Raw genomic sequence first — 72,089 nt, 5'->3', positions numbered from 1 at the left:
CATGCCCCTCACCCAGGGATCTACTCCCTTCTGGACAGGAAATACCGTATTTTTTGGACTATAAGATGCTCCTGACCATAAGGCACACCTAGGTTGAGAGGACAAAAACCAGGGGAAAAAATATATACTAAACCTGGTGCATCCATGGGAACGGGGCATCTTGTGGATTATGCCCCCTTGGACCTTTTGTGTCTCCCCGTGTCCTCTTGTGTCCGCTTTTGTCCTCATGTTCTCTATGCCCCTTTGTGTCCCCCTTGTGTCCTCCTCTATGCCCCTTTATTTTCACGTGTCCTCCATTTGTCCCCCTGTGTCCTCCTCTGCATGGGCACAGTAAAGGGAGTCCCCGACATTGCGCCGGGTTGGAGGTTCGTATTGACAGGTGTTCCCAAGTCAGGAACTCCATGCATTTGGATTGTAACTTGCAGTGACACCCCCCCCCCCCCCCCGCGACCTTTGGGGAGAAAAAGTGAGTCTTTTAGTCCAAAAAATACAGTATGTCACTGTCATATTCTGACGTTCCGCACATGCGTGCCGCAATGCTGCCACCAACTTTTAAAAGGTATGCGTTGCCCATTTCCTTACATTACTCCTGCCACCCCAGAAGTCCTGCGGTATTGCGCTGTTGACTTTGCAATGGCGGATCGGGCACTTCCATCATGACACGGTTAGTGTACTTGGCCACATTGCCTTGCATTGCTATTGCTTTATCCTGCTGTAAAACAGGGTAACACAACACAAAATTACAATGCAAGTATAAAAGGGGTCTCAAGGAAAATTGTTCTAGCAGGGATTAGCATAGACTTTGGTTATTTACTTTCAGTTTACGCACCACATAACAGAATACTATGCTATGCATATTGGGATGGTATAGAGATGCCTATATCTTTAATAGAAGTAAAAAGAAATAATTCAGAAAAATTGCATTGTTAATGAGAGCTGCATTTTAAGTTATTTTAAACACCCTTTAGGTGAACTTTCTGTTGAGAAAGAAAAATCTCATTCAGTTTTACAGAAGTTAGAATTGCTAGCCCATATTGTTTACCGTTATTTGCTTACCCTGTATATTTTTGAATTCAGCCAATGCTCTGTTAATCATAATCAACACTTGCTCGTAAAAACTTGGTCAAGATGGGAGTGACAGACCTTCCTATCAATCATTAACATTGTGCAGGTGTTGAAAACCCAGAACATTTGTTCCTAGTCTTTGCAGCTAATTAGTTATCTGGAAAAGGAAAGGTAAATTGCTGTCTATACTGAAAACGAATGCAACACAGTGTACAGATTTCAGATTAGAAAAGGAATGCAGCTTGAATTAAAGGGACAGTGGAATCGGGATTTACCTGGGGCTTCCTCCATCCCCTTGTAGCCTGCAAAGTCCCTTGGCGTCCTCTGGGTCCCCTCTGTGGTCCTGCTGGCCGGCTCTATTAGCCCAGCGATTTCAGCTGAAGTTGCGGGTACTTTTCTGTTAGCCGGACGCATCCGGCAGGTGGCGCTAATTACATTAAAACTTCACATTAACACGAAAGTGTTAGTGTAACCGCTTGTCGGCAGGTGGCGCTAATTAAATGAATACTTCACGTAACATAAAATGGCTATGTCACCGAATGTATTGCGTTTGAAGTGGCCGGCTCGCTGTGGCCAAATGTACGGAGCAGTGCTTTTCAGCGCTACTAGATTTGGGCGCAGCCGGCGCCTCCATAGACTACAATAGGAATCATTCCTATTGCAGCACTCAGTGAGTAACGTCGGAGCCGTCAGAAGACGGAGCCGAGGTTGCTTAAAAACACAATAATTCGGCCTCCAGCAATCGCTGGAAGCCGAATTATTTCATTCCCCCACTATCCATGGTGGCCTGGAGGGGGAATAGTAATTAAAACGGCCCGGACTTGTGCAGAAGCAGGATCAGCCATATACCGGCTGAATCCTGCGCCCAAGTCTACTGGCGCCGATTTGAAATGTACTCCAAATGTATATTAAAAAGTGAGTGAATTGAATTAAAAATATGCCGGCGGCAATGTAACAGATCAAGCCGCCGGCTTTCGGCTCTCGCTCTCCTCCCCCTTGCCCTGTCTCTTCTATACAATACCGCAAAGTACCAAGTTGCACATGCTCGGCCCATCTGCACGCCCAGCGCACCACTGCGCCTATTGCTGTAAGCGTCCTGCGCATGCGTGGTTCCTGAAAGACTGAACGTCCGGGTGCGCGATTTCAGCTAAAGGGGCTAAGTATACTTACTGTGTCACGCTGGAAGTGCCTGATTCTCCATCGCAAAGTCAACATTGCATTACCGCCGGACTTCTGGGGTGGCAGGAGTAATGTAAGTAAATGGGCGATGCATAACTTTTAAAAGTGCTCTCGAAGACAGAAGGCACCATACTGTGCATGTGCGACCGGTCAATGAGGATGCACATTTAATAATACAAATGCAGCGCAAACGCGGTCAGTGTGGATCAGCCCTAAGGGCCTGTCTCCACTCGTCGGTCTTTCTGTACATTTTCTGCACAGGAAAACTGCAACCAATGTAAATCAATGGGCTAGTTTACACTTAAAGGACAACTGAAGTGCGAAGGATATGGAGGCTGCCATATTTATTTCCTTTTAAACAATACCAGTTGCCTGGCAGCCCTGCTGATCTATTTGGCTGCAGTAGTGTCTGGATCACACCAGAAACAAGCATGCAGCTAATCTTGTCAGATCTGTCACTAATGTCAGAAACACCTGATCTGCTGTATGCTTATTCAGGGTCTATGGTTAAGAGCATTGGAGGCAGAAGACCAGCAGGACATCCAGGTAACTGGTATTGCTTAAAAGGAAATAAATATGGCCACCTCCATATTCCTTTCACTTCAGGTTCCCTTTCAATTCATAAAACATTTGCAGAAAAAAAAATCTTGGAGGGAAAACACCACATCGGTATTTTATGACGTGAGGAGAACAGAGGCGCCAAAAGAGTAAAAACAGTAATTAAAAGGTTTAAAAAATGCTTAGGAGGCAGTGGTGGACTTACCTCCTGCAAGCAGACACAACAAGCTGTGTATTTAGAACAAAACAAATTTATTGGTACACTCCGGGGGGTAGTCGCAACGCGTTTCGCGGGCAAACCCGCTTCCTCAGGCAATGGTAAACGGAGTACAAAACAGCAGTAAGTCTGGGTAACACCTGGCGCCTCGTGTTACCCAGACTTACTGCTGTTTTGTACTCTGTTTACCATTGCCTGAGGAAGCGGGTTTGCCCGCGAAACGCGTTGCAACTACCCCCCGGAGTGTACCACTAAATTTGTTTTGTTCTAAATACACAGCTTGTTGTGTCTGCTTGCAGGAGGTAAGTCCACCACTGCCTCCTAAGCATTTTTTAAACCTTTTAATTACTGTTTTTACTGTTTTGGCGCCTCTGTTCTCCTCACGTCATACTTAACCACTTGAGGACCTAGGGCTTTCTACCCCTTAAGGACCGGCCACTTTTTTTCCATTCAGACCACTGCAGCTTTCACGGTTTATTGCTCGCTCATACAACCTACCACCTAAATGAATTTTGGCTCCTTTTCTTGTCACTAATACAGCTTTCTTTTGGGGCTATTTGATTGCTCCTGCGATTTTTACTTTTTATTATATTCATCAAAAAAGACATGAATTTTGGCAAAAAAATGATTTTTTTAACTTTCTGTGCTGACATTTTTCAAATAAAGTAAAATTTCTGTATACATGCAGCGCGAAAAATGTGGACAAACATGTTTTTGATAAAAAAAAACCCATTCAGTGTATATTTATTGGTTTGGGTAAAAGTTATAGCGTTTACAAACTATGGTGCAAAAAGTGAATTTTCCCATTTTCAAGCATCTCTGACTTTTCTGACCCCCTGTCATGTTTCATGAGGGGCTAGAATTCCAGGATAGTATAAATACCCCCCAAATGACCCCATTTTGGAAAGAAGACATCCCAAAGTATTCACTGAGAGGCATAGTGAGTTCATAGAAGATATTATTTTTTGTCACAAGTAAGCGGAAAATGACACTTTGTGAGAAAAAAAAAAAAAAAAAAAGTTTCCATTTCTTCTAACTTGCGACAAAAAAAAATGAAATCTGCCACGGACTCACCATGCCCCTCTCTGAATACCTTGAAGGGTCTACTTTCCAAAATGGGATCATTTGTGGGGTGTGTTTACTGTCCTGACATTTTGGGGGGTGCTAAATTGTAAGCACCCCTGTAAAGCCTAAAGGTGCTCATTGGACTTTGGACCCCTTAGCGCAGTTAGGCTGCAAAAAAGTGCCACACATGTGGTATTGCCATACTCAGGAGAAGTAGTATAATGTGTTTTGGGGTGTATTTTTACACATACCCATGCTGGGTGGGAGAAATATCTCTGTAAATGACAATTTGTTAATTTTTTTTACACACAATTGTCCATTTACAGAGATATTTCTCCCACTCAGCATGGGTATGTGTAAAAATACACCACAAAACACATTATACTACTTCTCCTGAGTACGGCGATACCACATGTGTGGCACTTTTTTGCACCCTAACTGCGCTAAAGGGCCCAAAGTCCAATGAGTACTTTAAGATTTCACAGGTCATTTTGAGAAATTTCGTTTCAAGACTACTCCTCACGGTTTAGGGCCCCTAAAATGCCAGGGCAGTATAGGAACCCCACAAATGACCCCATTTTAGAAAGAAGACACCCCAAGGTATTCCGTTAGTAGTATGGCGAGTTCATAGAAGATTTTATTTTTTGTCACAAGTTAGCGGAAAATGACACTTTGTGAAAAAACACAATTAAAATCAATTTCCGCTAACTTTTGACAAAAAATAAAAACTTCTATGAACTCACCATACTCCTAACGGAATACCTTGGGGTGTCTTCTTTCTAAAATGGGGTCATTTGTGGGGTTCCTATACTGCCCTGGCATTTTAGGGGCCCTAAACCGTGAGGAGTAGTCTTGAAACGAAATTTCTCAAAATGACCTGTGAAATCCTAAAGGTACTCATTGGACTTTGGGCCCTTTAGCGCAGTTAGGGTGCAAAAAAGTGCCACACATGTGGTATCGCCATACTCGGGAGAAGCAGTACAATGTGTTTTGAGGTGTATTTTTACACATACCCATGCTGGGTGGGAGAAATACCTCTGTAAATGGACAATTGTGTGTAAAAAAATCAAAAGATTGTCATTTACAGAGGTATTTCTCCCACCCAGCATGGGTATGTGTAAAAATACACCTCAAAACACATTGTACTACTTCTCCCGAGTACGGCGATACCACATGTGTGGCACTTTTTTGCACCCTAACTGCACTAAGGGGCATAAAGTCCAATGAGTACCTTTAGGATTTCACAGGTCATTTTTGTTTCAAGACTACTCCTCACGGTTTAGGGCCCCTAAAATGCCAGGGCAGTATAGGAACCCCACTAATGACCCCATTTTAGAAAGAAGACACCCCAAGGTATTCCGTTAGGAGTATGGTGAGTTCATAGAAGTTTTTATTTTTTTGTCACAAGTTAGCGGAAATTGATTTTAATAGTTTTTTTTCACAAAGTGTCATTTTCCGCTAACTTGTGACAAAAAATAAAATCTTCTATGAACTCACCATACTCCGTACGGAATACCTTTGGGTGTCTTCTTTCTAGAATGGGGTCATTTGTGGGGTTCCTATACTGCCCTGGCATTTTAGGGGCCCTAAACCGTGAGGAGTAGTCTTGAAACCAAATGTCGCAAAATGACCTGTGAAATCCTAAAGGTACTCATTGGACTTTGGGCCCCTTAGCGTACTTAGGGTGTAAAAAAGTGCCACACATGTGGTACCGCTGTACTCAGGAGAAGTAGTATAATGCGTTTTGTGGTGTATTTTTACACATACCCATGCTAAGTGGGAGAAATATCTCTGTAAATGACAATTGTTTGATTTTTTTACACACAATTGTCCATTTACATAGAAATTTCTCCCACCCAGCATGGGTATGTGTAAAAATACACCCCAAAACACATTATACTACTTTTCCTGAGTACGGCGGTACCACATGTGTGACACTTTTTTGCAGCCTAGGTGCGCTAAGGGGCCCAACGTCCTATTCACAGGTCATTTTGAAGCATTTGTTTTCTAGACTACTCCTCGCGGTTTAGGGCCCCTAAAATGCCAGGGCAGTATAGGAACCCCACAAGTGACCCCATTTTAGAAAGAAGACACCCCAAGGTATTCCGTTAGGTGTATGGCAAGTTCATAGAAGATTTTATTTTTTGTCACAAGTTAGTGAAAAATGACACTTTGTGAAAAAAAACCAATAAAAATTATTTTCCGCTAACTTTTGACAAAAAATAAAATCTTCTATGAACTCGTCATACACCTAACATAATACCTTGGGGTGTCTTTTTTTTCTAAAATGGGGTCACTTGTGGGGTTCCTATACCGCCCTGGCATTTTACAGGCCCAAAACCGTGAGTAGTCTGGAAACCAAATGTCTCAAAATGACTGTTCAGGGGTATAAGCATCTGCAAATTTTGATGACAGGTGGTCTATGAGGGGGTGAATTTTGTGGAACCGGTCATAAGCAGGGTGGCCTTTTAGATGACAGGTTGTATTGGGCCTGATCTGATGGATAGGAGTGCTAGGGGGGTGACAGGAGGTGATTGATGGGTGTCTCAGGGGGTGGTTAGAGGGGAAAATAGATGCAATCAATGCACTGGGGAGGTGATCGGAAGGGGGTCTGAGGGTTTGGCCGAGTGATCAGGAGCCCACACGGGGCAAATTGGGGCCTGATCTGATGGGTAGGTGTGCTAGGGGGTGACAGGAGGTGATTGATGGGTGTCTCAAGGTGTGATTAGAGGGGAGAATAGATGCAAGCAATGCACTGGCGAGGTGATCAGGGCTGGGGTCTGAGGGCATTCTGAGGGTGTGGGCGGGTGATTGAGTGCCCTAGGGGCAGATAGGGGTCTAATCTGATAGGTAGCAGTGACAGGGGGTGATTGATGGGTAATTAGTGGGTGTTTAGGGTAGAGAATAGATGGAAACACTGCGCTTGGGTGGTGATCTGTTGTCGGATCTGCGGGCGATCTATTGGTGTGGGTGGGTGATCAGTTTGCCCACAAGGGGCAGGTTAGGGGCTGATTGATGGGTGTCAGTGACAGCGGGTGATTGATGGGTGTCAGTGACAGGGGGTGATTGATGGGTGATTGATAGGTGATTGACAGGTAATCAGTGGGTTATTACAGGGGAGAACAGATGTAAATATTGCACTGGCGAATTGATAAGGGGGGGTCTGAGGGCAATCTGAGATTGTAGGCGGGCGATTGGGTGCCCGCAAGGGGCAGATTAGGGTCTGATCTGATGGGTAACAGTGACAGGTGGTGATAGGGGGTGATTGATGGGTGATTGATGGGTAATTAGTGGGTGTTTAGAGGAGAGAATAGATGGAAACACTGCGCTTGGGTGGTGATCTGATGTCGGATCTGCGGGCGATCTATTGGTGTGGGTGGGTGATCAGTTTGCCCGCAAGGGGCAGGTTAGGGGCTGATTGTTGGGTGGCAGTGACAGGGGGTGATTGATGGGTGATAGGTGATTGGCAGGTGATTGACAGGTGATCAGTGGGTTATTACAGGGAAGGACAGATGTAATTAATGCACTGGCGAATTGATAAGGGGGGGGGGGGGGGTCAGAGGGCAATCTGAGCGTGTGGGCGGGTGATTGGGTGCCCGCAAGGGGCAGATTAGGGTCTGATCTGATAGGTAAAAGTGACAGGTGGTGATAGGGGGTGATTGATGGGTGATTGATGGGTAATTAGTGGGTGTTTAGAGAAGATAACAGATGTAAACGATACATTTGGGAGGTAATCTGACGGCGGGTTTGCGGGCGATCTAATGGTGTGGGTGGGTGATCAGATTGCCCGCAAGGGGCAGGTTAGGGGCTGATTGATGGGTGGCAGTGACAGGGGGTGATTGATGGGTGATAGGTGATTGGCAGGTGATTGACAGGTGATCAGTGGGTTATTACAGGGAAGAACAGATGTAATTAATGCACTGGCGAATTGATAAGGGGGGGTCTGAGGGCAATCTGAGCGTGTAGGCAGGTGATTGGGTGCCCGCAAGGGGCAGATTAGGGTCTGATCTGATAGGTAACAGTGACAGGTGGTGATAGGGGGTGATTGATGGGTGATTGATGGGTAATTAGTGGGTGTTTAGAGGAGAGAATAGATGTAAACAATGGATTTGGGAGGTGATCTGATGTCGGATCTGTGGGCGATCTATTGGTGTGGGGGGGTGATCAGATTGCCCGCAAGGGGCAGGTTAGGGGCTGATTGATGGGTGGCAGTGACAGGGGGTGATTGACGGGTGATTGACGGGTGATTGACAGGTGATTGACAGGTGATCAGGGGGATAGATGTATACAGTAAACAGGGGGGGGGGGGGGTCTGGGGGGGGGGGGTCTGGGGAGAATCTGAGGGGTGGGGGGTGATCAGGAGGGGGCAGGGAGCAGGGGGGGGGATAAAAAAAAAAATAGCGTTGACAGATAGTGACAGGGAGTGATTGATGGGTGATTAGGGGGGTGATTGGGTGCAAACAGGGGTCTGGGGGGTGGGCAGGGGGGGGGGGTCTGATGGGTGCTGTGGGCGATCTGGGGCAGGGGAGGGAGAAATCAGTGTGCTTGGGTGCAGACTAGGGTGGCTGCAGCCTGCCCTGGTGGTCCCTCGGACACCGGGACCACCAGGGCAGGAGGCAGCCTGTATAATACACTTTGTAAACATTACAAAGTGTATTATACACTTTGTATGCGGCGATCGCGGGGTTAACATCCCGCCGGCGCTTCCGTATAGCCGGCGGGATGTTGCGGCGAGCGAGCGGTGACAGGCGCCGGCGGAGGATCGCGTCACGGATGACGCGATCGCTCCGCCCATGCCCTTAAATGGACCGCCGCCTCTGTGGGTGAGGCCGTCCTGCAGGGCTCCACTTCCCCGCCGCCCCTGTGTAGTGGGCGGTCGGGAAGTGGTTAATATCCACCCTTGGTGGAGGGGGATACCCCATCTTATTCCTATCTACAAAGAGCGACTTCTTATTCCTGAGTGAGGACAGGCTAAAGCTCCTCACCTGCCTATATAGTGGTTGCCTGGAGGTAACCCGTGTTTGTGAGTATATCGTTGTACTCTTCTCTATTTAACCCTTTACCATAACCTACTACACTATTTTTGGCTCTCGGTTCTTCTCTTTACATACATTGGTATTTTAGACTTTTCTGTGCTAATTCATAAAAAAGTTTACACTTGCGATGAAAGGTCGGGGAATTCCCGCACTAAACTAGCGGTGCTGGCTGAGTTGATACATTTTCTCTATGCAGAGAAAAAGTTACTATAAATGAGGCAGCCCCAGCATCCCTTTAGATGTACATTTTTTTTTTAAACTGCCTCTCCTTGCCCTGAATCTGCGCTGAATCTGTCAATTAGTTTTTCTAAACAATCTATTTAATTGCTGCAGCTTAAAAAAACCTCAAGAAATGTTACACGTGCAAGCTTTCTGATGGGAAATCTATCTAAAAACAGGTATCCAAGGGGTTAAAAAAACACAGCCTTGGTATTCTGGGATGCTTTGTTTGCTCTGCTCTCACTGCTGCTGCCTGGGAGGTCTGTCCCTATTAGCTTGCCTGTTATCCTCATGCTTATGGGCCTGTTTCCACTTGTGCGGTGCGAATCACCGCGGTAAAAATTCGCATGCGGATGCGAATTTCGCATGCGGTTGTATGCGAATTTTCGTGCAAATTCGCATGAAAATTCACATGGATGACGCTGTATGCGAATTTAACCATGGCAGTGCCGGTGTGCTTTTTCCATTGATTTCCATGCGAATTCGCATGAATATTCGCATACCGGAGCCGCAGGCGATTTCCCTATTAAATACATTAGTGGCATTTCGCATGCATTCCACATGCAGGCGAATTCTGAGGGCTCTACCGTGCAGAAAAATCCTGCACAGAAAAACGCTCAGGAAAACTGACAAGTGGAAACAGGGCCATCCACTTGTATTGGCTGTGTGAATTTGCATGCAGGAAACGCATGCAGATTCGCGATAGTGGAAACGGGCCCTATCGCATTCATCTAAACAGCTGGTATTCTCCATTCCCATTCTGCCTGCTCTAATCTTTATGATTTGACATGTAGTGACATATGTTGTGATAATCACCGCACAAGGTAGTAATTTCCTGCACTGCTCAGGAATTGTAGCTTTTCATGCGGAAACAGCTTTTATGAATGGACATTTTGCTAAATGGCGGTAAAGTTAGCTGTTTTGAGCATTACCGCATGTGGGAATGCTTTATGAATAGAGGCCAATGTGATTTTGAATGGCAGAAAAACACTTGACAGCGATGCAACTCATGCAGAAAAACTGACGCACAGAAAAATTGACGAATGGAGACGAAAGTTTTAAGGCTGGATTCACAGTGCATTGTACATACTGTAGATGTTAATTCAGAGCCTGCATGCAAAATCTCAATCCGTTTCAATGCAGAGATGTAAACAGCCTTGTAGAATTGTATGGGTAGTGAGTTGACAAGCAGAATTAGGGCCTGTACACACTGAAAATTGCCAAGCACAAAAGCAGTGTGATACAATTGTTTTTTTTAATCAAATTTCTACTTGCAATTTTTGTGCATTTGCACTGCAATTGCGATTTTGCTGATGCTATCTTTTCCCGTTTTCCTGATTGTTTAACAAAAAAAAAAAAAAAAAAAACACACAATGAAAATCACATGCATTGGGTTTTTCATGCATTTATTAATCACAGCACTTAAAAAGTGCAGCAGTTACTGCAATTGTGTTTTTATAAAAATGCATTGCACCACTGTGTACAAGTCATCATGATTTTTCAAAAGGTTTGTTTAAAAAAGGCATGCAATTTGAAAAATGCTTGCCAAGAAATGCAGCGTCCTGTCTGCTGCATAGGAGTTAAATTTGTGTGCAAGCTGAATGGCAGCGGTTGTAACGCCATGCCTGTCAGTATTGACATGCGATTGCATTGACTGGCAGCAGAGGACCACAACATTTGTCACTTGAGTATGGCTGTAGCCGCACGCATGTCCAGCACTGGTACAAAGCACTAGCAAGGGCCCATCCAGTGCAGGAGAGCAGCTGTCCACCGCCTGTCAGCTGCCCGTGTGAAAGAGGCCTGACTTTGACTTCCTCAAACACTGCAACGAGAAAGTTTCAATGCTGAGGCAGCCGCCATACCACTAAGTAGAATTAGCAGCGGTGGTCATTTCCGAAACATATATGGAAACAATTTCTACTTACTTCAGAATAGAAATACAGTTTTAGTGCCATTATGATTAGTTCCTGTTAACTGATTTATTTTCTGCTATAGGAAACAAGTGTACTTATTTATATCCTGTGAAAAGATAATATTTCAAGGTCTACCGATTCCCAGCTTAGCAGACACTTGATATTTATCTGTTAAATTAATTTTCTTATCATGATTGCGTTGCCCATGCAGTGCATCATAGACATCTTATCTGCAGGCTTAATGTTTCTAGCATCCACAAGGCAAAACCCATCAATTAAGTAATGTAAAAACTATCTAACGAATTTGTGAAGCTGAATGTTAAGTGTTGTAGAAAATCTACGTTTGTGAAAAGTTAGGAATGATTGTTAAAGAATATTTCTCCTCACAGAGGTTGCCATATTGCCTTTCTAATGCATACTAGTTTCCTGACTGTAATGCTAATATTTTGGTTATACAGCTTTCCAGTAGCGTAACTAAGAAGCTTTGGGCCCCAGTTCTAGTTTTTCATGGGGCCCCAAGCACTCTATTGATATGGACCCCCAAAATCTACCAAGGACGGCTGTAGTATCAAAGAGGTGTATTCAGAGAAAGGAAACAGTTTGTTAAAGGGACTCCGAGCATCTCTCATGGGCATGCCTTTAGGCTGCTTTCACAGTAAGACGTTACAGGCGCACGTTAGTGCAGCCTGTAACGCAGCCCACCGCACAGTAATGAAAAATCAATGGGCTGTTCACACAGTGCCCACATTGCTTTACATTGTAACACTGCACGTCAAATGAAAGTACTGCATGCAGTACGTTATACGCGGCTAAGCCGCGCTAGACTGTTTGCACATGCTCAGTAATGTTGAAGGAGGAGGTCTCCCCTCCTCCTCCGCGGCCAGCCACATGGCTAATTAATATTCACTGCACTGTGTGACGTGCAGTGTTTACTTCCTGGAGCGGCCACTCTGTGCAGTGATTGGCTGGCGGGACCACGTGATGCGGATCACGTGGTCTCCGCATTGCATAACACAAAAAAGGCGCACTAAGAGCTGCATAACGCAGCTCTAGGTAGCGTCCTCCTCTAAGGGCCGGGACAAGGTCTATCACCAACAGAGGCTGAGCTGCCCAAGTGCGCCCCCCCGCCCCTTCATTGGCCACATCTCAGTTATTGTACCTCTTTACAGGCTGGTGTATATAGTGAGCTGCTCCACAGGACTGCATTTGGCACGCATACAGTAATCATCACAGTACTGGAGATCACTTGAAGACTTTTTTTGCTATGAGTTTTAGGTAGCCAGGTATAGGTGCTCCCTGGTTAGGTATCCAGGTACAGGTATAGGGGCCCCCAGTATCACTCCAGGTATAGATTCCCCCAATATAGGAAGCCAGGTATAAGTGCCCCCAGATTTCATTCAGATACTTGATATTCTCCTACATCTTCAAAACATACTGGTACAAAAACATACAAATCAACTGGTTTCCCCCAAACAATCCTATAGTGAAAATATTAGTCTATGACTACTATGGCAGGGATTAGATTGTGAGCTCCTCTGAGGACAGTCAGTGACACGACTGTGTACTCTGTACAGTGCTGCAGAAGATGTCAGTGCTATATAAATACACAGGGCAGTTTTTAGGCTAAATTGCACCGGGGCGAGGGTGTAAAAATTGCGCCCCCTTCCCCGCCACCCCCGTGGACTTGCGAACCCTTACTCTTTAGGGACAGTCACACAGCCACAGGTCACAAGTAGATCTGCCTACTTACTAGTGACCAGCCACTCATCCAGGAGGAAACAGGGACCAGGAAAACACACAGGCGAGGAGAGCCCCGAAAGCCGACTCCTCCATGGGCACCTCGCACTGACAACCTGCAGTACAGCTACAGAACATCAGGTGTCATCACACGGTGGTGACGTAATGATGACTTGACATCTGATGCAGACACCCCAGGAGGAGTCATGGAATGTGATTGCACTGGTAATCTTCTTTCTTCTTCCTTTTGGCTGCACCGCGCGTCACCAGCGGTTATGCCCTTCAGCCTGCGCCCCCCTTCTTCTACTTGCCAGTCTGCGCCCAGGGCGGTCGCCCTGACCGCACTGCCCAAGAACCAGCCCTGTAAATACATAATAATAATATGTTAGGACATTAGACTATGACTATGGCAGGGATTAGATTGTGAGCTCCTCTGAGGACAGTCAGTGACATGACTATATACTCTCTACAGTGCTGCAGAATATGTCAGTGCTATATAAATACATAATAGTAATATGGTAGGACATTAGACTATGAGTATGGTAGGATTAGATTGTGAGCGCCTCTGAGGACAGTCGGTGACATGACTATGTACCCTGTAAAGTGCTGCAGAAGATGTCAGTGCTGTATAAATACATAATATTAATATGGTAGGACATTAGACTATAAGTATGGTAGGATTAGATTGTGAGCTCCTCTGAGGACAGTCAGTGACATGGCTATGTACTCTGTAATGTGCTGCAGAAGATGTCAGTATTTTTAATAACATAATAATAATATGGTAGAAGATTAGATTATGACTATGGCAGAGAATAGAAAGTGAGCTCATCAGAGGACAGTCAGTGACACGACTACAGTATGTACTTTGTAAAGTGGTGCGAGTGATGGATGCGACAAAACCCCTGGTGCTGTTCCCCCAAATGTATAAATGTGCCCCCATGTGTGCATTTATACATTACCTGTCCTGTGTTGTCGTTTACCACACGGTGCCCATTCGTCTTCAGCTTCTTCCTGTTCCATTTGTGGCTCACATGCCACCAGCATATAGTGTGTGACGCATGTGTGATGTCACGTGTGCTAAATGCCAGCGGCGTGTGAAGCGCAAATGGAGGAGTGGAAGATTTATGGGCACAGCACGGTGGGCAACACAGGACACATGTGTAAATACACACTGGGGGCACATATATACACTAGGGGGTGGCGGCGGATGCAGCAGAAGCAGGGGACTCGTCTGATTCCCAAGAAATGTCATGCTAAAATCGATTGGGGAATCGGTCTGAGGTGTATGGGCACCTGACAGATCTCTCTTTAATCAGATTGGATAAGAGAGATTTGTCTCTTGGTGAAATCTGCCCATCATCTCTAGATGTATGGCTGCCTTTACTCGAGCATGGCAGCATTAGGACACTGCAGTGTCATTTCTGTAAGCAGGGCCGGTTTAAGCAACAATGGGGCCCCAGGGCAAAATAAACCTGCCCCCCCCCCCCCCCCCAACATATACCCCGGAACAAAAATCGGCATTAGGGGACCTTTTTTGCAGCTGGTATAGTCAGGGTGTGAAGTCCCAATCGGTCGGAGCTCCACATTCTGGCTATCCCAGCCTGCATGGGGGACAAGGGGTTAAAAAGTTTCAGGAGGGGGGACCCCACATAACTTTTTTTTTTTTTTTAATTCCCACACTCATATTGCGGCTGTATAGCGATCCCTAGCCAAAGAGCTGCGGCTGCGTATAGACCCCCTGGAAAGCCCGTCAGGAAATTTATTGCGCTTTCGTTTGATGCATGTACAATTACACTACCGTTAGGTTTGCTACTAAAAGTGACATTTACCGCATTTAAAAGTATACTTTTTTCCTTTGAAACTTTAAAATCGATTTTCTCAAAAACTATAAGGTCTTTTTAAAAAATTGTTTTAGGGTTTCTAGCATTTAAGGTGGATTTGCTATCAACCATTAAAGTCCGCAGGTTTTTAAATGTGTATTTTTTTTCCTTTGAAACCTTAAAATCGATTTTCTCAAAAACTATAAGGCCGATTTGAAATTTTTTTTCCCTCTTATAGCCACTGGGGGCCCCTACAAGCTCTGGGGCCCTGGGGCAGCTGCCTCCTCTGCCTCTATGGTAGCGCCGGCCCTGTCTGTAAGTCCAGGTCCTTCCACACTCCAATGAGTTCTGGGTCACCATGAGCTTGCTTGTTAGTCTGTACCTCTCGGTGTTACAAGCCCTACTGCATAGAGCCAAATTAACCCATGCCATGCACTGATGAGGATCAAACAATCCGAAACAGTCTGTATGCATGTTGGATTATTATAGCTCTGTACCAATTAACAAGCTGACACATCATTGCATTCCAATGGATCTGGAGGTGTGTTTGGCTTCTAAGGGTACAATGGTTAATTTGCATATATTCAGCAATGTTGCTCTGGGAGACATCTCAAGCTCACTCCAACCTGAATTATCGCAAATTCTTTCTGTTTTAAGAAAGCAAACTTTTGTTTTTCTTAGCATTTTAGTAAGGGGGCTTTTAGGACCATTGTAGTCCCTTACATACTCCAATGAGTTCTGGGTCACCATGATCTTGCTGGTTAGTCAGTCCTTATCAGTACTGGCTGTCTCCCTCACTTCCAGAGTACAGGTTCAGGATGGAGGAAGGGCGCAGGGCTTCTCTCTCACATACACACACACACACAGCACAAATACCTTTCTCAGTTAGAATTCCATTCTCCATCAGCCAGCCATGCTTGACTGGGCGGCTTCCTGGGGGAGCAGCTCAGTGACATCACTGACAGAAGTCAGCTAAGAAGAGTTAAAAAAACAAACAAGGAACTGTCTACCATTCCTACTGTCTAAACTACGTATGACCAGTGGTGCTCAGCAGAGCTCGAATATTCGAGTAGCTCGAATATTCGAGCTCTTTTCCAGCTATTCGAGCTCGGTATTCGAGCTCCGAATAGCTGTAGCTATTCGAATGGGCTATTCGCGTACACTCGAATAGCCCATTCACTATTCGAGCTATTCGAGCAAACGGCGCTATTCGAGCTCGGTACCGAGCTCGAATAGCGTCATAGCCCAGATTGATGTCCTTAGAGCCAATCAGAGGGCTCCCAGGCCCTCTGACGGCAGCCAATCACAGAGGGGGACCCTGGCCAGCCCCTACCCTATAAATAGCGGCCGCCATGTTACGTTTCTCCGTCCTTGCCTGAGACTTGCATAGAGAGAGAGTTGCTCCTTTGTGCTTTGGCTTAGCAAGAGCTTTATTGTGGTCATTTACCTAGCGTTTTTGCTCACATACACCTCCTATACACACCTATATTGTTGTTAGTTAGTTAGACATTGTATTTTAGTTAGTAGCTTTTGTGTTACATAGAGACAGGCCAGCTGCTGCAGGCTTACAGCTTTAGGCCTCAGGGCCTTGCCTGTGTGGGCAGCTGTCCTCCTGTCCTCTGTTTATTTCTCTCTATTCTATACCAGTATTTCTGCTGTCCTTTACTACTGATTGTATTAGTATTGTAGTTATATACTGTAACTGTACTAGGACACTCACTGTCACTGTTCATAGGCTACTAGCTGCTCCTGCGTGTGTGCACTCACTTTCTGTGTACACACTACACACACTCTATTTCCTTCTGATAACTGATTGATTATTGTAATTGAATATTGTAATTAGTTAGTTGTACTTACTGTTACTACTTACTGTACTAGGAGTCTAGGACACTCAGTCACTGTTCATAGGCTACTAGCTCCTGCGTGTGTGCACTCACTGTCTGTGTACACACTACACACACTCTATTTCCTTCTGATAACTGATTGATTATTGTAATTAGTTAGTTGTTTGTACTTACTGTTACTACTTACTCTTACTGTACTAGGAGTCTAGGACACTCAGTCACTGTTCATAGGCTACTAGCTCCTGCGTGTGTGCACTCACTGTCTGTGTACACACTACACACACTCTATTTCCTTCTGATAACTGATTGATTATTGTAATTAGTTAGTTGTACTTACTGTTACTACTTACTGTACTAGGAGTCTAGGACACTCAGTCACTGTTCATAGGCTACTAGCTCCTGCGTGTGTGCACTCACTGTCTGTGTACACACTACACACACTCTATTTCCTTCTGATAACTGATTGATTATTGTAATTAGTTAGTTGTTTGTACTTACTGTTACTACTTACTCTTACTGTACTAGGAGTCTAGGACACTCAGTCACTGTTCATAGGCTACTAGCTCCTGCGTGTGTGCACTCACTGTCTGTGTACACACACTACACACACTCTATTTCCTTCTGATAACTGATTGCTTATTGTAATTAGTTAGTTGTACTTACTGTTACTACTTACTCTTACTGTACTAGGAGTCTAGGACACTCAGTCACTGTTCATAGGCTACTAGCTCCTGCGTGTGTGCACTCACTGTCTGTGTACACACACTACACACACTCTATTTCCTTCTGATAACTGATTGCTTATTGTAATTAGTTAGTTGTACTTACTGTTACTACTTACTCTTACTGTACTAGGAGTCTAGGACACTCAGTCACTGTTCATAGTCTACTAGCTCCTGCGTGTGTGCACTCACTGTCTGTGTACACACACTACACACACTCTATTTCCTTCTGATAACTGATTGATTATTGTAATTAGTTAGTTGTACTTACTGTTACTACTTACTCTTACTGTACTAGGAGTCTAGGACACTCAGTCACTGTTCATAGGCTACTAGCTCCTGCGTGTGTGCACTCACTGTCTGTGTACACACACTACACACACTCTATTTCCTTCTGATAACTGATTGATTATTGTAATTAGTTAGTTGTACTTACTGACTGTTACTACTTACTTACTTACTGTACTAGGGACACTCACTCAGTCACTGTTCATAGGCTAGCTCCTGCGCGTGTTTGCGCGTGCGTGCACTCACTGTCTGTAGTGTACACACACTAAATTTACTTGTGATTACTACTGATTATTGTAACTGCTAGTTGTACTTCCTGACTGTTACTACTTACTTACTGTACTAGGGACACTCACTCAGTCACCTCACCCACCAACCCACTCCATTAAAGTACCCCACTTTTCACCCGCCCTTTTAAAAAACTTTTGTCTATACGCCCAAAACATCGAAGATGTCTGGAAGTGGCAGCCAGCGCGGTTTGGGCAAGGGGAAGGGCAGCAAGGGAATCAGGAGGAGAGGGAGCAGCATTGTGGCAGGCCGCGGCCGCGCCACCATGCACAGTTCCGCAGCAGCAGCAGCGTCAGTGGCTAACATTCCTCCCATAGCCACTGGCCGTGGACGCCTTGGGCGCCGCCCAGCAGGAGCATCTGCAACTCACGCTGCAGAGACACAGCAGCAGCAGCGTGTAGCACCTGCTCCGATTTTCCTCCAGCCGGGTCGGAAACGTCCCATTGAGGAAAAGCATGCAGACACTGTGGTGCAACTCATGACGGAGGATGAGCAGCCCGCCATCAGCTCTGCATCCGAGGCCTCCACCCTCACCACCACCACCACCACCACCCCTGTTCGCAGCAGCCGCCCAGCAGGGTCTGGGGAGGAGGCCAGTTCACCGTCACAGGTTGGCGACCTGTCACTCAGCAGTATTTTTACCCCAGGCACCATCAGGGTATTGTCTGCTGTTGTTGGCGATTTTGAGGAGGAGATGCTGATGGGCACTTTGGGGGATGAGGGATTGGACAGCAAGACTGTGGCGACAGTCAAGCAGCCCATCCATGCATCAGGAGAGGAGTTTGGGGGGTCATCATCCCAGCAGGACATGTTTCAGGAGGGGGAGGATGATGATCACCCGGTGACAGACAGAGACTGGGTGCCACCACCTCCAGGGGATGTCGTCCTCAGCAGCTCTGAGGAGGAGGAGGAGGATGCTCTTGTGGGCCTTGCAAGGAGGCGCATCATTGCAAGCATTGGCAGCAGTAGGCAGGTCCCACAGCCTGCTGGTGTCTCAGGCTCAGCAGCAGCAGCAGCAGCATCTGCCAGTACCATCACCAGCCGCACCCAAGCCCCCCAAGCCCCCCCCCAACCACCACAGGGAGACAGGCAGCAGCGCTTCCATGCCGTAGGGGGATGTTTCAATCACCAATCTGGCGATATTTCACCATGCCCACTGTGTACAGCAAGTACGCCACTTGCAACCACTGTCAGCGGAAGTTGAGCAGAGGTGCAGACCCCTTAAAGTTCAGCACCAGCTCGCTCATCAACCACCTTGCTGCGAAACATTTCCACCAGCATGAGGAGTTACAGAGGCTGAAGGCATCTGGTGCTGGCAGTGGCACCACACCCATCACTGCACAGCCTTCAGCAGCAGCAGCAACAGCAGCCACCCGCCCTCCTGCTCCTCCAGCAGCACCAGCAGGAGTGCGGAAACGCACTGCTCCTCCCCCCTCTGCAACTCCTGCCGCCGACACTGAGGCCTGTTCTGGCAGCCAGTCCTCAGTGGCCTCCTCCGCTGTGTCTGCTGATTCCCGTGCCAGCAAAAGGCCACGCCAGAGCCTTTTAAGCGAGTCCTTCCAGGGGGTGGTTAGGGCTCTGCCTCCCAGCAGCCGTCGCGTGCGGCAGCTGAACGGCTTGCTGGCACGGGCCATGTGCTCCCAACTCCTGCCGTACACGCTCGTGCAGGAGGGGAGCGACATTCGTGCGCTGCTTGCTTGCGCAGCCCCAGACTGGCAGCTCCCCAGCAGACACTTTTTCTCCCGCAAGGCCATTCCTGCACTGCACCGCTTTGTGATGGCCAATGTGGAGCGAGGGCTGGAGCACGCGGTTGGTGAAAGGGTCCACGTCACCATGGACTCCTGGAGCAGCCGCTTCGGGACAGGCCGCTACCTGTCCTTCACTGTCCACTGGGTCAGCTTGGTGGAAGGGGGTGAGGATGGGAGAGCAGCAGCGGGCACAGCAGCAGCAGCAACACAGTGGGTGGTGCCACCCCGCAGGGTCAGGGGAACTGCAGCAGGTTCCTCCGATCCTCTGCCATCCTCCGGCACACCTGGCCAAACCCCCCGCCTCAGCAGCAGCGCGAAGGCCCGCCACTGCCAAGCGCTGCTGCACTTGGTCAGCCTTGGGAAGACCAAGCTGACGGCAACCCATGTGTTGGCCAAACTCCAGGAGCAGGAGAGGATTTGGCTGACCCCCAGAGGCCTCAGAGTCGGAGAGGTGGTGGCCGACAATGGGGCCAATCTGGTTGCCGCAATAGACAGGGGAAACCTGACCCACATCCCCTGTCTTGCCCACGTGCTGAACCTGGTAGTGCAGAAGTTCTTGCGCACCTACCAGGGGATGGGCGAACTGCTGGAAACGGCAAGGAACGTTGTGCGTCACTTCCGGCGCTCGGCTGCAGCCTGTGCGAGCCTGGAAGACGTGCAAAAAGAGCTGGATCTGCCACGCCATCGGCTGATCCTTGACGTTCCGACTCGCTGGAACTCCACCCTGGCGATGTTGGAGCGTCTGGTTGAACAGAAGCACGCTGTCAACCAGTACCTTGCCCTGGCCACTGTTTCCGCCGCTCAGAGAAGGGACAAGACCAGCAACATCCCGTCCATCGTCCCCGATGATGACTGGAGGCACATGCAGCAGGTGTGCTTAGTGCTGGCTCCCTTTCTGCAGGCCACTAACATGGTGAGCAGGGACTATGCTATGGTCTGCGAGTGGGTGCCCCTGGTTTGTCTGCTGAACAGGGCCCTCGATGCTTTGCTGGAACAGGGAGCGGCAGCCTTGGACCAGCAGGAGCGGCAAGCAGCTGCACAGTCCACCTCTGAGGGGGAGGAGGAGGAGGACTTGGTGGAGGTCCCTGACCTTGCTGCTGATGAGGGGGAGCAGCACAGTGCCGCTGAGTTGGTGCGGGGGTGGAGAGAGGATGAGGCTGACGAGGCAGAGGAGGAGGATGAGGACAGCAGCACTGCCGTCGATGTGCCAGCAGACGTGGCCCGCCTCTTCCCAATGGCAGCGCACATGCTGACGTGCCTGCGCAGAGACCCCAGGGTGATCCAGATGAAGCAGAGGGAGGACATCTGGATCAGCATGATGTTGGACCCACGCCTCAAGGGGAAGTTGAGCCAGTTCCTGCCGCCTGCAGGAGGAGACCCAGCGCAACAAATAAGGAGCTTGCAGCAGGCCCTTGTTGAGCGCTTGGAGGAAGCCTTCCCCCAGCCTTCCACCCCCACTGTCCAGCAGCCAGCACAGAGGCAGCAGCAGGTGCCTGCATCCAGCAGCAAGCGCCCCACAGACCTGCTGTCTCTCAGCCACGAGCTCTACAGGACTGTAGAGGCTCCGGCAGCAGTGACTAGAGAGGAGGTGCATGCAGCAGCATCCTCCACCGGTCACAGCCAGCGCCTGACCCGCATGGTGGCTGACTACATGGGGTCCTACAGCGGGCTTGACAGCGATGCCCCTGTTGATCCCATGGAGTATTGGGTCAAGCGCCTGGAGATCTGGAGCGAGCTGGCGCAGTACGCCCTGGAAGTGCTGTCCTGCCCCCCTTCCAGCGTGCTGTCCGAGCGCTGCTTCAGTGCAGCTGGTGGTGTGGTCACCGAGAAACGCTCACGTCTGTCTCACAAGTCTGTGGACAGACTGACGTTTCTCAAGATGAACCAGGCGTGGGTGGAAGGCGAGTTCCTGGCCCCTGTTGTCGGCAAGAGGGGGACATGAACTGGCTAAGAACCATCGTTAATGTGCCTTACCACCCTTTACCACCTCCTGGCTCCTGCTCACTAAGCCAGCCTGGTTCACTTTGACTATTACGTCGCCTGCAGCCACACATTTTACACCTACAGTGGGCTGCTGTGTACTGCCCTTCTGCTGTCTGTCTGTGTTTCCCACTGCCAGGGTACACAGATTTACCTTCTGCTGCCACTCTGCCACCAGCTATTACGTCAAAAAATAGCTATATCTGTGTAATTGGTTGTAAAACCAAAACTACAAAACCATAAAAAAAAGGTTTAATTTTTCTGAGGTGCCCGGGTTGAAAACTGTGTTGTCCCAGTTGTGTATTGGACACAATGTGGGCTACACGACCGCTGTCTGGGACCTCCTGCCTGCTGTGTTTATTTACAGCCCTGGTATCACCGCTAGGTACCAGGGCTATTATGTCACGCTGCCTGCCTGCTGCCACACTCACACTACTCCTTCATTCCTCCTGCTGATGCTGCTGTCTGTCTGTGTTTCCCACTGCCAGGGTACACAGAATTAGCTTCTGCTGCCACTCTGCCACCAGCTATTACGTCAAACAATAGCTGCTCACATTACTCCTCCATTCCTACTGCTGCTGCTGCTGCTGCTGCTGTCTGTCTGTCTGTGTTTCCCAACGCCAGGGTACACAGATTTACCTTCTGCTGCCACTCTGCCACCAGCTATTACGTCAAAAAATAGCTATATCTGTGTAATTGGTTGTAAAACCAAAACTACAAAACCATAAAAAAAAAAAAAAAAAGGTTTAATTTTTCTGAGGTGCCCGGGTTGAAAACTGTGTTGTCCCAGTTGTGTATTGGACACAATGTGGGCTACACGACCGCTGTCTGGGACCTCCTGCCTGCTGTGTTTATTTACAGCCCTGGTATCACCGCTAGGTACCAGGGCTATTATGTCACGCTGCCTGCCTCATTGACTGCCTGCTGCCACACACTCATCCTCCTCCTCCTGCTGCTGAATTTATCTCCTGCTGTCTGTGTGTTTCCACTGCCAGGGACTCGGAGCACATACAATGGCGCTTCCAACATGCGTGCGCCACCAGCTATTTGTTACGCTCAAAAATAGCTGCATTTCTTTAAAAAAAAAATTTGAAAAGAGAAATAAGTGAAGAAGAAGACGATATAGAAGAAGATGAAGAAGATGAAGAAGAAGAAGATGAAGAAGAAGAAGATGAAGAAGATGAAGATGAAGAAGAAGAAGATGAAGAAGAAGAAGATGAAGAAGATGAAGAAGATGAAGATGAAGAAGATGAAGAAGAAGAAGATGAAGAAGATGAAGAAGAAGAAGATGAAGAAGAAGGAGATGAAGAAGAAGAAGATGAAGATGATGAAGAAGAAGAAGATGAAGAAGAAGATGAAGATGATGAAGAAGAAGAAGATGAAGAAGATGAAGATGAAGAAGATGAAGAAGATGAAGAAGAAGAAGATGATGAAGAAGAAGAAGAAGATGAAGAAGATGAAGAAGATGAAGAAGAAGAAGAAGATGAAGAAGATGAAGATGAAGAAGATGAAGAAGATGAAGAAGAAGAAGATGAAGAAGATGAAGAAGATGAAGAAGAAGATGAAGAAGATGAAGAAGAAGATGAAGAAGATGAAGAAGAAGATGAAGAAGAAGATGAAGAAGATGAAGAAAAAGAAGATGAAGAAGAAGAAGATGATGATGAAGAAGATGAAGAAGAAGAAGAAGAAGACAATATAAAAGAAGAAGAAGATACAGAAGAAGATATAGAAGAAGAAGATATAGAAGAAGAAGATATAGAAGAAGAAGAAGAAGAAGATAAAGAAGAAGAAGAAGAAGTATATACAGTACTGAACAAATTTCTGGACACAACTTCTCTTTTCAACTTTTTTTTTTTAAAGGAACATCCCCACATAATCACTTGCTGTTGTTACTTGGAAAAAAAGAGGTTTCTTGCATCATACACCCTCAAAACAAGTGTTGGAAGCTATTTAAGGCCATTTCGAATAGTCAGCTCGAATAATGAGCTCGAATACCGACTCGAATAGTGAGCTCGAATTCCGAGGTCGAATCGAATAGTTAAAATTATTCGACTCGAATATTCGACTGATCTCGAATAATTTACTATTCGAATTCGACCTAACTCGAATTTTGAAAAGGGGTATTTGAGCATCACTGCGTATGACTCCTTATTAGGTGCACTCTTTCAGAACAACTGTGCAAAGAGCTTTTTATCTCCCCTCCCTTAGCTGTGTCTCGCAGGACAGTGGAAAAAAAACCTTTTTTTTCCTTAACTGTCTGAGGATTGGAATGTCTTTGAAAGCGCCCCATCCTGACCTGATGACCTGCCGCTCAGAGGCTCCCGCCTCTCCGGCCTCTGTGTTGTCCCGGCCCTGCCTCCTCCAACACCACCAGGCGTTGCGTTAGGGGCACGTTACGCGACCTATAACGTCCCCTAAAATGCAACATCCTGGTGGGAAAGAGGCCTTAAGACGAACGACTTCCAAACAAAGTCAAGCTATGACCTCTCTGGAAGAGCCTCTTGCAGTGGCCATGTGTGTCACTTCCTCCTCCTGCTTCATTCAGTGATGCACTTCTCTAACAGAGAAGACAGGGGTGACCCGGAAGTTATAACATAGCCAAGATGGCAGCCGCCATTAAATTGAAATGGAACGAAAACTGTTTGGTGTAGAACGGCGATTCAGGCATCAAATGAAAGAGGAGAGCACAAGCTACAGAAATGTATGCATCTTTAACCACTTGAGGACCGCCCCCAGCCGACGGGCGGCGGCAAAGTCCGGGCCCAAACGACCGCAATACGCCCATCGGCGGGGGCGGCTGCGGGAGTGGCTATGCGGCGATCGCGTCATTCGTGACGCGATCAGCCGCCGGGGACTGGCTCCGCCCACCGTTCGCTGTAACCCGCCGGCCGTTCGGAAGCGCCGGCGGGTTACTAGCACCCGGATCGCCGCTGCACGCATGTATAATAGGCTTTGTAATGTATACAAAGCCTATTATACTGGCTGCCTCCTGCCCTGGTGGTCCCAGTGTCCGAGGGACCACCAGGGCAGGCTGCAGCCACCCTAGTCTGCACCCAAGCACACTGATTTCCCCCCCCCTGCCCCCTGATCGCCCACAGCACCCCTCAGACCCCCCCCTGCCCACCCCCCAGACCACTGTTTGCACCCAGTCACCCCCCTAATCACCCATCAATCACTCCCTGTCACTATCTGTCAACGCTATTTTTTTTTAGTCCCTAATCTGCCCCCTACTCCCTCCTGATCACCCCCCCACCCCTCAGATTCTCCCCAGACCCCCCCCCCCCGTGTACTGTATGCATCTATCCCCCCCGATCACCTGTCAATCACCTGTCAATCACCCATCAATCACCCATCAATCACCCGTCAATCACCCCCTGTCACTGCTACCCATCAATCAGCCCCTAACCTGCCCCTTGCGGGCAATCTGATCACCCACCCACACCAATGGATCGCCCGCAGATCCGACATCAGATCACCTCCCAAGTGCAGTGTTTACATCTCTTCTCTCCTCTAAACACCCACTAATTACCCACTAATTACCCATCAATCACCCATCAATCACCCCCTATCACCACCTGTCACTGTTACCCATCAGATTAGACCCTAATCTGCCCCTTGCGAGCACCCAATCACCCACCCACACGCTCAGATTGCCCTCAGACCCCCCCCTTATCAATTCGCCAGTGCAATATTTACATCTGTTATTCCCTGTAATAACTCACTGATCACCTGTCAATCACCTATCAATCACCCATCAATCACCCCCTGTCACTGCCACCCATCAATGACCCCCTGTCACTGCCACCCATCAATCAGCCCCAAACCTGCCCCTTGCGGGCAATCTGATCACCCACCCACACCAATAGATCGCCCGCAGATCCGACATCAGATCACCTCCCAAGTGCAGTGTTTACATCTCTTCTCTCCTCTAAACACCCACTAATTACCCATCAATCACCCCCTATCACCACCTGTCACTGTTACCCATCAGATTAGACCCTAATCTGCCCCTTGCGGGCACCCAATCACCGGCCCACACGCTCAGATTGCCCTCAGACCCCCCCTTATCAATTCGCCAGTGCAATATTTACATCTGTTATTCCCTGTAATAACCCACTGATCACCTGTCAATCACCTATCAATCACCCCCTGTCACTGCCACCCATCAATCACCCCCTGTCACTGCCACCCATCAATCAGCCCCTAACCTGCCCCTTGCGGGCAATCGGATCACCCACCCACACCAATAGATCGCCCGCAGATCCGACATCAGATCACCTCCCAAGTGCAGTGTTTACATCTCTTCTCTCCTCTAAACACCCACTAATTACCCATCAATCACCCCCTATCACCACCTGTCACTGTTACCCATCAGATTAGACCCTAATCTGCCCCTTGCGGGCACCCAATCACCCGCCCACACCTCAGAACGCCCTCAGACCCCAGCCCTGATCACCTCGCTAGTGCATTGCTTGCATCTATTTCCCCCCCTCTAATCACACCTTGAGACACCCATCAATCACCTCCTGTCACCCCCTAGCACACCTACCCATCAGATCAGGCCCTAATTTGCCCCGTGTGGGCTCCTGATCACTTGGCCAAACCCTCAGATCCCCCTCAGACCCCCTTCCGATCACCTCCCCAGTGCATTGATTGCATCTATTTTCCCCTCTAACCGCCCCCTGAGACACCCATCAATCACCTCCTGTCACCCCCCTAGCACTCCTATCCATCAGATCAGGCCCAAAACATCCTGTCATCTAAGAGGCCACCCTGCTTATGACCGGTTCCACAACATTTGCCCCCTCATAGACCACCTGTCATCAAAATTTGCAGATGCTTATACCCCTGAACAGTCATTTTGAGAAATTTGGTTTCCAGACTACTCACAGTTTTGGGCCCGTAAAATGCCAGGGCAGTATAGGAACCCCACAAGTGACCCCATTTTAGAAAGAAGACACCCCACGGTATTCTGTTAGTTGTATGATGAGTTCATAGAAGATTTTATTTTTTGTCAAAAGTTAGCGGAAATTGGATTTTTATTGTTTTTTTCACAAAGTGTCATTTTTCACTAACTTGTGACAAAAAATAAAATCTTCTATGAACTCACCATACCCCTAACGGAATACCTTGGGGTGTCTTCTTTCTAAAATGGAGTCACTTGTGGGGTTCCTATACTGCCCTGGCATTTTAGGGGCCCTAAACCGTGAGGAGTAGTCTAGAAAACAAATGCCTCAAAGTTACCTGTGAATAGGACGTTGGGCCCCTTAGCGCACCTAGGCTGCAAAAAAGTGTCACACATGTGGTATCGCCATACTCAGGAGAAGTAGTATAATGTGTTTTGTGGTGTATTTTTACACATACCTATGCTGGGTGGGAGAAATCTCTCTGTAAATGGACAATTGTGTGTAAAAAAAATCAAAAATGTGTCATTTACAGAGATATTTCTCCCACCCAGCATGGTTATATGTAAAAATACACCACAAAACACATTATACTACTTCTTCTGAGTACGGCGATACCACATGTGTGACACTTTTTTGCAGCCTAACTGTGCTAAGGGGCCCAAAGTCCAATGAGTACCTTTAGGATTTCACAGGTCATTTTGAGACATTTGGGTTCAAGACTACTCCTCACGGTTTAGGGCCCCTAAAATGCCAGGGCAGTATAGGAACCCCACAAGTGACCCCATTTTAGAAAGAAGACACCCCAAGGTTATCTGTTAGGTGTATGATGAGTTCATAGAAGATTTTATTTTTTGTCACAAGTTAGCGGAAATTGATATGTATTGTTTTTTTTTTCACAAAGTGTTATTTTCCGCTAACTTGTGACAAAAAAAAAATCTTCTATGAACTCACCATACTCCTAACAGAATACCTTGGGGTGTCTTCTTTCTAAAATGGGGTCACTTGTGGGGTTCCTACTTCCTATACTGCCCTGGCATTTTAGGGGCCCTAAACCGTGAGCAGTAGTCTAGAATCCAAATGCCTCAAAATGACCTGTGAATAGGACGTTAGGCCCCTTAGCACACCTAGGTTGCAAAAAAGTGTCACACATGTGGTATCGCCGTACTCAGAAGAAGTAGTATATTGTGTTTTGGGGTGTATTTTTACACATACCCATGCTGGGTGGGAGAAATCTCTCTGTAAATGGACAATTGTGTGTAAAAAAAATCAAACAATTGTCATTTACAGAGATATTTCTCCCACCCAGCATGGGTATGTGTAAAAATACACCCCAAAACACATTATACTACTTCTCCTGAGTACGGCAGTACCACATGTGTGGCACTTTTTTGCACCCTAAGTGCGCTAAGGGGCCCAAAATCCAATGAGTACCTTTAAGATTTCACAGGTCATTTTGCGACATTTGGTTTCAAGACTACTCCTCACGGTTTAGGGCCCCTAAAATGCCAGGGCAGTATAGGAACCCCACAAATGACCCCATTTTAGAAAGAAGACACCCCAAGGTATTCCGTTAGGAGTATGGTGAGTTCAGAGAAGATTTTCTTTTTTGTCACAAGTTAGCGGAAAATGACACTTTGTGAAAAAAAAACAATTAAAATCAATTTCCGCTAACTTGTGACAAAAAAAAAAAAATCTTCTATGAACTCACCATCCTCCTAACGGAATACCTTGGGGTGTCTTCTTTCTAAAATGGGGTAATTTGTGGGGTTCCTATACTGTCCTGGCATTTTAGGGGCCCTAAACCGTGAGGAGTAGTCTTGAAACGAAATTTCTCAAAATGACCTGTGAAATCCTAAAGGTACTCATTGAACTTTGGGCCCCTTAGCGCAGTTAGGGTGCAAAAAAGTGTCACACATGTGGTATCGCCGTACTCAGGAGAAGTAGTATAATGTGTTTTGGGGTGTATTTTTCCACATACCCATGCTGAGTCTATAAATAGACAATTGTGTGTAAAAAAAATAAAACAATTGTCATTTACGGAGATATTTCTCCCACCCAACATGGGTATGTGTAAAAATACACCCCAAAACACATTATACTACTTCTCCTGAGTACGTCAATACCACATGTGTGGCACTTTTTTGCAGCCTAACTGCGCTAAGGGGCCCAAAGTCCAATGAGCATCTTTAGGCTTTACAGGGGTGCTTACAATTAGGCACCCCCCAAAATGCCAGGACAGTGAACACACCCCACAAATGACCCCATTTTGGAAAGTAGACACTTCAAGGTATTCAGAGAGGAGCATAGTAAGTCCGTGGCTGATTTAATTTTTTTTTTGTCGCAAGTTAGAAGAAATGGAAACTTTTTTTTTTTTTTTGTCACAAAGTGTCATTTTCCGCTAACTTGTGACAAAAAATAAAATCTTCTATGAACTCACCATGCCTCTCACTGAATACTTTGGGATGTCTTCTTTCCAAAATGGGGTCATTTGGGGGGTATTTGTACTATCCTGGAATTTTAGCCCCTCATGAAACCTGACAGGTGCGCAGAAAAGTCAGAGATGCTTGAAAATGGGAAAATTCACTTTTGGCACCATAGTTTGTAAACGCTATAACTTTTACCCAATCCAATAAATATACACTGAATGGTTTTTTTTTTATCAAAGACATGTAGCAGAATAACTTTCACGCTCAAATGTATAGGAAATTTTACTTTATTTGAAAAATGTCAGCACAGCAAGTTAAAAAAGTCATTTTTTTGCCAAAATTCATGTCTTTTTTGATGAATATAATAAAAACTAAAACTCGCAGCAGCAATCAAATAGCAGCAAAAGAAAGCTGTATTAGTGACAAGAAAAGGAGGTAAAATTCCTTTAGGTGGTAGGTTGTATGACCGAGCAATAAACCGTGAAAGCTGCAGTGGTCTGAATGGAGAAAAAGGCTCTGGTCCTTAAGGGGCGAAAAGACTGTGGTCCTTAAGTGGTTAGGTACTTTGCAGTACTGGTTGGAGTCTTAAAGGCATGCCCATGAGAGGTGCTCGGAGTCCCTTAAAGGACTACCACTATGCAATGCACATATAGAGTTGTTTATTAAAGGACACCCGAAGTGACATGGCATGATGAGATAGACATGTGTTTGTACAGTGCCTAGCACACAAATAACTATGCTGTGTTCTTTTTTTTTCTTTCTCTTCCTGAAAGCATTAAATATCAGGTATGTAAGTGGCTGACTCAGTCTTGACTCAGACAGGAAGTGACTACAGTGTTTTTACCTCTTTCTTGTTCTCAGTAGCCCTTTTCTGCTAGGAAAGTGTTTTATAGTTGGGATTTCTTATCAGTGAGGGTCACACTATAGTAACTTCCAGTCTGAGTCAGGACTGAGTCAGTCACTTACATACCTGATATTTAACTTTTTCAGGCAATGAAAGAAAAAAGGAACACAGCATAGTTATTTGTGTGCTTGGCACTGTACATACATATGTCTATCTCATCATGACACATGTCACTTTGGGTATCCTTAACAGAATAGCACCAATGAAAAGCTAATAAGATGGATGGAGGGCCCCTAATTGGCCCCTCTGGTCCAGGGGCCTCCGGTGCGGTTGCAAGTCTTGATCACTAGAATATCACTGCATGTGCTTATTTGTATTACTGTTATTTTGGATTTATATGGCACCAGCATCTTCCATGGTTAAGGCGGCTAGCAGTGTTGGACTGGGAGGTGGGAAATCTGAGGAAATCCACTTGTTGGCCAAGCAGCAGTAATCAGGTGTTGCTGCTCACAGTAAGGCCCCATTCACACTTACAAAACGCAAAACGCCGGCGATTTTTGCCGGCGTTTTGCAGGAGTGTTTTTTCAGCGATTTCATGCGGAAAAATCACTGAACACTGTAGCGATTTTGCCGCAATCGCGTTTAGCGCTTCTATAGCACTTAAACACGATCGCCAGTAAATCTCCTGAAAATGGTGCAGGTGCTGCGCTTGCGTTTCACGTTTTTTGGGCAATTTGCGGTGATTAGCACAAATCGCCCAAGTAAGAATGGGCCCATAGGGTTTCATTATGCTAGCGCTTTTAAAATTTTGAGCGTTTTGCTGAAATCGCGGCAAAACTGTCTAGTGTGAATGGGGCCTAAAGACTTGCTGCAGGCTTCTATTGGGAGTGATAACACAGGGTTTCTATTGCTTGGCCAGCAGATGGATTTTCTCAGGTTTTCCATCTCCCAGTCCGACACTGCAGGCTAGTATCTGGAGGAGACGTAGTCAAGACAAGCAGCAGAAGCTCAGAGCTAACTGTTGGAAAAAATGGTCAGGACAAGTGAAGATCAGAGACAGTTGATTAACTAAGCTGTGGGGAGCTGAAGTTAAACAGTGCAAAGGGGTGATGTGACTAATTATGCATGTGCGGCAGAGCAAACACACATTGCCATTCGTGGCACATATGTATTCTGGACACAATGGAACGCAAATGCGCTCATGCGCCAAAGAGCTAACAAAATACTAAACTGACGCATACAGTAAGTGCAGAATGTGGCACCCAGACAGGTGAACCTCGACAGAAGGTGGTTAGGGGTGGTTAGTATTATTGGAATGCTATGTAGAAGGAGCTATATTATAGGGGCACTTTATGGTAACCAAAGCACTAGAGAATCACTTAATGGTGCAGTATTATACAAGGAAGCACTATAATGCCACTCTATGAGGGAACCGTATAGTAGGGACACTATTATCAGGGCACAGGAAAACATTATTAAAAGAGGGAAAAAAAACTAGGAGGAGGGGGAACTATTATATGGGCACTGCATAGGAAGAAACCTTTCATTGGGTTAAGTCGGGTACTACTGTATATGGGGGGGGGGGGGGGGCAGCATAATGAAGGATATTATTTGGGGAAGTGCTATAATAGTTGCACTTTATGGGAAGAGACTATAAAAGGTGTATTGTACAGGGGAAGCACTTTCTCGGGGACACTATTTAGTAAGGCCTTGAACAGGAGGGAGCACTAATATAGGGACATTGTACATGTGGAAAACTATGACGAGGACCAGTATATGTGGGGAGCCCTGTCATGAATGGTGCAATGAGAGGAGGGGACAGAGGAGCACCACAACACAACTAAGTGAAAATGAAGCACCATAACAGAACACCATAAGGGGAAATAGCTTTGGTGTGCGAACTGTAAAATAGGGAAACTATTTCAGGAGAGCGTTAGTGCCCCTCCCCCCCCCCCCATATAGGGCCCTATAACAAAGACAACACTATAATAATGAGTCACTATGTAGGTATGCACTATACTATGGCCACTGTAATAAAGTGTACCTGCCTATCACCACAGCCTGCGTATCTCTTGTAAGGCCTATTATCTATCTATCTATCTATCTATCTATCTATCTATCTATCTGTCTGTCTATTGTGTGTCTTTCTGATATATATATATATATATATATATATATATATATATATATATATATATATATACACAGTATTGAGATGTATTTTCATAATTTATTTAGTTAACGGCAAGCTCATGTACTGGCAGTAATTTATGACCCATTTAGCTTGTATTGTGTTATTTTTCTTTATTTTCAATTTTATCAGTTGATATTAATTTTGTTCAAAGCCACGCTGGTTGATAAAGTGCCAGAAAACATTTTACTCTGATTTCTTAAAAAATGCACCAGTGAGGGAAAGGCTTTCTGTTCTCAGCAGGGATCTATAAGGCTAATTATTCAAATTGTGCTTAGCACTCAGCTTTAAGTGGGAGACAAATGTGCATTTTGTCTAAGAAGATTGCTATCTAAATATTCTATAATTAATCTATTTATTTTCATTAACGGAAACCAAATCAGTCATTGGGAAATGGCCTAAACAAGCAGGATCTGTGTGTGTGGTGTCAGCAAACATGCAGCAAGAAAACCAATGAGTAGGAGACACAATTGATGAAATTCTAATGAGTCTCTAAAGGTGCCCATAGAAATAAAATGGCGCCAGGAAAGTCCAATCACTGGATGATCATTCATTACACCAATCAAGGCATAAAAAGACAAGATCGCATTAGACAGAGCATGTTTACATACGGATCAAATAACTTTAGCTTGAAGCAATCATAGCGAGTCATTTCAAGGGAATTCACTACTTCCTTCAGCAAAAGTAAATAGGTCTGCATTACATGGGGTACACTTACTACTCATAAAATGTGGGCGCCGGAGAGCTGCAGAGGTTTGGGTGCCACCATAGGTGCCAATTGAAATATGAATGAAGGGAATAGCGGTGGGGCCACCCACTATGGTAAATGTGGCTACAAAAAGCAAAATGCCTTCATTCAATAAAAATTTCCTTCATTCACAGCAGGAGCGTAATAATAGACCCTGCAAGGGATGCCTCCACAGGGGGCCCAGACGCCACAGGGGGCCCGTGGGGGGAAAAGTTTGAGAGACTGACAGCTAAGGGCATGGAGAAAAGAAAACGTATTCTGCTCTCACAGCATTGTTATATTGACTGCATGTGTCCACCACACAGATAAGGACTCACACACACTTTGGAATTTGTACACTGTCCCTGCTCCCTAGGGTTCGTAAAAAACATCTTTCTCTCACTGCTGCAAAGTTCTAAAGACTTGACAAAAACTTTTTTTCAAAATGTGACTCCTTTGTTTGTAGACTTTCCCTTTTCAGCAAAAGGATTCATAGATTCTTATCACACAGGCTAATGATTTTATGGCTTCTGAATACTTTTACAAGGCACTGGAGTGGAGATTGATGTCTGACTGTCACTGCCTCATTGAGAGCTTGTTGTCTCATAAGATACCCTAAACACAGTATCAATCAGTGACATTCTGAATGTTTTGCCAAAGTTACATTGATACTATATCTTATGTTCAGCATGTCATTGTTGTTCCTCCATATAGCATGTGCTCTCATGTAGTAAAATAATATGGCTGTGTGTGTTTGTATGTACTGGGAACAGGTAGGGACTTGTCGGCTGCAAGGGACAGGAGGAAGCCCTGGGTAAGTAGATCTAGGGGTAGCATAGATTGCCTGATGTTTCCTTTAAAGGGGAACTGAAGAGAGAGGTATATGGAGACTGCCATGTTTACTTCCTTTTAAGCAATAACAGTTGCCTGGCAGCCCCGCTGGTCTATTTCTCTGCAGTAGTATCTGAATAACACCAGAAACAAGCATGCAGCTAGTCTTGTCAGGTCTGACTTTGAAGTCTAACTCCTGATCTGCTGCATGCTTGTTCAGGGGCTATGGCTAATAGTATTAGAGGCAGAGGATCAGCGGGGCTGCCAGGCAACTGGTATTGCTTAAAAGGAAATAAACATGGCAGCCTCCATATAACTCTCTTTTCAGTTCCCCTTTAAGTCTAAGATTTTTTATCTGCATGGGGAAACACATTGGTCCTCAGTTTTCCTGTGCAGAAAGCAAGGGGGGTGGGGGGGCCCCATCCAAAGTTTTGTGGGGGGGGGGGGCATCCAAAGTTTCGCAGAGGGGCCCAGTGATGTCTAGTTACGCCCCTGATTCACAGATACTTCTATGGGTGCCTATGGCTGCACCCGATATTTACATATACATGCAGAATGTTTGCAGCAGGGAGGTTAAGGTAAGGCATCAGGAAGGGGGCTTGCACAGGGGGGGACGGTTAAGGATAGGCATCAGGAATGGGGTTTGCACAGAAGGAATGCTTAAGGTTAGGCATCAGGATGGGGGTATGCACAGGGGAAACGGTTAAGGTTAGGCATCAGGAAGGGGGTTTGCACAAGGGAAACGGTTAAGGTTAGGCATCTGGAAGGGGGTTTGCACGGGGGAACGGTTAAGGTTAGACATCAGGAAAGGAGTTTTGCGCCGGAGGGTAGTTACATAGTTACATAGTTATTTGGGTTGAAAAAAGACATACGTCCATCGAGTTCAACCAAAGAACAAAGTACAACACCAGCCTACTCCCTCACATATCCCTGTTGATCCAGAGGAAGGCAAAAAACCCTTACAAGGCATGGTCCAATTAGCCCCAAAAGGGAAAATAAATACTTCCCGACTCCAGATGGCAATCAGATAAAATCCCTGGATCAACATCATTAGGCATTACCTAGTAATTGTAGCCATGGATGTCTTTCAACGCAAGGAAAGCATCTAAGCCCCCTTTAAATGCAGGTATAGAGTTTGCCATAACGACTTCCTGTGGCAATGCATTTCACATCTTAATCACTCTTACGGTAAAGAACCCTTTCCTAAATAAATGGCTAAAACATTTTTCCTCCATGTGCAGATTACGTCCTCTAGTCCTTTGAGAAGGCCTAGGGACAAAAAGCTCATCCGCCAAGCTTTTATATTGCCCTCTGATGTATTTATGCATGTTAATTAGACCCCCTCTAAGGTGTCTTTTCTCTAGACTAAATAAACCCAGTTTATCTAACCTTTCTTGGTAAGTGAGACCTTCCATCCCACGTATCAATTTTGTTGCTCTAAAACTGCAATATCTTTCCTGTAATGTGGTGCCCAGAACTGAATTCCATATTCCAGAATGTGGCCTTCCTAGAGAGTTAAACAGGGGAAATATTATGCTAGCATCTCAAATTTGTATTTCCCTTTTAATGCATCCCAACATTTTGTTAGCTTTAGCTGTAGCAGCTTGGCATTGAGTGTGAATATTTAACTTGTTGTCGATGAGTACTCCTAAGTCCTTCTCCAAGTTTGATGTCCCCCAGCTGTATCCCATTTATTTTGTATGGTGCTAGACCATTGGTACAACCGAAATGCATGACTTTACATTTTTCAACATTGAATTTCATCTGCCATTTATGTGCCCATATAGCCAGCCTATCCAGATCCTGTTGCAATATGTCCCTATGTTCCTGAAAGTTGATGATTCTGCACAATTTTGTATCATCTGCAAAAATAGCAACATTGCTCAATACTGAATCTACTAGGTCATTAATAAATAAATTGAAGAGCACTGGACCCAGTGCAGACCCCTGTGGGACCCCACTGCTAACAGTCTCCCATTTTGAGTATGATCCATTGACCACAACTCTTTGTTTTCTGTCCATTAGCCAGTTCCCTATCCATGCACACAGACTCTGCCCCAGTCCTTGCATCCTCAACTTTTGCACCAGACTTTTGTGGGGAACAGTGTCGAAGGCCTTTGCAAAGTCCAAGTATATCACATTGTAATGATCTGCTCTGCTGTCTGCACAGGCAGGCAGCTTTTTGACCATTTTTTTGGTCTGTATGCTGCAGGTCCCTTCGAAAGGAGACCTGTCTTCACTCTGCAAGTTTCAGACTTGCTGTTCTGGTGAGGTATTTGCATTCACTTATCTGGCTATTGACAGCTTTGCCTCTCTTGAAGGCTTGCAGTATAAATACCATTTCCTTCCAGAATTGCCTGCTGGTCATAAAGGTTTGGTTATGCTGGACTTACCTTGAGTTACAGCCCCTCTGCTAATTGTTTGCTAAATATTGTCTTAGTGTAGTTATCCTTTGGAGTGCACTAGCATTCCTTCTAGCGCAGTCAGGTTGTTTATTATCTGTATTGCCTAGTTCTGTCTTATCTGTTGTGATTGCACTTTCTCCAACGGCGGCTAACAGTGAATCGCTCTGTCTGTTTGGATCGCATTCGCCCTAGTGGTAGAGGCGGTGGATCTTTCTGTATTCTGTCTTGGAGTGTAGCAGAGCAGCGGTTGCTACTGATTACTATTTCTATCTGTCTTGTCCGGAACGAACGCTTGCTGTTGTCTGGGTAGGGCAACAAATTAGCAAGCGTTCGCGTTCTTTGTTTGTTTTCTTTTTTTGTGTTTCATTTGTTAGTCAGGGTTGGTACGCTTTGTCGCTGTTGTGCTTAATGTGCGGTGACCGTGTCTTGCACACGCTTTGTCGCTATTGCGCTTAATGTGTGGTGACCGCGTGTAGCTAGTCCTGTCTGTTCTTTCGTGTTGGATTCTAGTTTGTTATTGGTTCTGTCTTTATTCATCCTATGATCTGTCTTTACTCAGTCTTGTGTCTCTATTAGCAATAGCTATTCTTGCGATTGCTTTCTCACTTTGGTTTTCGCTGTTGTATGTCAACCGTCGCCGGGTGGCGACTAGATTGGTGGACGTACATACATTCTGTCTCTGTGCTCACTTTCTCTCGGGAGGCTATCTTGCCCTGTATTGCTTCATTTCGTACAATTTCTATCTGGCATCTGTGGCTGTGCAGAGGGTTTATTCCTCTGCACTCCACAGCTCCATCTGCCGGTTGGAATTCCTCTCTACCGGTGCATTTGCACCAAAGCTGGGTTCCCTTTCCAAGCACTTGTGGAGGGTTTCCGCAGTGTCAGCGCACATGTTGTGCGCTGACCTTGGAGATAATTCCACAATTGTTACACACATCTACAGCATTCCCCATATCCACATTAGCGTTCACTACCTCATAAAAGCTGAGCATGTTCATCAAACAGGACCTGTCTTTAGTAAACCCATGTTTCATGCTGAGAAATAAGATTATTTTCTACAATGAAGTCATGTATAGTATCTCTTAGTAACCCCTTAAATAGTTTGCATACAACTGATGTTAAGCTTACAGGTCTATAATTTCCTGGATCTTATCCTGAGTTAAGGATAGGTGTCAGGGGCAGGGTTCTCTTGTAGAATAGGGTTAGGTTTAGCTTCGGTAAAATATTGGTAACATTTACCTATACTTTCTGATCAGACGCTGACATCCATGCTGTGTAAATACAAGCTGGTCTAGCTTGCTGACTGGCATCTGGTTTGCATGCCTGACTTGCTTTGGCAATTATAAAATGTAACTTTGTGAATACCCCACAATTTGTAGGAAGGGACAGGGGTACTTGGTTAAGGGCCCTTTCACACCAGAGGGATTTTTCGGCGTTTTAACGCCACGGCCGAAGTTGGCGTTTTGCTAGGTAAAAGAAAGTCCATAAACTTTCATTTTACCTTTCAAATCTAACTCGGCGTTTTGGAGCATTGCGTTTCAACGCTCCCAGGAGCTTTTTCAGGGCTGTTTACAGCCGAAGTTGGCTGTTGGCGTTTCAATGATAGTCAATGGAAAACGCCAACTTCAGCGTTTTCAAAGCCTTTTCAAAGCTTTTTACAGCTACCTCGTTCACTTATTTTTATAGAAGAAAAAAAAAAGGACGTTTTCATATGGGCTGTAAAACTCTTTCAAAACGCTTTGAAAACGCTTTGAAAACGCTATGTATTGGCGTTAAGCAAAAGGCTGACTTTCAGCCTTTTCTACCGCAGCCTCTAGTGTGAAAGAGCCCTAAGATATCTTAAAATGGTAACAAAAAATCATGCAATACAACTGCATTAGGGTATTTTAATGCAACACATCCCCACCTGTGACTTCAATAAAAGCTGGCACCAAAATAGATGCATTTATGTATTTTCCTTTATCTTTGCAGCTGTTTAGGTCTCTAGACTTTAGTTGTAACACTTTAGTTTTCACTAAAATATAATATGTTGATGTCAGTGTTTTGTTCTCCTTGACATTTTGCTTGTTACTTTTGAAATTATTCTCAAGTAGAATTTTATTTTTAAGGCATTTTCAAAGCTGTCAGTTTATCTTCTGGGGCTGTATCTGGAAAAAAAACAAAACAAAACGCATCCCAGTTTATACATGTTTGTAAATGCACCTAGGCTAGCACATCATATTTACCCATCCTAAAATTAGACCGTTTGTATTGTGCAATTGTTTCATGCAAATGTAAAGAAGAGGTTGCAACACAGGTTGGATTTATTTAATTAAAGTGGCAATCCATACCTACGTGCTTGTATCCAGAACAGCTGGTGTAAAGGAAGTGTATAGCTTTAAATTTTACAGAGCCACATCAATCCTACATGAATAAAGAAATAATTTGCATATGCAGTAGCGGTGCATTGTGGGTTACCACACATGTTCACTTAAAGCTGAATTATTGCAAGTGCCTTCTGTTTTAAAGGGAACCTGAAGCGAATAAAATTATTTAAAATAAACACGACGTAGCTGCAAATTAATATTACATACTAACCTCATCGTCAGTTCCTCTCAGAAGCTCACCATTTTCTTCTTACAGACTAGTGATCCCTTACAGTTCTGACAATATTTTGTCAGAACTGAAAATACCAGTTGCTGTCAGTTATATATCAGCAGCTGTCAGTTACAACTGAATGTGCAAGGTAATGTCCATGTTTCCCTATGGCTCAAGTGGGTGATATTACAGTTTAACAGTGTACTGACCAGGAAGCTGTTATGGGGTAATGGCCATTTGTAAAATGGAGGATGTAAAAATCCATTGATCCCAGTGGACAACTGGGACGCAGGAGAGGAGAAAGAGATTGAGTAGTAGACTACACAGGAGGTAAGTATGACCCGTGTATGGTTATTTTAACTTTTTATTTTCAGTTCAGGTTCTCTTTAAGAAAGCAAATCACACTAAGCATTGCTTTTTAGTAGGAGGGCTTTGCAGACTCTTTTAGTCCCCTATGCATTCCTAGTGGTTTTGGGTCACCCCGAACTGCTTGGTTACTCTGTTATCTGTACTACACATACAATTCCTTATATCATACATTTTTTTTGCTTCAGTGTCACTTTATGTGGTTAAGCATAAGTGGGCTAACACTTTCCCTATATTGTTTAACATTGAACGTTAATATAAAGTATTTTTGTGTGTATTAAAACATTTTCTTTTCTTTGATCAGAGTGACAAAAGTTTTGAATTAGAGTGACTAAAGTATAGTATTCTGCTTCATACTGGTATCAATATCTACTTCTAAAATACATTTACATTTCAGCCAAGTATCTCCTATTTTCCGCAGCAGTAAAGATGGACATGCCCTGCCCAGCAGCTAGGAAAATCTCAGAAACCTCCAATAACTCACTAACCCCAAAGGCAAAGAGGTTACCTTGGAGATTTGCAGAAGGAGATGCAGCTTGCCTGATGTTGCTGACGCCAGTTATGGAAGGAGATTGCAATATAGTTTTAAATATATTACATTTGGGAGGCAGTTCTAAGGTTTTGATTATAATTTGCTAACTACAAATTAATCCAGCTGTCTCAGGTGCAGGACTGGATCCCCATGCCTTCCATTCTCAAGCAGCTCCAGCTCAACCTGTACTGAAAACAGTGCAAAGGATACAAGTGAGACTGGTGCTAGAGGTAAGGTCCTTTAAACACTGGCGTGGCTGGTCAGGGCTGCCTTTGCCAAAAGTCTAGTACAGGATCTTCTCAAAAAATTAGCATATTGTGATGAAGTTCATTATTTTCTGTAAGGTACTGATAAACATTAGACTTTCATATATTTTAGATTCAAATACACACAACTGAAGTAGTTCAAGCCTTTTATTGTTTTAATATTGATGATTTTGGCATACAGCTCATGAAAACCCACATTTCCTATCTCAAAAAATTAGCATATTTCATCCAAACAATAAAAGAAAAGTGTTTTTAAAACAAAAAAAGTCAACCTTCAAATAATTATGTTCAGTTATGCACTCAATACTTGGTCGGGAATCCTTTTGCAGAAATGACTGCTTCAATGCGGCGTGGCATGGAGGCAATCAGCCTGTGGCACTGCTCAGGTGTTATGGAGGCCCAGGATGCTTCGATAGCGGCCTTAAGCTCATCCAGAGTGTTGGGTCTTGCGTCTCTCGACTTTCTCTTCACAATATCACACAGATTCTCTATGGGGTTCAGGTCAGGAGAGTTGGCAGGCCAATTGAGCACAGTCATACCATGGTCAGTAAACCATTTACCAGTGGTTTTGGCACTGTGAGCATGTGACAGGTTGTGCTGAAAAATGAAATCTTCATCTACATAAAGCTTTTCAGCAGATGGAAGCATGAACCCACTTTTGAACCAGAAACAGCGGCAGAAGCGCCTGACCGGGGCTACAGAGAAGCAGCACTGGACTGTTGCTCAGTGGTCCAAAGTACTTTTCGGATGAAAGCAACTTTTACATGTCATTCGGAAATCAAGTTGCCAGAGTCTGGAGGGAGACTGGGGAGAGGGAAATGCCAAAATGCCTGAAGTCCAGTGTCAGGTACCCACAGTCAGTGATGGTCTTGGGTGCCATGTCAGCTGCTGGTGTTGGTCCACTGTGTTTTATCAAGGGCAGGGTCAATGTAGCAAGCTATCAGGAGATAGCTTGCTTCCATCTGCTGAAAAGCTTTATGGAGATGAAGATTTTATTTTTCAGCACGACCTGACACCTGCTCAGAGTGCCAAAACCACTGGTAAATGGTTTACTGACCATGGTATTACTGTGCTCAATTGGCCTGCCAACTCTCCTGACCTGAACCCCATAGAGAATCTGTGGGATATTGTGAAGAGAAAGTTGAGAGACGCAAGACCCAACACTCTGGATGAGCTTAAAGAGACTCCGTAACAAAAATTGCATCCTGTTTTTTATCATCCTACAAGTTCCAAAAGCTATTCTAATGTGTTCTGGCTTACTGCAACACTTTCTGCTATCACAGTCTCTGTAATAAATTAATGTATCTTTCCCCTGTCAGACTTGTCGGCTAGTGTCTGGAAGGCTGCCAAGTTCTTCAGTGTTGTGGTTCTGCTATGAACTCCCCCTTTCAGGTCCCTCTCTGCACACTGCCTGTGTGATATTTAGATTAGTGCAGCTTCTCTCCGCTCTCGTATCTTTTACAAGCTGGATAAAGTGTCCTCTGAGCTGGCTGGGCTTTCACATACTGAGGAAATTCAGACAAGGGCAAAGCTGTTTGCAGGAAGAAAAGAGCAGCCTGAAACTTCAGTGCATGAGAACAGAAGGGGAAAGAAACACACAAATGATCTCTTGAGATTCAAAAGGAAGGGTGTATACAGCCTGCTTGTGTATGGATGTATTTTGTATGTGTGGACATACTGTACATCAACCTACTTCCTGTTTTGGTGGCCATTTTGTTTGTTTATAAACAAACTTTTTAAAACTGTTTTTAACCACTTTTAATGCGGCGGGGAGCGGCGAAATTGTGACAGAGGGTAATAGGAGATGTCCCCTAACGCACTGGTATGTTTACTTTTGTGCGATTTTAACAATACAGATTCTCTTTAAGGCCGCTATCGAAGCATCCTGGGCCTCCATAACACCTGAGCAGTGCCACAGGCTGATTGCCTCCATGCCACGCCACATTGAAGCAGTCATTTCTGCAAAAGGATTCCCGACCAAGTATTGAGTGCATAACTGAACATAATTATTTGAAGGTTGACTTTTTTTGTTTTAAAAACACTTTTCTTTTATTGTTCGGATGAAATATGCTAATTTTTTGAGATAGGAAATGTGGGTTTTCATGAGCTGTATGCCAAAATCATCAATATTAAAACAATAAAAGGCTTGAACTACTTCAGTTGTGTGTATTTGAATCTAAAATATATGAAAGTCTAATGTTTATCATTACATTACAGAAAATAATGAACTTTATCACAATATGCTAATTTTTTGAGAAGATCCTGTATGTATACAGTGGTCCTTGGTTCGGCGCAAAACTAGGCACTGCTATCGCAGTATTGCTATAATGTGCGGGACATGTAAGGGTAATTTGGGGTTCTGGTGATCGCCAGACCCTGACTTCCTTCTGCCTCCAAGGTGCGATGACTCAGAGGGAGAATAGTATTTAACTTGATATGTAGGTAAGTGATCGGCCTGGTGGATTGTCTTGGCAGAATGTAGGCAAATGGCATTATTTTCCTACTCATTCCACCCACTCCATCATGTGCCACAACTTTGGCCATGGAATTTCAAAGTGGTATGAAACTCAAATTTTATGTTTTGGTCTAAAACATTAAAAAGTGTAAAACTAATAGCTAAAAAAATGTTTTCCAAGTTGCTGGAGGGGTTAAAAGTTTAAGCTTCCTCTTCACTCAGGAGCTAACTGATAAGATTGTAATTGTAAAATGATCAGAGTGTGTGCAGCTGTTTGTGCAGGGTAAATCAATATGAAAAGCTTTCCCTGCACACAGGGCTGAAACAAGGACCTTTCTCAACGTATTTTCCCAGTAATCACTTAATTACAAGACAATCTGATAATTTGTCCAACAAACCAGCAATGTTATCAAATAGCTTTAGTGAAGTGGATCAAAACCCTCCATTAAATTTAAACCTATCCCGTTTTTTGGTAGGTTTATTTTGTACTTAATGTTTTAAAGTATAGATGCAGTTTTGTATATAATACCGCTGTTTAATGCCTTTTGTGGAAGTTGAAGTAGGTGTGTGGACATGCTTCATTAAAAATTATGTCAGTGAAATAAAAAGAAGCAATTACTAGAGAAGTAGTTGGGGAGCTCCTTTTTTTTTATTTTTTTATTTTCAGCAATTCGGAATCAGCCTGCATGGAGTAGGCTGGCTGTGTAGAGACAAAGCAAAAGCACACCTGTATAGACATATTGACCACATCACGCATGGACCGCAGCATAATGACTATAAGGCCTCATTCAGACAGGCAGCTGTAGTGTCAGGTGGTGAATTCTACCAGTACTGCAGTATCACAATAAAGCGGTAGGATTATGATAGAGAAAAGCAGTAGGGTATTGTACCGTGTTAGCCATCAGTAAAATTTCACAGACCTGGGAGTTGGACTGACACAGAGGTATCGTAAATTCTGAGTTCACAAGTTTAGCTATCTAGGCTGAAAAAGAGTTTAAATATCATCAGCCTCATACCAATATAAAAAGTTTTTGTCCTTATTCAAGCCCTTGTCCACTGCTTTGAACCAATTTATACATGTTGGTGAACACAGAAACAAACATCTCACTTTGTTTGCTGGTCACAAAGTGTTCAGGCTTGTGTTATTTATTTTTCCAGCCACTAGAGGCTGGATAGTGTACTGATTAAGGTCACTTCCTTTGATGTGGGAGACCAGGGTTCGAATCCTGGCTAGGATCAGTACCTATTCAGTAAGGAGTTATAGGCACAACTCCCTAACACTGCTGGGTGGCCTCTTGAGCGCGCCCTTAGTGGCTGCAGCTCTTGAGCGCTTTGAGTCCGACAGGAGAAAAGCGCTATACAATTGTTCGGATTATTATATTATTATTTATTTTTGTAGTGCATATTGTGTGGAATATGTCATGTTTTTGCAATGCCCAAAGTTTTGTACATTACACTTTAACCAATTTGCTGCAAAGCCTATTGGGTCCCAGACCCAGGCCTCAGGATTGGTGTTAAATCAGATTCTAGCAATGGATCCTTTTAACCAGCAAATATGTTAATTATGTAGTGATTTGCTAGGCTTCTCCCACAGCAAAACTTTGAAGAGGCCCCCCAATGTTCACTCCCTTTCCCTTGCCTATCCCTGGTGACCCTCACTGCCTAGGGGCCCCATCTTGCAAGGGTCATAAAACAAAGTGTGGACATCATAATCTTCACACCCATAACATGTGTATACACTAAAGCATGTGATCTGTAGTATGGGCCCCATCATCAGCAATAAAGTAGTAGTTGGGGCCCTCTTACAGCTTTGGGTTCCCCTGAGGTCACAGGGGCTGCACCCCTCTAGTTATACAAAAACACCATCTAATTTCATAGGGTTTTTTTTCTGTGGTGATTCTTGTAAGGGCCAAGAATACCTAGGTAAGAAGTAGGTAAATACTGGGAGCCTAATGGTGCAGTAACGTCAGGTATAGTGAGGCTAAACTTGTATAAATATATACTCACAAAGGTGGGTTTCAGTTCCTGCAACCACCGTATAGGTCTGCAGGGAATTAACCATCCCTGCTCGGTACCCCAGGTCCTGCTGGATACTCGATGGTTGCTCTCCTGTAGTATGATAGACTTTCTAGAAAAACTGCAAAGCTATTACCTCCAAAGGAGGTCTGACTGATAATGGGTAGGATGGTGGATGTGTGTTCTATTTTAGTATTTTTAAATAAAAATAATAAAATATATATAATAAAAAGAAAAGTAATTGCTTACCTCTCCAGAAGATATAGACACCAGTTCAACTGGAAAAAAAGTTTTTATTCAAAAAGCAATCTGACAATGCGTTTCACGGGTCATTTCCTACTTCCTCAGGTCAACACAAAATGCCTTGATAGCATAGGGGATAGAGCGTAGACGCTTCTAATAAGGCACTTCCACCTCCGTAATATCTTGGAGATATGGTGGAAATTGCAGGCTCTGGTGAAGTTTTGGATGTGAGGGATGAAGGTCCAGGGTGACACACAGACAGCGGGCATGGGAGGTAGGGCGAATGGTTGTGTTGTTGATTGTGAGGTGATTGTGAGGTGGAAATCTGGGAAGGGTGCAGCAGCGTGGGATGGAAAGATCAGGAGCTCAGATTTGTCTATATTAAGCTTCAGGAACCTAGCTGACATCCAGGAGGAAATTGTTGAGAGGTGGTATTGGTATAATACAAGGAGTGCTCGTTTCATATGGTGTTGTTTCACTGGTAGTTTAGATTTTTCAGTAGATTTTTTTTTTCTTTTGTCTGCTAGTAGTGAGGGTAGAGGCTAGTGTTGGGATTAAGGCTAAGAATTTAGGCGAGGGTTCACTCCGTGTATTGGTGTAGCTAGGCGATCACTTAGGACTTTTCACCACGGGTGGCTGAAGGTTGTTAGTTCACTGCCTGCCAGCTTCTTTCATTCGCTGTCCAGGCACTTGCCAGCAGTCAGCATGGGCTTTGGAAGGGTGGCCTCCCTATGGAGTTACATCTGAGTGTGGCTGTTTCCATATGACATTTCCCATTTTTTGGCACTGGGTAATACCACCACATATCAAATGATGACACACATAGTCCTCAATTCACTAAGCTTTATCAAACACATTATCAAACGTTTGATAATTTACCTCATGGGTAAAATCTAATTTTGAATGCACTAAGGTGTTATAGATTTATTGAATGTTTTATCGATAAAACATTTGATAAATATATAACACCTTAGTGAATTCAAAATTGGATTTTACCCATGAGGTAAATTATCAAACGTTTGATAATGTGTTTGATAAAGCTTAGTGAATTGAGGCCATGGTGTTACCAAACAGTGCCATTAACTGCATGTCATTGCGGCTGAAAGCACTTGTGGTTGGCAGACTGGAGACTGAACTGCCTGAGAGGTGCGCGATTCAGCCATCTGTGGAAAAACAACCTCAGAGTTCTGGTGAGGGTTAGGTTAGTTTTTGGTGAAGGTTAGATTAGGGTTTGGTGGTGATGAAGATTAGGTGATACTTTGTATTATAGCTTGCTGCAGCACCCAGTTTGCCATGCGTAGATCTTCTAGGACTGTCTTTAAAGTTGAAAACATTCATAGTAAGTAAAGTAGGGCACAGTGAATTTCCTTTTAATCCAGGTTTCTTTACTCATCCCTCTATAGACTAAAATGTATCCGGTTACCATTTTTCTACATCGCCATTCATTCAAATTCTTTGCATCGCTAAAACTCCTGAGGTTAAATTTATGTTCCCCTCTTGTGCTGTAAAGTAGAAGAGTCAGAATTATATTGTGAGGCTTGAGGAAAAAGTCACAAAGCTTTACTTAGAAGTTCTTTTCTTCTGTAAAAACATTCTTCTTAGAACTTTTGAAAAATAATGCCATATAAAGTCATCAGTAACCTAAGCCTGAAACGCCAATGCAATATGAAAAGATTCCTAACCGGCGGGGTGCCGTCTGGTTATATGCCGAGACGTGTGGTTTACACATAGATCAGTGATCGTTCGAATTTAACAGGTGAAGACACATTGGAATTTTCATTCTGTTTAAAGTTTTAGAAAGTGGTCTTTGTACTTGTCTTTTTCATCCCCTTACATTTTCTGTGTGTGCTGTAATCATTTCCTGAGCAGTACCGTACGGGGTGTGAAATGGAAACAGCTGTTACCGGATCGTCAAGAGGGCGAAATAAAAGCTTTTTGATTGAGACAGTATTGTTTTCTGTAGCAGACTTTCACAACATCAGATTTTCTGAAATTGAACTGTTGTGTATCAACTGGTGAAAAGTGCTAAATTCTTTTCAACATTTTTTTCTCTCTCTTATTTTTTTCTAACAAGAAACTGATGTACAACCATAAATTGTATGGATGAAATTGGGGTAAAGCTAAATTAGATTCCCAGCCCTCACTGACTTATTCAATAAGGCATTGGAAAGAGCAATAATGGTGTGCAAAGCCCAGTGATATTTAGCAATCTATTAGATATCACAGGTCATGGACCAGTCAAAGCAATGGAGGAAGACAGGTGATTGGCTGTTTGTGTTTTCACATTAGTAGATGCAGTGGGGTCAACTCCTTTCACCTGTCTTGATAAGCCAGCCTTATTTTGTATTAAGTACAAAGAGAGAAGTTTTGAATCATGATTCTCTATTGCTTCTACTGTACAAAAAAGACAGAGGCCTACAAAGCTTGACACTTTTAAAAATGTAGTATATTAGTGTAACCCAAAAAAAGAAATACACCAGTATAAATAGATGCAGGGTAGAGGACTGACTAGAGATTTAAGAAAGATCATATGTTGCTGCTACAAATCTTTGTGTGTGATGTAGCTTACAAAAAAAAAAAAAAAAAAAAAAAAGTAGAGTTCAAGCTGTACTGCAGGCTAACATACAGGGCCGGTTCAAGTAACAATGGGGCCCTAGGGCAAAATTAGCCTGGGGGCCCCCCAACAGACACCCCGACCAAAAAGCGTCATTAGGGGCCTTTTGTTGCAGCCAAATTTCCCTCCTAGGCCCCGGAGCTGGCTGCTGACCCTCCCCCAATCACCTCCCATCTTAACTGTGCTCCCTAGGACCTCTGCAGTGTCTATGTCAGTGTAGAGTCTCACCTGCCCGCCAGCACAGATGAGACGCTACTCTGCCAAATACTCTGCAGAGTCCCTGGGGAGCAACAGTTAAGACGAGGGAGGGACACCTTGGGGGCCACTACAGGCTCTGGGGCCCTGGGGCAATTGCCCATTTTTTCCTATGGTAGCTCCGGCCCTGCTAACATAAAAGAATAAGAAACATAATGTCATCTCGGTTATACTTTTCAGCATGTCGGACTTTACTGAATTGCACAGTGATGTCAGTCTAGAAACTAATTCAATGGGAAAGCAGAATGGGGAAGCAGAATGGGGACCTCATCAGCACGCTGAACTTCTTTGCCAACTAAGAGGGGGTGTGCCCAGGCTGTGTTGCTCATAGGCTGGAGAAGGGCATAAGCTCTCTGAGATTGCTGTGTGGTGTGGCTGGGCTATGTAAGTCACAGAAATGGCTGGCCATAATTAAAACACCTTTTGGCAAATGAGAGAGATTAACTAACCGCTTCACATCCAGGCCTGGTTTCCCTTTATCTACTAGAGTGGTTTTGACATTTAGCTATGCCACCTTAGTTGATCAGCAATAACTTCATCAAACCTTTCTGATGTATATACATTTTTCGGGGGGGGGGGGGGGGGACTAGATATCTTTGGGAGCTTTATCGCCTCAAGAATTAATTTACTTATTCCTGTGCATTTTAAGGGGAAAAAGAAGAAAAACTTTGTAAAAAAAATTGTACAGTATCTCAGTTTTTACCTATTGTTTTAAAAAGAGGTGGCTGCCAGTGTCCTGTCCTGGAGTGTGCAGGACACGCGCAGCCACCTGGGAACTTTGATTTGTACATGCACATATGATCTTATTGAATGTGAGTGCACTTTTATAACTTTTTTATATTGAATAAATGGAGTTACGCTATGTAAGGATGTGTTTTAGCCTAGTGATTGAGAAGTGATTCCTGTGAGAAGACAGCGGAGAGACATTTGATCTGCAGGGAATGCTCTATTGCTGGTCTGTGGTCAGTCAGCCAGTTTATCTGGTTGAGCGGTTCGTTTGCATATTGGTGATTGGGATCACAAGTGGTGAATATTAGTGCATGGGCATGGTGTTATAAGGAGAGGTAACAACTGAAGTCACTATAATACTGCACCATAAGCGATTCTTGTTTTTGGATTTTCCGAAGGACCTGTCAGGACAATGAGCTGAAATCGTGAGATCGGTGGATGTTTTAAGCGCTTATTGCTGGTCTGTTATTGGCCAGCCTTGAGATCTGGTGATTACTTCACATGTCAATAGTAGATTACAAATCAAGTCATTTTGTGTGGAGTAGGACTTTTGATAATTGTTGGAACATTGTCTGTCACTTTGTTGTGTGTGAGCGCCTATACACCAAACAATTTATTTAAAATACTCTTTATAGCTTGTGCATAGGAGTGGTTTGTTTACTCTGCCCAACCAATGTTGTTGTTCTTGTTTTAATGTTGATGCTATTTTATGAATATGTTATAGCCCCTGTTTGGGTTTTTGTGGCGATATGGCCTATATTTTTCTGCAAAACCCAATAAAGGTTTTGAAACTAATTGATCTTTGGATCAGTTTCTGGCCAAAATCATTCAAAAGGATTAGCCGGGCATGCTGAAAATTCTCGGTTGCAAGTTCTTTATTGGGTGTACAGTGGTGACGGTGTTCGATACTGCAAATCCCAACATTTCCAACAGCCCCCTGGCTGGCGTACCCCAATTGTAAAAGTGTCCCCACCCCATGCCTGTGTGCACTGCCTGTACACACCTGTACACTGCCATGACTCCTGGCCTCCGCGGGTGTCCACCCTCACTGCGACTGCCGGTACTGTGTGGCACCAGGCACATGTGGGACATTACCATGGTGCAGTGATGGCAGACACTGGTGGAAGCCAGGAGTCACATCAGGCAGACAGGTGAGACATTACTGAGCACAGGCACCTGGGGGACTCTTTGACACTTAGGGAGTTGCCAGGCAGGGGGCGGAGAGGGTGGCACATGATGAAATCTTTGGGAAATCAGTCTGCAGTGTGTGAGCAGACAACAGATCCCTCTCTCTGATCAGATTTATTCAGAGAGGGATCGGTCTCGTGGTCAATCTGCTCATACATTGACTGATGTATGGCTACCTTAACACTGCTGTGTACCTTTTTGTGAGAAATATCCGCGTGTCACTGATATCCGTTTTTGTTTCTGCTTTTGTTTTACAAGTATACCACTTTTTTCTTAGGAGGATGTGTGACATTCTGAGGTACATTGTTAAAGTTAAGGAGGTCTGACATATTCACACAGTGGCTACAACATGTACCCTTGGTTTCCATATGTTAAGTTATGCCCATTATTTGGCTCCACCCATAATATGTCAGCATGCCATGTGATTTTGTGTTTGCTGTGAAGTCCCAGATAGTGCATGTTTTCTCTCTGTGCCGATATAGCGAGGCGCCCCACAGTCTCTTGCAATGGACTGCCAATGTCTTAAAAAATCCCTGTTATTGGCATAAAAATACCATGCAGGGTGAGCTGTCATTTGGCTCACTCTGCACCCAACTCACTAGTGGTGTATACATACATACGCCTCCTCAGCACTGTTTCTCACTAATATTGTAAATGCGATATGCCAAACAATGGCTGAATGGATTTGAATGAAATTTGGCACACACATAGCACATTAATTGGAATAACATATAGGATACTTTTTATCACCATAACCAAAAAGTGGGCAGAGAAAAATACAAATTTCACTGGGAAAATGTAAACTGCAGCCATTCTTACACTGTGAATCGCAGGGTTCTCAAACTTTGCACAGTTGGTTATTGGGTGACTGGGATTAATATTCCAAAAGTGGGTGGAGCCTACAAAAGCCAATCAAAATTCACCTATTGATTTTCAAGAGGAATATTTAATTACTGCTATTCTTGTACTGTTAATGGCACAAGCCTCAAACCTGCTACAGTTCAAAGGGCCACAGCCAATCAGATTTGTTTTTTTTAATGCAAATTATTGATGCCAAAGACCACAAAGCTCACAAAGTACAAACTAGGTCATTGAGTAATTGTGTGCTAGGGTTAGAAAAAGTGGGCGGGGCCAACACCAGCGACGCCAGGCCATCAGCTAGTGTATAATAATTGCATGATACAGGTTCCAAAAACTGTCTTTCTAAGGACAGCCACTGTGGGCTCTATTCATAAAACCTTACCGCAAGTTTTCCGCTCAAAACAGCTGATTTTCCCGTCCATTTAGCAAAGTGGGTATTCATAAAAGCTGTTCCCGCATGAAAATCTACAATCCCCCAGCAGAGCGAGAAATTTCCGCCTTCTCCAGTGTTTTTCTAGATTAATCTAGAAAAAAGTAACAAAATGGCCATTCATAAAGATTAGAGGAAGCGGTATGTGGACGAGAAATACCGCTTCCTCTGATTTTGCGGATTACATACAAGTGAATGGGACAGACCTCCCAGAGAGAGCAGTGCACGGAGGGACTCTGCCGGCTGAAGTGTTTCCGCATGCCTTCCGACAGCTTACCGCCAGCTTTCAGCGGGAGATCTCCGCTCTTACATCGCAGCTTTCAAGATTTCTTTGAATGACCACCCAGAAGTGTAAAATACCGCTGCGGTATTTTCCCTCCAGGAGTTTTTTCGACACAACTTTTTTATGAATAGAGCCCTGTGTAGGGGAGGAAAATGATTTTTTTTAATGAATACTGCTATTCAAAGCCCATACGGAGGCAAGGATTACCACCACAGTGCCGTTAACAAACTTATGCAGTGACTGGAGGAGGTCCTATATGGGCCCCTCAGGTCCAGGGGCTTGGTGTGCTTGCAACCCCTGCATCCTTTGTTGCTATTCACCCTGGATGGAATTTGAAACCCTGGATGGGATTGCACTAACAGTAATATTCTATATGCCATCATGTTGCACATAGATTTATTTGTGAATCAATAGTAAAACTGCTATTATTTCTTCACTACATATACAAAATGATCAAAGGTGCGCTCCTTCTGTCCTCACATTTTAAAATATAAATATTTAATGGAGAATTTATAAAATGATTTACTATCCACTGGATCTTTACAAACAGTAATGAAAAGAGCCACGAGCGGTTAATTTATGTGTTGGTAAAAGAGCTCAGCAGAGGTTAGTTCTCTGAATTTTATATTTAGCCGGACTGCAGATGAAAGGAAATGCCAAGTTATCCCACAGGCACTACATTACAGCTAGATTCAGACTATACTGCTGCACAGCACACTGGCTGAAAAGTAACCAAGCAATGGAAGATCAGCTGCCAAGAGGGAAAGTCAGACTAGGAGCAGCAATGTCATTAGGGAGCATGCTGCAAATGTAAACAATGCTGCTTCATTATAGCATACAGCGCACTTATGTTTCTCTATAAGAATTCTACCATACTGCAGCTCTAAATGAGTCATTACAGTAGGAAAACAGGATCTCATGCTTAGCACTAGATACACTGAATATGTTGCTGTGTAGAAAATAATATTGAATCCACATATACTGTATCTTGGTTCCACAGCAAAGGAAGAAATGCAGAAAATGCGAGTTAAAGTGAAATGTCAATGAATCCCAGTCTAAATCTTGAATTTCTTATTATGTAAACATAGATTTGCATGTTACTTAGGAACATAGATATTTGCTACAATTTCCCGTTTCTACAAAAATGACATTTTGGGGTGATGACTGACCTTTAGGTATGGCTATTCCTCTTCTACCAGTGTAAAGGTGGCCACACACAATACAATAAAATGATCCGATTTTACAGCAATTCGATAAAAACGTTTGGGTCTCCCGAAACAATCGAAAGCTTTTTTTTCATTCGACTGATAAATCAGATCAGATTTCCCGTTTTTTTTCGATTTTTATCTATCCGGAATGCCAAATATTTTTCTTCAATTTCTCTAAAGATTGTATGAAGTGTGTGTTAGATTGTCAATTTATTAATATACACACCACAGCAATTTTCTCAGAGTTTCCAATAATTTTTATCATAATTGGGGAAAAATTTAACATAGCATGTACCATTATGATATATCCAAGAGAAAAATTAGTTTGCTTAGGGATTTGTAGGATGTCAAAAACCAACTCACATACATTGGCCAGGAATCGAACCCAGGCCTACCGCTCTGTAGGCTGCTATCCTAACCATTATACCACCAACACAACACACTACAATGCTACATGCTGAAGCCAGCCTAGCATGTACCATTGTGATATATCCAAGGGAAAAATTAGCTTGCTTAGGGATTTCTAGGATTTCAATAGCCAGCTTACATACATTGCCGGGAATCTAACCCAGGTCTAGTGCTTGGTAGGCTGCTATCCTCACCACTATACCACCACCAACACTACATGCTGAAGCCAGCCTAGCATGTACCATTGTGATATACCCAAAAGAAAAATGAGCTCTCTCTCTCTCTAGGACTTGATGCCATTGAACTGAATTTTAAGCTTAAAAACATCAACGGATACCGGCAGAATTTCACAGGCAATTTCGGAATTCCGCCGGATTGAAAAAGCAATTCAGTTCCGACCAAACGGAACGGTATGACCAATTCATGCTAGGCTGGCTTTAGCATGTAGTGTTGGTGGTGGTATAGTGGTGAGGAGAGCTGCCTACCAAGCACTAGACCTGGGTTCGATTCCCGGCCAATGTATGTAAGCTGGCTTTTGAAATCCTACAAATCCCTAAGCAAGCTCATTTTTCTCTTGGATATATCACAATGGTACATGCTAGGCTGGCTTCAGCATGTAGCATTGTAGTGTGTTGTGTTGGTGGTATAATCGTTAGGATAGCAGACTACAAAGCGGTAGGCTTGGGTTCGATACCTGGCCAATGTATGTGAGTTGGCTTTTGACATCCTACAAATCCCTAAGCAAGCTCATTTTTCTCTTGGATATATCATAATGGTACATGCTAGGCTGGCTTCAGCATGTAGTGTTGGTGGTAGTATAGTGGTGAGGAGAGCTGCCTACCAAGCACTAGACCTGGGTTCGATTCCCGGCCAAGGTATGTAAGCTGGCTTTTGAAAGCCTACAATTCCCTGAAAGACAAGATCCTCCTCCCTCCGGGAGGTAGGAAGAAATAAGGACGTTTGTCGAGCAGAAATAGTTGTAGTGGGTAAAAAAAATTGCATTCCGTGGAATTCTATATTTTTCCACGGAAATTACGCCATAGTGATATGCAATTCCGTTTCGTCACAATGGAACGGAATCACCAAATTCCGTCCGGAATCACGGAATTCTTAATTCCGCGGTGTCCAGCGACCATCCCTACACAGTAGTAAAGCCTGTGGCACTAAATAAACTCACAGACTAGCAGTACGTAGGTAACACAACTACTACTAACTATAATCCCTAGCAGTATTGTAGTCTACAGCAATCGATAACTAACTCATGTGACAGTCAGACAGTGACAATAAAAGTCTGTCACACACGGACGCAATCAATAGGGTCGGGCAGATGACAGTCACAGATCACAACAGATGCTGGCCTGGCCTAGTGGCCTGTGAAGTAACTATTACACAGTAGTAGTGAAGCCTGCGGCACTAAATAAACTCACAGACTAGCAGTACGTAGGTAACACAACTACTACTAACTATACTCCCTAGCAGTAGTGTATACAGTAGTCGATAACTAACCCGTGTGACAGACAGTGAGTGACAATAAAAGTCTGTCACGCACGCACGCAATCAATAGGGTCGGGCAGATGACAGTCACAGATCACAACAGATGCTGGCCTGTAAAGTAACTAACACAGTACTGAAGCTAATAAACTCACAGACTAACAGTACAAATTAACTAAACTAGTACTAGTACACAACTAACTATAATCCCTAACCTACCTAAGCTAGTAGTAGGCTAAGGCTACCCTAGGCTAGCAGGCCCTAGCCTGCACACAGATCTAACACTAGCCTAGCACAGTATACAGTACACTACACTAGCTGACTGAACTATAACAATCAAATCACTAACTAACTATAAATGAGTACAATAAATGTGTTCAGAATGTGATTGTTTGCAAAAATGCTGGATAAAACAGTTGAAAAGCACTTTCTAAGACACACAGCAGCACTGGAGATGCTCTCAGTACCGCAGAGTCACACAGCAAGGACGCGTTCCCTAAGATGGCCGCCGCCTTATATAGAGGAGGGGAGGGCAAGGCTCCCCTCCTCTGATTGGTTGCTAGGGCCTCGGCTGGGGGCCTTCTGATTGGCCCAAAGACGTTATCCCCTGGATACCGAAGCCGAATTCGTGATCACGCGTTAACACCCGTGATCACGGCCAAATTCGAGAGTGACTATTCGGGTACATTCAAATTCAGGAGCAGTATCGCTCTTCGAATTCGAGTTCTGCAATCATGAAAATAAACCCATGATCACGGGTAAATTCGAAATCGCACACAGGTATGCACTAGCATTAAGTCAACCACTTCCGGCGTAGTGGGGACCGCAACGTGGGACTTTCGCTAGGCAATTTGCCGCACTGCATCACGCCAGTGTGAAAGGGCCCTGAGAGACCCTTGTGTGCCTACTGCTATGTCTTGAGTTCCCTACTCTAATAGCGTATCTGTGAGTGGAACTTCTTGAAACATTCCCCTAGGCATAGGGCAGGCTGGCCAGGACAGTTGGGACAATGAACCAGGGCCGGCCCGCTCATGAGGCGGGGTGAAACATTTGCCTCAGGCGGCACATCTGGGGGGGCGGCACCCGCCTGTCCGTGGGTGGGGGGCCGCCCGCCGAGCTGGAGGAGTAGCGGGCAGAAAGGGGGTATTGGGCCTAGCGGTGGGAGGGAGGTCGGACCCCCCCCCCTCCCTCGCCTGGGTCCCCGATCTGCTCTCCTCTCCAGCTGAAAATAGTTAAGTTTCAGCATATAGATAAGAGGCAATGGGCGGGGATCACTCACCTTTTCCGCGTTCCAGCGAGCGCTCCACTGATGTCACTTCCTGCAACGCCGCCCATTTTGCCTCAGGCGGCAAAAAGTCTAGGGCCGGCCCTGCAATGAACTGTGCTTCAAACACAATAGGGGAATGATAGCTGAGTGAGTTGAGCGCCCCCTCCTACACTGTGCCCTGGGGCTGGAGCCTCTCTCGCCTCTGCCCCTGCCCGTCCCTGCTTGCCTGCCACAGCTGAGAACAGTCTAGCTTGTGTACAAGGCTTAAACTGGACCTGAACTCTTGTACAGGACAGAAGAAAAAACTAGAGAAATGCACCTTGTATTTATTTAGAGAGTTTAACCTGTCTAATTCCTCCACATATGTCACTAATCACAACTGTAATTTGATCTCTCAGCTGTGTGAACTGGCTGCCTCTACAGAGCAGCTAATTTGTAAACAGTATGTTGACCCTATGTCTGCTTCCATGAAAGCAGGAAGTAGACACACTGCAGATTTATTGCAGGATTGATATGCTGCTGCTTATCTTTCAGAGCAGAGTGGACATTCTGAGTTCAGGTCTGCTTTAAAAATAAAGTGTAGTTTTTACTAACATTAGTCACAAAGTGATTGATTCACAAAGCTTATCTCATGACTCACCTTTTCTTATCTGTGTCTTACTTTATCAGTAAAACAACTTCTGAGCACTTTCCAAGCAGCAAAAATCTCTAACATTAAGTGGTACCTGATTAACTTAACTTCAATACCACCTTACTCACCTTGTGTTTCCTAGTTTTCTTTGGTTCTAGTCTAAAGCATTTATAAGGAAATATGTTTCATGAATTAACTTTGAAAATTGCTTGTGTGTCATTTATACTGTATATTGTATATCACTTTTAGAATAATGTTTGGTTATTCTAAAAGGGCCCATACAGTGGTCGATTTCAGCCATCGATCGATCGATTCTATTAAATCAATCAATCAATCGGAAATCGATTCTATCAAATCTATTGATCGATCGATTTGTGGACGATTTTGATCTATCTGACAGGATGGAAAATCTAGGTTGATCTGCTGCTGGCAGCAGATCAATGGCCCATAGAGTTGCATTGGATCTAATGGTCCAATAATGCATTTAGATCGATTTCCAATAGTTTTATTCTGAAATCTATTGGAAATCTGTTCCTAGTTTGTGGCACACATTAGATAGATTCCTGTCAGATTCGACTTGACAAGCATCTGACATAAATCTATCTGATGGTCGAATCTGCTCCAAATCTATGAGTGTATGGTCACCCTAGTCTCCTGGCTCTTGTTTGTTTGTTAAGTCTTATGTAAATTATAGTGACAATAATATAGTGATATGACTCCTGAAACTGGACTTCTAATTTACTGAAGTGATGTAACTCCTAGAAAACCGGCTAATGTTGTCATCAATCAAATCTGGGAAGCTGTGGCATGGCCAGCCTGTACTATCTTAGAAATTTATGTTAATGCTAATGATGAGAAGGACTTATGTCTTTGGACTCTTTTGGATGGTGTTCCGCTAAGGAATTCTTAACATCACTGTGAATAAAATACATCTAGATATAGAGCATCTCCGTAGTTTGATTTTTTTTTAAGGTTACAGACTGAACCCAGCCGCCTAATGTAAGGAATATTACCACATTTTACTATAATGCAGTCAATTTATTACAGGTTGCCAGGGGCGTAGCAATAGGGGGTGCAGCGGTAGCGACCGCATCGGGGCCCTTGGGCCAGAGGGGCCCCGAATGGCCCTCCCTCAACTACAGTATTAGCTCTATATTGGTCCTGTGCTCATAATAATCATTTATATATATACTTTGAATAGTGGTAATCATTAACAAACTATTCCCCATCACCTTCTTGCACCTCTGACATTGTAGTTGCCATTGGCAGCTTTTAGTGCGCCGTATCAATTGCTATGTATAGAGTGCTTGGGGGGGGGGCCCATTGTAAAACTTGCATCGGGGCCCACAGCTCCTTAGCTACGCCACTGCAGGTTGCCATAACCTGCATAAAAGAATTTTTCACACAGCTCGTATTTTCTTGAGCAGTGTGGTTTTTCTGTGACCTCAAACAGCCTTTTATTTTATAGTAGGGATTAGTATTACTACTAGTAGTTAGAGGATTCTAGCCAATATTCGATGCTTAGTCTTCAGGTGAAGGTTCATCTAGCAAGGCCCAACCGCCAAATATGAAAACAAAGGTACAGAAGTGAAATATTGTATAGCAATGATGTGTCGAGCTACATGCATGTACAAAACTTTATCTGTGAAAGGACCAGTGATGCTCAGAATTCTCACTCACGGATTCGACCTATTCAGCCGTAGTTGAGAAAAAATCTGGAAATTCCGTGATTAATTTCCGGATTTGAAACGGACTCGTGAATTCGACCCGGATAATTCCAGTGAATGAGGCAATCACGGAAATTTACGGCCGTGATCACGGAAAATCGTTTAGCTAATACCAAGGCCCCCATACATGCTACAATCCCCCAAATTGCATGGATTATAAAGGTGATAAGGCGCTACAACTTAAACAAAAAAAATCCAGAAAGAACTTTTACTTTTTGAATAAAATGGATTTTAAAGTTAAATCAACACTTTAAATGCAGCTGTTAATTGGTAATAATTGGTTTTAAACAGGGAAATACACTTTAAAGGGACACTTAAGTCAAACAAAAAAAATTAGTTTTACTCACCTGGGGCTTCCAATAGCCCCCTGAAGCTGTCCGGTGCCCTCTCCGTCTCCCTCCGATCCTCCTGGCCCCGCCGGCAGCCACTTCCTGTTTCGGTGACAGGAGCTGACAGGCTGGGGACGCGAGTGATTCTTCGCGTTCCTGGCCACAATAGCGCCATCTATGCTGCTATAGCATATATCATATACCATATAGCAGCATAGAGGGTGCTAATGTGTCTGGGAACGCGAAGAATCACTCGCGTCCCCAGCCTGTCAGCTCCTGTCACCGAAACAGGAAGTGGCTGCCGGCGGGGCCAGGAGGATCGGAGGGAGACGGCGAGGGTACCGGACAGCTGCAGGGGGCTATTGGAAGCCCTAGGTGAGTAAAACCTTAAGTGTCCCTTTAAGCAATCGCAGAGGTGATGGTGAGTCCCAATGGCATGGTACCACTGGAGGAGGATGAGTGGCCCACACCACAAAAACACCCAGAGAGATTTTTGTAAATGTGTTTTTTTTTCTCCTTGCAGTGATAGCAATGACATGGCAGCAGAGAGTGGCCGCTGGTGATGGGAACGCAGACTTAAATAGTGAAATAGAACATTAGCAGCAGCAGGAGGAGGACTAAGCGGTCATTGCGGCAGCACAGAACGACCATGGCACCTCACTGGTGGTATCACAGCATGATAATGCTGCCCAAAAAATTACATGCATCCGTTGCCCCTGGTTGTGAAACTGAGTGGCAGCAGGATGAGGACTAAAGAGGTCAGTGCGGCAGCACAGAAAGACCATGGTACCACAGCAGGAGGAGACGTGTGCTGCTGCTGCTTCTGCTGGGAGTGTTGCTCATAGTGGAGGTCTGGGATAAAGTCATGATGGGCTGCACCTCCGTCATCATTTCCATCAATGCCTGTGAGTGACTCTCCTGAATGACCACATGGCGACCCAAGGAGCTGAAAATGGGTGCCGCCGGACTCGGCCCAGGCTGTGTTGCTGATAGACACCTCTCTGTTGCACCCCCTAAAGCTGAGCACCCTCTCCCTGGCCATGGATCAGTCCCAGAAGTGGCAGAGGCAATGGCACTCCCTCTCCTACCACAACCCCTGCTAGACATGTTGTATGCACAAGATTTCAAGGTGGAGAAATTGTGCTGATTTTTACAGTCAATACGTGTGTGTGGGCCTGGGAACAGACGGACATAATATAACAGGGGGCTTTTATTGATTTTTCAGAAAAGAAAAAAAAAACACTGAATACAGTAATAGAACAAGAAAATCAGTGGACAGCGCCGTGGTCTGCCTGCACTATGCGCACAGCAAACTAACCAGCTGCACGCTAGTAGCAAAGTACATCATCACTGACTAAACTTAGTGACGGGCCAGTGGCAGTGACTGCAACTAACTGAAGTTGATCACTGGCTGGCTGGCTTAGCTAGCTAACAAGTATACAGTAATAGAGCAGTAGAATCAGTGTGAAGTTGAACCTGCCTGGCTGCACTAAGCACAGCAAATCAGTACACTGTCACTGACTACTACACTGACTACAGCTAACTTAAGTTAATCACTCACTGGCTAGCTAGCTGAATACAAGTATCAGATACAGTATAAGGGCAATGTAAGGACTGAAAACACTCTTGCTTATGCAGATATGGCCTGGAAATGATCCTCTCAGTGCCACAGAGTCTAGCGAGGACGGAGCTCTGGAAATGGCTCTCAATTCATATACAGGAGGGGAGGGCAGAGCCTCCCCTCCTATAATTAGTTGCTAGGGCCTGGCTGTGGGCCTCTGAATAGCCCAGGGATGTCATTTCCGCCCATTTCCACTTAATCATGACCTAATCACGCATTTCCAGCACAATCACAACCGTGATCGCTTTCCGAATATTTGTAATCATGGAATTTCCGAGGCTGATATCCGTGGTCCAGAATTATTCACGGATTCAGATGTCGAATAGAGAAAAAGTACTTGTGAATCACGGGTATTCCATGATCACGGAAATTATCTGCCCATTATAGAAAGGATCACTCTTGCAAAAAATACAATTGTACTTTTCCCCCCCAGTAAAATCCACCATACATTACTTTTTCCTATGTTGGTGTCACTTATGGTAGATAGTAAAAATCTGACAGGTTTAAACAAAACCTGTTACGAAAAAAAACTCCCCTGGGAGTTACTCACCTCGGGTGGGGGAAGCCTCCGGATCCTATTTAGGCTTCCCCGTCCTCCTTTATCCCACGGCGACAGCAAAAATCCTCCCGGAACGGTGGCGATGTAAATATTTACCTCCCCGGCTCCAGCGCACGTGCAGTCTCGGCTCTCCGCACGGAGGTGGGCGAAAATAGCTGGACTCCGTCTGGCCACTGTACTGCGCAGGCACAAGTCTCCTGCGCAGTAGAGCGGACCCGACAGATATCGGCTATTTTCGCCTATCTCTGTGCGGAGAGTGCAACAGTGCCCCTGCTGGAGCCAGGAGAGGTAAATAAATCAGCGCTTATCAGCGCTTGTCAGGCTTGTCAAGGGAGTATTCTGGGACACTTAAAGAGACACTGAAGCGAAAAAAAATATATGATATAATGAATTGGTTGTGTACTATGAATAATTACTAGAAAATTAGCAGCAAAGAAAATATTCTCATACTTTTATTTTCAGGTATATAGTGTTTTTTCTAACATTGCATTATTCTATAATATGTGCAGATTACACAACACTCAGCATTCAAAATGATTCTTTCAGAGCAGTCTGTGAAGTAATGACATCTCCACTGGCAGAGGAAAAGTAAATAGTCCAGGAACAGTTGAGATAATAAAAGTCAGATAACAGCCCTCTCCAAGACTAACTTAGTCGGAGAGCTTAATGGCTTGTTTGCATAGAGATAACAACTGGAGTTTCTCAACTCTTCCTGTACTGGAAACAATTAGACTGATGTATCTGATCTTAATGTTTTATTTCTTAGCTGTACTATACATACAAATCATAATATCATAATTTTTTTTTCGCTTCAGTGTCTCTTTAAGGGGAGCCAGCGCTGGACTGCCTGCAGCTACAGGAGTGGTGGAAGCCTCATTGGGACCCTGAGGCTTCCCCCTGCCGAGGTGAGTACCCCCCAGGGGAACTTTTCTTTGTTGCAGGTTCTCTTTAAGATGAGTCCATCCCGTTATGGGGAATTTTTTATTAATTGTTTTAAAAAGCATATACTGAATGGCGGTTATGCAGTCTAACTGCTACAATACTGTGTAAGCAAGTAACAAAAAGTGAAGGGGAAGATAATAGCGCAATAGACAAGGAGCACTATTGTCTCCTTTTTGTTTTTCACTAAACTTTTATAGATGTGATACATGCATATACATAAAAAGGCCACCACAGTAATTTGGACACCAGAGATAGCTGCTAGTAGAATATTATTAAAATTACCCATATTCTTCTATTTGGTGGTGGTATTTTTGCTAGTAAAATATTGATAAAACTAGCAGACCAAGCCTGTTTAAAAACGGGCTCTAGGGTCTGTGTTTCACACTGCCTCCCACCGCATGTACTGCGCACATGCGCGCACCCGCTCGCACACATGTGCGCACGCTCTCACCCGCCGCACACCCGGCCGCCCGCTCACACGCCCGCCCGGCTCCCTGGCCCGTCCCTGTCCTCCTGTCTCTGTGAGGCTGGGTCCGTGCTGCGCACATGCGCAGTAGCAAAAGGCACGGACCCAGCTACACAGAGGATAGAGGATTTGCCAATATTTTACTGTCACTAAACCTAACCCTATTCTCATGTATCTACTCCATAAGTGGATAGATGTAATACTAATAACAATCCCACCATTTAAGGTTGAAACATAGGTGAAAAAAGGATGATAGAGATGGACATAGGCCAGGGGATAAAATAAAGGTTTGATCTGGTGGATATTGACGCAGATTAGGGGCCATGGTGGGGTTAAGAAAATTATGGGGCTTGTTCTAGGTAACCCGATTTTATTGGTCCAGTTAAACTACAACAACCATAGACTCAAGACCACAGTGCCATGACCTCTATTGTTTCCTATAAGGTTATGGTTGGTTGTGAATTGGTTATTAACAAATCCACATAAGTGAAACATTGCTGAAGTGACATTGAACACAAGCAATTAATGATTGGGTAAATTCCCGCAACCTTATAAATGAATGAACATTTGGCAGTGTTGACTCTCCTGTTTCAGACATGTTGGTTCCAGTACATTAACCTAAATGGACATCTCAAACATTACTAGCCTGTATAAGCTATATAATTGGTAGGAGAGGACATTATTTTCATTGTAAACTATTTTTTCTCAGCCACTTTATGACATTTTGCCGCATGTACACATCTATTTTTTCACACACATACAAAAAAATGCTGACTTGGTTGAATCCATTCAAGACCACCATTATGTGCGTAGCGCCCATTCTCCACCAGCACACAAAGCTGGTAAGAATGAGACGGATGTGAATGGAATGATGGGTGAGTAATTAAGCAATAGAAGTTCTGAACTTCTCTTTGATGGCTGACTACACATAGGATGTGAACAGTAGAGCGCTTGTTGTGGTTTATGGTATAGAGAAGTAAGGATCACAGGGGACCTATGAATGAAAGTAGCAGCAGAAACTGACAACAAATGTTCATGGAGCTCCTCATATTTCCGAGGGTTTGTGCTTGTGGAGTAAATGTGCTTAGGTTACAGTATTGGATCACAAAGAATAAGAGGATATGGAAATTGACCTGTCTCTATGGAAAACATGAAGGCTGGCATCGCTCCAGAGTATCTAGTCGTGGTTCCAGAATGACTAAATGGATGCCAACCCTTAAAGATATTTTGCTGACAATCCTGCTGCTGTCTAAAATAACAGCTTGTTTCAAATTCAACCTAGTAATTGTAGCAATAGCAATGTGTGTTTAAAGCAAAAAAAATATTCTTAAATATGTTTTATGCATAGCAAACCCCCCTACTACTTTTCCAAAGAAAAGAAAAACTGTACTTTCAATGAGTGGAATGAAGAAGTAAAAAAGATAAAAAGAAAAATCATTCATTTGTGTGTTTTTATATTTCTGTGGCTAAAGTGTATATCTAAATATACGATTTAGGCAGTAAAAGTTAAAGGAAACCAGAGCTGAGTTTAACTAAAAGCTTTGTACATACCTGGGGCTTCCTCCAGCCCCATCCGCACGGATCGCTCCCACGCCACCATCCTCAGTATTCTCCCTCTTCGGTACTGGTGTGTATAAAACTTTTAGTTAAAGAGGAACTGTAACGGTAAAACGTCCCCTGGGGGGTACTTACCTCGGGTGGGGGAAGCCTCAGGATCCTAATGAGGCTTCCCACGCCGTCCTGCGTCCCTCGGGGGTCTTGCTGTAGCCCTCCGTACAGCCGTGACGCAATATTTACCTTCCTGGCTCCTGCGCAGGCGCTCTGATGGCTGTCGGCTCCGAAGTAGGCGGAAATACCCGATCGCCGTCGGGTCCACTCTACTGCCCAGGCGCAAGTCTCCGGCGCCTGCGCAGTAGAGCGGACCCGACGGAGATCGGGTATTTCCGTCTATTTCCGAGCCGAATGCAGCCACAGCGCCCCCGCTGGAGCCAGCAAAGGTAAATATTGAAATTACAGTCGGGCCTGTCGCCGGCTGTTCAGAGGGCTGCAGCGAGACCCCCGTGGGACGCAGGACGGCGTGGGAAGCCTCATTAGGATCCGGAGGCTTCCCCCACCCGAGGTGAGTACCCCCCAGGGGATCTTTTTCAAGTTACAGAGTCTCTTTAAACTCAGCTCTGGAACACTTTAACCTCCTTGGTGGTAATCTCGAGCTACCCTTGGGCTAGCTGCCGGGAGCTCTATGCAGAGTATAGCGCATAGCAGGAGCATCGCCGTGATTGATCTCTCCAAAACAACACCACCCGGAGGATGGAGTTAAAATTGCAGCGCTGGAGCCCAGGGAGGTGAGTGAGAGCAGGGTCTGCTCCTAGAATTCTGGCGGCATGATTATTTCCTGATTTTAGGGTCTGAAACCTTTTAAAAAGACCCTAAAATCTGGAAATAATCATTCCACCAGGGGAGTGGCAGCAAACTGCTACTCAACTAGCAGCGACAAAGCCTCTGTCAGTTAAGTTAATCAGTTTTTTTGCCCAGTTTCTTTAACTTCTACATGACCACGTCACGTCGATGGGCATGGCCGCAGCGGCAGCCCCAGGACTGCCTAACGTTGATCGGCGTAAAGTCCTGGGGCTGCAGTTTGCAGGAGACCGTGCACAGGCTGCACGCGCATCTCCTGCTTGGTAGGCAATCGCCACTCGGAGACTGTTAGGCGGCGAAACCGCCATCTAATTACTTCGTACAGAGTTGCGATCTGTGTGACACGGCTGTTCCCTCTTTGTGCTCAGGGGTGACCGTGCACAGGCTGCACGCGCATCTCCTGCTTGGTAGGCAATCGCCACTCGGAGACTGTTAGGCGGCGAAACCGCCATCTAATTACTTCGTACAGAGTTGCGATCTGTGTGACACGGCTGTTCCCTCTTTGTGCTCAGGGGTGACCGTGCACAGGCTGCACGCGCATCTCCTGCTTGGTAGGCAATCGCCACTCGGAGACTGTTAGGCGGCGAAACCGCCATCTAATTACTTCGTACAGCGTTGCGATCTGTGTGACACGGCTGTCCCCTCTTTGTGCTCAGGGGTGACCGTGCACAGGCTGCATGCGCATCTCCTGCTTGGTAGGCAATCGCCACTCGGAGACTGTTAGGCGGCGAAACCACCATCTAATTACTTCGTACAGAGTTGCGATCTGTGTGACACGGCTGTCCCTTCTATGTGCTCAGGGGTGATCGGCTGTCATAGGCTGAAGCCTATGACAGCTGATCATGGGGATTGGCTGGCGGGGGGAGGGGAAAATATACAAATGTTAAAAAAGGAACATTTATTAAAATAATGGACAAATAAACATTGACAAACAAACAAACAAACATCCGGGAGGTGATCTGACCCCACCAACAGAGAGCTCAGTAGGTGGGGAGAAAAGGGGGGGGGGGAATCACTTGTTGTGCGGCCCTGCAGCTTGGCCTTAAGGCTGCAGTGGCCTATTTCACAAAAAAATGGCCTGCTTTTTAGGGGGTTAAAGTCTGTGGTCCTGAAGTGGTTAAAGGAAACCTGAAGGTCGCATTGTGCAGACAGGGACAGCTCGCTCCTGTGCAGTAGCAAGGAGCCAAACAGGTATTGTTTCTCCTTGCTACTGTGCAGGTGCAGGCTGTCCTGAACAGTGCAGTCACTCTCCTTCTAGTAAGTGAGCACAGCCCTGAGTTTATGGGGGGGGGGGGGGCATCTAGCAGTGGTCTGCAGGAGGACGTGGGAAGCCCCTGGAGGATCCAGAGGTATCCCTCTATTGAGGTAAGTATCAAACCTTTGCCTCCTCCATAGGTACAAGGTTTGCTTTAAAGCTAAAACTGAACAAGGAAAATGTTAACAGCAATTAGGTTAAGTATAAATAAACAATATGATTTATATACTATGCCATGTGGCAAAGAGACTCATCTTGATACACCGGTCCGGAAGCACCCAGATGCACCAACAAAACAGATGTGGTTGATAACCTGGTATGTAAACACTACCTGGGAGGTAAACACTTTTAAAAATTAACATAACAAACACTGTTACAAATTAACATACCGCATTTTAGAAAGTTTTGTACATATGGCATGGTCCAGTAGATTTTCACAATTTTTGCAGATGCAAACTGATTAGACTTCTTATGGGCCACAGCTATTGTACATGTGCTGAATTTCAGAGGCCATGCATCAAGAAGGGAACAGTTATTAGGCAAAGAAAAGAATAAAGGTGACAAGTGTTAGTCACCCTTTGCAGTAGGAAGGTGAGCATATGGAACACGGATATCTGGACTGGGCAAAGCATAGTGCCTAATAAAACTGGTAATACTAAAACAGAATTGTGGTCTGGCACAACATACAATAAAACATGTCTTCTGAATCCTTCCTGCCCATAGAAGTAATGTCCCCCCCCCCTTTCCCATTACTGTATAGGGAGTGGGGAAAGCAGCCATATTACATGATCACCTTATATCCTGTTCAGAGTGATCTCTGGACAAATAAGAAAAAAGCTGCTCATGATCAGTGAAAGAGCTGTTCTTGATCAGTGCCAGTAATCACTTAGTAAAAGATCACAGCTTTACTTCCTGTCAACAACGCTCATTTCCTGTCCTTCAAAGAAAATAATTTTACTGAGGGAAAAGCTAATTGAGGACCAGCTTCCTCTCTGCACTACCACATAATAAGGCTCCAAGGAATATGAAAGTAACTTTTATTAACCATTTCCTGATGTGTTTTCCTTAGCAGTTACAATAGCAGTTATAATAGAGCAGAGGAAAATTGCATCCGAATGTTCTTTTTTTTTCCAGAATTTATATTCTCTCTTTTTACAATTTTAATGTTAACTCCAACCTTAGTGACATTTCCAGAAGTCTGTGAACAGGAGCCATGGGAACTAGAGGTACATTCATGGGGGGAGGTAACACTTTTCTCCTCACAGGCAATATTCTGCTTGGAGTTCTGCTGTAAAGCACAACAGGGGTAAGAGTTGCCCAGAAATGTATAAAACTAAAACTTAAAAACAGATAAAAAGAAAAAGGGGAGGTGGCTTACCTCACAAAAACGACAATCAAATAAGACAATGAAATGTACAGAGGTTTTGTGGGTCTGAGCCCACTTCCTCAGGCCACTAACAGTGCCAAAGGTTCACAAAAGCCAAAATAATGAGCACTTCATTGTTAAAGCCTGCTATTGAATTTTGATTGACCAGCGACTGCCCAATCTCTCCACCTCCATGTAGAATGAGTGCCAACAGATTTTGAATACTATGAGCAGATTGTGCAGGTAAGCTTCTGTACTACATGGAAGTGGTAAAATTGCCCAGTCAATGTTGGATGTGCGTGCCAGACTTAGGGCAAATAAAAAAGTAGCCCTACATATATAGTACACAACATCACAATAGCAGTGCTATGGTCTTTCCTTCTAAAAATACACCATTTAGTAGAACACATGAACAGCTTTTGAAATGTGTGTTTCAGTCTGCTGCAGCACAGCTAGATTGAGGGGCAATGGCCCTGATTCAGTTTATTTTTCTCCTGAGTTTTCTCACCAGGAGTTCCATTTTCATCTTATTTTCAAAACAACTTTTCAGTATCTAGCAAATACAAGTACAAAAACAATATAAAAAGTAATGTCTAATTTAGATTATGTTTCTGCTTGCGGGGGAGGGGGGTATTACTAGATGTTTTATTGATAATGTGTGAAAACTTGGGAATAACAATAGCCCCCCTTTATACCGTGACATGTATGTGTGTGTTTGGAGGGTTCTTTGCTGGGGGGTTGGAACATCCTAGTAATGCCCTATGTGTGAAAATGTCTAGTGTGAGAAAACTACGGAGAAAACTTTATTTGAAGTTAACACTTTATATGTAAAGTCAGTGTTACTAGTGTAACTTATCTATTTGCTGTGCCGGTTTTGTTAATTGTTTTTAGCTCTGCTTTAAATCTTATTTTCCTTCACTTTGCACATTCAGCAGATATAGCAGTCAATGATCGCATCAGTGCCAGCCCAGTACGTGAATGTTACTTGCTTCCCGTCAATCTTTGCTTTTCATTTGACATTGCTGACTACTGTCTGCTGCCACCAGTTCTGCATTTGTAGCAGGAGAATTGGGTGTTAGTTCTCAGTGCGGGGCTTCACATATGACATGCAGGGAATAAGCCATTAACTATGCTTTTTTACCATTTATTAAGAATGTTAGGTGAGCTATAGAGATGGCCCGAACAGTTCGCCGGCGAACTTCCGTGGTTCGCGATCACGGAGAACTGCAAACTTTTTTGGAAGTTCGATACGCCCCTATACTACATCATTAGGGTCAACTTTGACCCTCTACATCACAGTCAGCAGGCACATTGTAGCCAATCAGGCTACACTCTCTCCTGGAGGCCCCCCCCCAAGCAGCAAGCGTCAGGCATTGGACTCACTCGTGTGCCTTCAGTAATTAAAGAAGGGAGAGCTGCTGCAGATGCAGAGAGAGATATAGGGAAAGCTTAGTTAGGCTCTTGTAGGCTTGTTAGCTTACTCCTTGCTGATTCTTATTGTTAAAAAAGCACCCCTCAACAGCTATTTTGAAAGCTAATCTTGTTCTTGTGATCTGTTTTTTTGTGGCCCACTTGCATTATACACAGCCCTGTCAGTCAGTCGCAGCTGGCCTTTGGCCCCTTGGTGGTAATTCCTACTGTGCCACTGCCAGGCCCAGCACATTCAGTGACTACCTGTGTGTGTGACAGGCAGCTGCACATTTGTAATCCCAATCACTGCACCTGTTCACTGTTCAGTGCACCTACCTACCTACCTACATGAGCACACGCATTGTTAATACCACCAGTCATTGCACCTGTTCACGGTACCTGTGTGTGTGTGTGACAGCTGCACATTTGTAATACCAATCACTGCATACCCTCCTGTTCAGTGCACCTACCTACGTGAGCGCACGCAGTCTTATATACCACCACCAGTCGCTGCACCTGTTCACGTTACCTGTGTGTGTGACAGCTGCACATTTGTAATACCAGTCACTGCATACCTGTTCACTGCACCTGTGTGACCGCACACTGTTTTATATACCAGTCCGTGCATACCTGTTAACTGCACCTGTATAACCGCACATTGTTGTACCAGCAGTCACTGCAACCTGTTCACGGCACCTGTGTAACCGTACATTGTATTAGTCAAGTCAGTGCAAGACACAACTAAAATGTTAATACATGCTCTCATAATTTCTCGTCTGGACTTCTGCAACATACTACTTTGTGGACTACCGTCTAACAAACTGGCCCCCTGCAGTCGGTACTGAACTCAGCTGCTCGTCTCATTCATCTTTCTTCTCGATCTTCCTCTGCCGACCCTCTTTGTCAAGCTCTTCAGTGGCTGCAAATTAACCAGAGGATTCAATTCAAACTCCTAACCCTAACCTACAAAGCTCTCCACAATCTCTCTCCCCGGTACATATCCTCACTAATCTCCAGATACAAACCCAATCGCAATCTCAGATCGGCACATGATCTAATGTTGTCCTCCTCTAGAATCAACTCCTCACATTCACGTTTACAAGACTTCGCACGCGCTTCACCCCTCCTCTGGAATGCCCTCCCACAACACATCCATCACTCGCCAACCTTTGTTACCTTTACACGCTCTCTAAAAACACACTTGTTCCGACAAGCATATGCTCTACCTTAGGCCACTTTCCTTTGTACTAAGACCAAATTGCACTCCTACTAGGTATCCTAAAACACAAAGCCTCTATATATTTGCTGCATACTACCCCTCCTCCTGTTCCCCCCCCCCCCCCCCATTCCCTTTAGATTGTAAGCTCGCAAGGGGAGGGCTCTCTCCCCCTTTTGTGTCTTGGTAACCATTATACATTTTATTCATCATGTTAATTTTATCACTGTCATTACCAATTTGATAATTTGTATTTTGTATCATTCTTTGTATTTTGTCACTAATTATGTATTTTGTATATTGGTGTACACCATTGTCTGTATTATTATGTACCCCATGTTTGTTTCTTACTTTGTACAGAATATGTTGGTGCTATATAAATCAATAATAATAATAATAATAATAATACCTTTCACTTCATCCTCGCCCATATGGACAAAACAAAAGGCAGAGCCAGAGGCAGACCACCTGGCAGGTCTGTTCAAGGTCGCACTGTCATGATTTCGTGCAGCCCTCGACCAAAGTACAGTGTTCAGAAGAAGGCACGTGCCATCAACCCCCAATATTGTCAGGACGTAGTTGACTATTTAACACAGAACACCTCATCTTTCTCAGCTTCCGCACGGAAGCGTGACATATCTTCCTCCTCCTGCTCTGATTCCAGCACCCCACTTAACACTCAGTCGGCTGGCCTGCCACCACCAAAGTGCCATCACCCTAGGGCTCAGCGGTGTGGGCATTTTTTTGTGTGTCTGCCTCAGATGAGAGCTATGCCATCTGTACTCTCTGCCACCGAAAATTGAGCCATGGAAAGACCAAGACTGCGTAGGGACAACTACCTTACGAAGGCACATGATTACAAAGCACAAACTGCAATGGGATGACCACCTGAGGAAAAGCAGCACACAAAAGCAAAGCCACACACCGCTGTGCAAGATACCAGGCCGCAATTATTTCTCAAAAAAGGCGATACCTAAACTGTACCGTGATGTTTAAAGGCAAGTGGTGACATCTCTGGCACACAGCGTTGGGTCAAGGGTCCATCTGACCATGGATCTATTTAACAAAATAAAGTAACTGCTCATGGAATTATCCAATCAAGAATTTACCTTTATTCATTATCAAAATCTGCATAAAAAGATCCAAAATTGCCTAAAAACACTTAAAACTGCCTGTGGAGCGCTCCTCACACATGACCCAGAACACATTACCCATACCTCACCCACACTGGTACCGGTACCACACTACTCCGGATTTTTCTTCAGAGTAGGAGGGAAGGAGAATAATGCGAACTATCCCTAGGACATGAATTGATGTTAAGCTGCCAAATAGAGAGAGTCCCAGCACAGCAATCTTCCACTGACACCAAGGGCATACATAAGCACTGCAGCGTATAGCCAGCCGGTAGATCTCTCCAGTCAAATGACAGTACTGTGGGTGCTTTGCTCTCCTGGTTTCCAGTGCTTTGCATAGCGCTGTCCTCCACCACCTAGCTCTACCACACTTCAAACAACAGCGGGGAGCGGCGGTTCAGCAAGCCTTGGGTCCTCTCTACACTCGTCAGCGTGAAGTGAGATGCTCTAACACAGGACGGGACGTGACCCCGCCCATCGACGCGTTGCGCCCGCCCACCGTGAGCTTCGTCATCTGACCATGGATGCCTGGTCTGCAAAGCATGCTCAGGCCTGCCCGAAGACTGAGTCAGTCCCCACACACAGCATCTCTGCCTGCACGCCGTGTGACTGCCTGCCCCAAGACTAAGTCGGTCCCAGAGCCGGATTAAGGCTAAATGGGGCCCTAAGCAAAGTAACTGATTTGGGCCCCCCCATCATGTCGTAATAGAATCAGAAGATGCAGCTGCACAGCAATATGTCGCACACACCGGGCAGCCGAGCTACTGGTTGCTATGGGCAACAGCACGCTTTCCTCTGTGGGTGCACAATGCAGGGAATAGCAGCGGCAAAATGCAGAGTGAGAAATAAATGGCTGGGACATTTGCACTCAGGGGCTGGGGCACCCCTGTGAAGAGGGCGCCAGATATCACAGCAGCAGCACTTTCCCCCTGCATCTCCAGCCTGGCAATAGCAGAAAGCTCTGGACTCCGCTAAACCGGAAGCCGTTCCCCAGACAGAATTACATAACCACTCCCACCACCGAACAACCAATTTCCTCCCAAACTAGACAGCCACCATGCAGCCTCCATCCCAGTGAATACGATAGTCCAGCACAGAAGGCAACCGCAGTGGGGGAGAATGACAGCACCAGATGAATCACATTCACCTATTGCGATCCAAGCAATAGAGGTCCCGTCATCCCGAGCCCATCTGTCTCCTCTAGAGTGCTGCCGCTCTGTTACTACTACTATTACTACTTCCTACTTCATGTCTGATCTGAGAATCAGGAAGTTCAGAGCGAGCGGCTGTACTGTAGAAGAGACAGATGGGTTTCAGATGACGGGATCTCTATTGCTTGGATCATGGATAGGTGAGTGAGCGTTTGCCATCTGCTGCTATCATTCTTGCTGCAGCTGTGGTTCTCTGTGGGAAGGGAGGGTGGAGTGGGCAGCGGCAGAGCGCACAGTAGCAGGAGGGGGACCTAGGAGGAGAGCCTGGCTCTGAAGACAATCAGCAGCGCACAGCATCATTTGACAAGACAAGACAAATAACATTTATATCGCGCTTTTCTCCTGGTGGACTCAAAGCGCCAGAGCTGCAGCCACTAGGACGCGCCCTATAGGCAGTAGCAGTGTTAAAGAGACTTGCCTACGGTCTTCTACTGAATAGGTGCTGGCTTACTGAACAGGCAGAGCTGAGATTCGAACCCTGGTCTCCTGTGTCAGCGGCAGAGCCCTTAAAGGGACTCCAAGCAGTGCCTGTGGATATGCCTTTAAGCATACCCACAACTAATTCATTACATCCTCACACCTACCAGCATGATGTTTGTAATTATATCC

Source organism: Hyperolius riggenbachi, chromosome 6 (assembly GCF_040937935.1).
Source record: "Hyperolius riggenbachi isolate aHypRig1 chromosome 6, aHypRig1.pri, whole genome shotgun sequence".
In the NCBI taxonomy this organism is placed as follows: Eukaryota; Metazoa; Chordata; class Amphibia; order Anura; family Hyperoliidae; genus Hyperolius; species Hyperolius riggenbachi.
The sequence above is the reverse complement of the archived record's forward strand: the minus strand, read 5'-3'. Positions refer to the sequence as shown.